This window comes from Monodelphis domestica, chromosome 3, assembly GCF_027887165.1.
Source record: "Monodelphis domestica isolate mMonDom1 chromosome 3, mMonDom1.pri, whole genome shotgun sequence".
NCBI classification, from domain to species: Eukaryota; Metazoa; Chordata; class Mammalia; order Didelphimorphia; family Didelphidae; genus Monodelphis; species Monodelphis domestica.
Genome location: NC_077229.1, coordinates 172,992,547 through 173,064,635, shown reverse-complemented (window position 1 = coordinate 173,064,635; position 72,089 = coordinate 172,992,547). Strand labels below are relative to the sequence as shown.

General features: G+C 40.4%; 1 protein-coding gene and 1 long non-coding RNA gene across 5 annotated transcripts; one reads left to right on the top strand and one right to left on the bottom strand.

The window, feature by feature from the left end:
* Positions 1-13,088: 13,088 nt before the first annotated feature.
* Positions 13,089-54,646, bottom strand: LOC103104984 (uncharacterized). 2 transcript variants are annotated; one of them, XR_001629089.2, is made up of 4 exons: positions 54,327-54,646; positions 49,995-50,115; positions 17,393-17,505; positions 13,089-15,249 (listed from the first exon to the last, which is right to left on the bottom strand). It is a non-coding gene; the product is annotated as an uncharacterized LOC103104984 (long non-coding RNA). The 2 variants fall into 2 exon arrangements; XR_008917555.1 differs by lacking the exons at positions 13,089-15,249; positions 17,393-17,505 and adding an exon at positions 22,298-26,295 and having other exon boundaries at positions 54,327-54,634.
* A 3,933-nt stretch (positions 54,647-58,579) lies between these two features.
* Positions 58,580-65,726, top strand: KCNS2 (potassium voltage-gated channel modifier subfamily S member 2). Of its 3 annotated transcripts, none has more exons than XM_007488156.3 (2): positions 58,580-59,411; positions 60,396-65,726. In XM_007488156.3, the coding sequence occupies exon 2, from the start codon at positions 60,432-60,434 to the stop codon at positions 61,863-61,865; it is 1,434 nt and encodes a 477-aa protein (XP_007488218.1). In that variant the 5' UTR covers positions 58,580-59,411; positions 60,396-60,431; the 3' UTR covers positions 61,866-65,726. The 3 variants fall into 3 exon arrangements, with proteins under 3 accessions (XP_007488218.1, XP_056679260.1, XP_056679262.1); XM_056823282.1 differs by having other exon boundaries at positions 58,744-59,118; XM_056823284.1 differs by lacking the exon at positions 58,580-59,411 and adding an exon at positions 59,572-60,125.
* The last annotated feature ends 6,363 nt before the right edge of the window (positions 65,727-72,089 follow it).

Sequence of the window (72,089 nt, the reverse complement as noted above, 5' to 3'; positions counted from 1 at the left end):
CCACAATTAATCAACAGATGTGATAAAATTTCAATTGTGATCTCCTTAAGAGGTATAAATCTTTTTTGGTTCCATTAAAAAAGAAAAGGATAATTTAAAAAGAAAGGGTTGTGATTATCTGAGAGGATCAGTTATGTTCACTGAGCCTATGTATAAAGTCATTCTAGAGGGGTCCAGACCAGCAGTAGAAGATTTCAGTTCTGAAACTGAATATTCTAATTTGATTCAAGCCGTTGAGAAGAGATTTTCTCCCATTCTTTCTTATTCCCTCTTCCACTATATCATTAGAGAGAAGAGATCAACAGAAAATAACAAATCCAGCCTGGAGCAGAGAGTCACACCAAGGACAAACACAAACAGGGACACAGATGAACCCAATAAGATAGCCAATGGAGGGAAGAAATGGTTTTAGGTCATGTGACACCTTAAACCAGAAAAGAAAGCTATCTCTTGAGATCTCAAAGATCTTTCAGTAACTAATAGTTGTGAGTCTACTCTTTGGCCACACAAGTGCTTCACAACCATTATATACTTTAGTTCATGCCAGCTCTTTCCCTGGTCTCTGTGTATAATGTATTCCCTCCCCTCTTTCCCCATCAAGGTCATCCACTGCAACTTGGTCCATTGCTAGTTGTCTTGGCTTTGGTCTTGCCACTGGATTTTGATGACTCTGGAAGAGAGAGTGAGGCTGATGACTTTGCGCAACTCTGTCTCACTTAAATTCAATTCATGTGTAAGCCAAGACATCACCCATCACTTCAAAAAATGAAGGATGAACAACGATAATGCCCACCAGGCTTTTGGGTAGGGATATGCTTTCTATCAATTATTCTTACTATAGATACACTATTTCAGTAAATTCTGTGCTAAATCGGGAGGAGCATCCTATCTCTGTTGCTGAGATAATTGTTGAATTAAAGTTTTAGAGTCCTAAGTGAAAATATCCCAGGGGAGTACTTCTGGGCTGAGATGGCTACAGAGTAGAAGGATCTCCCTACTATCGATCACAACAAAGTGTCTTCAAAGGACAAAAATCAAAATCATATGAGGGAAGGGGCTCTGCCAAGGGGCACAGCCTTGAAGGTAGCAGGGCATTTTCACACTATAAGGGGTAAAATTACACCTACCAAAGGGCAAGTTGATCACCCCTCCCCTATCAAGCCAGAGTCAGAGTGAGGACCAAAGAAATCTCCAAATTCTCAGGGGTTGGCTGAGGGCACCACAGTCTTACCCCTGAGGGCTTAGCAGAGAGACTTTGGACCTGAGGCTGAGGAGGGCAGAGCAGGGGAGTTGAGATAATGAAGAGATGGGCTGCCCACAGCAGACACAGGGGAGACTGGACTAATAACCTCAGGGCAAAAACCACTCTGTAGCTCTTTACACCAAGAGCAGCCTGGCCTCCTCACTCAGACTTATGGCTGAGAAGGGAAGATAAAACTAACACAGCAATGGCCACCAACACCCAAGAACTATAATCGACAAGTACCAAAAGAAATAAGATACAACAGAGAAGCCTCTGATACTGGATAATTTCTATGGAGAAAAGGAGCAGAGTACAGAGGCTACAGCAAAGAGTGACAAACAAGAAAACACATCCAAACCTTCCAAAAAACATGGAAATTGGTCTCAAGCTCTCAAGGAACTAAAAATGGCGTTCAAGAACCAAGTAAGAAAGATAGGAGAAACTTGGGAAGAAAGGTGAGAAATAGAAAATATTCCAGGGGGAGCTAAGTTCATATAAGATCAAGTCTCAGTCCTTGTAGTGAGAGATTATATACATGCACAGATAATTAGAAGGATAGAGACTGAACCTGTAATATCCCTAGCATGGGGATCTCTCAGGTTAGGAAGCTCTTTCTAGCTATGCAAGTTCTCTACAATCTATAATCTTTGATAATTATCTAGAACGGTATTACTCAAAGAGAAGTCTAGAGACCTCTGGGGAATCCCTGAGATGTTTTCAGAGGGTTTGCAAGATCAAAATGATTTTCATAATAATACTAAGATGCTTTAATTTTTAATATTGTAAATATAAGTGGATACAATTCACAAAAATGAAAGCCATTTCGTTTTCAGGGTGGGAGAAACAGCCCTCAAGAATGTAAGCAAGGCCCAAGACCAAAAAGTTGGGAATCACTGATGTAGGGTTTTGAGAGTTTAAATACACCAAGGGTCACAAAACCAGTACATGTCAAAAGTGGGAGTTGAACCTAGGTGTTCTTGGCTTCAAGGCTAGCTGTCAATCTACTACCCCATACTGCTCATCATAATAGACAGTAATGTATGATAAGAATACAGGGGACCAAAAGCTATCTTAGATTAGAGGAGGAAGAACATTTGTTACTGTTCAGTCATTTTTCAGCCATATCTGACTGTGACCACATTTGGTGTTTTCTTGGCAAAGATATTAGAGTAGTATGCAATTTACCCCTCTAGCTAATTTTGCAGATGAAGAAACTGAGGCAAACAAAGTTAAGTGACTTGTCCAGGTTCACATAGCTAGTAAGTGTCTGAGACCAGATTTGAACTCAGGAAAATGAATCTTCCTGAGTCCAACATTCTATCCCCTGTGCCACCTCCCTGTTCTTGAGCCATGAGCAAAGATGGAAGGTTTTGTAAAGCATGTGTAGCTTTGAAAGCAGCTTCTTATGAGGTCCCTGGTACCATAATGCTTACATTTACTAGGCAGATGAAGAAAGAAACTTTCCTTCTGATGGCATAACTAAAATCTGAACCCTGAGGGAGAATTTTGCTAAAGTACTCCTTGCTCTCAGCAATAGGTTTGTTTTTTAAAGTTCCATTTAGACAGTTGCATTAGCATCTTTCATTTCCAAAATATGCCCCTAATGTAACAGGAGTAATCAGGGAAACCCTCCAATACTGTAGGATCTCAGACTACTTTCTTAGAAATGTGTCCTCCAGACATTTATTAACTTTGTGATCCTGGACAAAGCATTCTCGGTAGCCCACTTCCCCTCATTTATAAAACGTAGCACTTCCTAAAAGACATATCCCTGTCTCATATATTTACTGACTATGTGGCCCTGAGCAAGTCATATAACTTATCTTTGCCTCAGTTTTCTCATCTGCAAATTGAAGCAATTGGAAGAGATAGCTTTTAAGGCTCCTTTACAGCTCTCATGGTATAATTTTCTGCATTCTGACTAAGCAATGACTGACTCCAGTTTTTGAATGCTGAAGCATTCTTCTTCATTTGTCCCTTGGTCCCTGAAATGGAGAGTGAGGGGGGCTATGTGGGGATTTCATCACTATCCAAAGTTCAAGTCCAAGGAGATCTTCAGAGGTTACTGTATAAGTCCATCAGTGGAGAGCCAGAGAACATGTTTGGAAGTGGCCCAGGGTCTAGCAGATTGGAAGTGGGGGGAATTCCCTGATTATTGCCATTATACTCATGATTGTTTAGTCATAGAAGTATTTTATAAAAGAATAGCTTGAATTCAGAGAGGTTAAGTGATTTGCAAAGGATCACATAACTAGAAAATACCAGCATAAGGTATAAATCCTACCTTATAGCTTGAAATAAGGGCTAGTGGGAAGCTCTAGATATTGCATGGTCTGCTTGTCAGATTATTATATCCCTTGGCATCTTCTTTCCCACCTCTCTGCCCCTAACTCTTCTTTTCTTTTTAAATAAAAACTCATATTTTCCATTGTAAAACCAATAGTATGTATTGATTCCAAGGCAGAAGAGTGGCAAGGGCTGGATAATAGGGGTTAAGTGATTTTCCCAGAGTCACACAGGAAGTGTCGGAAGCCAGATTTGAACTCATTTGGCCTAGCTCTCAATCTGCCTGAGTCACCCAGCTGCCCTGCCCACTCACTTTTGATCCCCTCCCCTAACCTTGCAAAATTTCATCTTGTAATACTTGATAAAATCTCTTCCTGAAAGAGATCCTAAGGCTGTGTTGGTGAACCTATGGCACGTGTGCTGGAGGGGGCTGCTCCCTTCCCCCTCTCCATGCCTGAGGACATTTCTCACATGACCTGCCCCTCTGCCCAGTAGCCCAAAGGGAGCACTTTTCCCCTTCCCTGTCTGTGGTCTGATTGGGGGCTCACATGCTATGTGAGGGTTGTAGTTTGGGCACTTGGTCTCTAAAAGGTTCACCATCACTAAGGGACCACAATAGGCTCCCAGCTTAGCTCAAAGACGAGGGCCTCTATCATTCTGGCTTCAGAGTAGCCAAGGACTTAGCTGGCTTTTCTCTCTCTCTCCCTCCCTCTCTGTCTCTGTCTCTGTCTCTGTCTCTGTCTCTGTCTCTCTCCCCCCCCTCCCTCCCTCCTTCTTTCCTCCCCTCTTCATTTCTCCCTCTCCTATGTCTATGCCTGTGTCTCTGTCTATCTCTGTCTGTCGGTCTGCCTGTTTCAAAAGTTTTACTTTTAAGTCCTAGAATTTGACAGTGAATATCAAGCTTACAAATTAGTTGCTCCCAACTCTCTCTTGACCTGAAAAAACTGAACCCTCAAGGAAGTCAGTGCTTGGTGGCCAAAGACATTTCCAGCCTGAGGCAACCTTCCAATACCGTCACATGTCTTTCACATCCTCAGGCAAGAAAGTGCTGTTTGTCTGTCTCTTCCCTGCCTATCAGAAGTATAAATGGTTTGGGCCAAAATGCCCTCTCTGGTGATTTGGGGATGAGTAACCTTATTCTATTGAATCCTGTGAAATGACTCTAATCTGATTCATTGGTAACCCGATCCTTCACCCCGCTTGGCCCTGTGTAGTCCCAGAAGAGAACATGACTCCTTCTCCAAGGTGTTTACTGTCACTGATGGAATCACCAAGGAGGGCTTAATCCTTAGCAGAGCCATGGGCTCTTGTTCTATATAATCCAGACCTCATCTGATGATATAAGTAAATAAACCCCAAGCGCTCAGAGAAAACAAATCACCAGTCCATCAAAATACTTGGTAAATTAGTTCAGCAGACTGGACCAGAGACATGCTCGATGAGTCACCAGCACCCAGAGTAAATAAATGAAGATTAAGCAAAAATTGATTGGATCACGCTGAAGCTTGGCAAGTCTCAACAAACAGATCAGCCTGAAATCTCACATTAGGAACATATAATCTCATAAAATTTATGACTGTTATTGCTTACCACATATGTTTCTGGGTTACTGTTCGCTAGGCTCAGAACAAGCCACATTGCTGGGGTCTTCAGGGGCCTGTCCGCTTGTGCACGCTGTATTTCATGAGAGATGTTGGGGTTTTTTTTTCTTTGACACCCTTTGGCACCTATCCCTGGCCTGGCTCTGCCACTGAGTGGGAACAAGATGAGGCTCTTGTCCTTCACAAGAAGGAGGGAGAGGGAAGCTCCTGGCCTTGGTCAGGGCCATTCTCAGAGTCTGGCTTCAGGCTTCATATTGGTTGTTGGAAGATATCCAGAGATCAGTCACCTAAAATAATTAAAGGGTTAGGAAATGGGGCTCAAGAGGAAAAAGAAGACTGTGGGAAGAGGCTTTGGGTCATAGGAAGAGAGAACCAGAAGGAGTCCTAGGACTCATCCAATCAGTCCTTTCATTTTACAGAAAGGGAAACTGAAGCCCCAGGAAAGGAGAATTCTTGTCCAAGATTCCATAGCTAGAATGGGGCAGAGATGGAATTTGAACATGTCTGTTTAGTATTTAGTATAGTGCCTGGCATATAGAAGGAGCTTAATATATGCCTGTTTACTTCCTTCTCTCTTTAGCTTTAAATCAGGAATCTTTCCAACTTACCATGAAAAAATATCAAAGGGATAATAGAACGAGTATTAGAAGGAACCTTAAAGGTCATCCCTTTGACTCCATCATTTTACAGGTAAAGGTGATCAGCAGGTTTGGGGTGTAATCCCCATATGGAAGAGGTTGGGGAGCCTGCTTCCAGAAAGCACTGATGATGAATAAAGGATGGATGCTGCTTTAGAATTTGGGGCATGCCTATCTATACACACTGTTCCTGATTTTGGCCCGTACTAGTGAAAACCAGAATCTTCTTAATTCTTCCTCTTGATTTTTGGGGTTCCCCCCCCCCTCCATGGCTGCATATGTAGAGAAACCTTGCTATAAGGGAGAGAGGACTTGGCCCTTCAGCATCTGAGCCCTATTGCTAACCATCAAATATGGACCTCTTTGCATTTGTTCTTTCCTGTTTAAGGTAAGGAGTGTTGGAGATAATTAGGACCTCTAGGCAGCTAGATGGTTCGGTGAACAGAGAGCTAAACCTGCAATCAGGAAGATCTGAGTTCCAATCTGGTCTCAGATCCTGCACAAGGCACTTAACCTCTGTTTGCTTTGATCCTATGGAGAAGGAAATGGCAAACCAGTCCAGTATCTTTGTTAAGAAAACCCCACAGGCAATATGGTCCATGGGGTCATGTGGAGTCAGACATGACTAAATGACTGAATAACAACAGGTTAAAATGTCAGAATGTCAAGCCACGAGAAGCTGGGAAGCCAGAGTCCAGCTGGATTTTGTGGCCAGCCAGTCCTGGTCTGCCAGCATCAAGGCTCTGCAGAATGATCTGTGGGATCCAGCCCAATCATCACTGAAAATCATCCAGAAATTACACTGCATTTGGAAATGAACTTGGTGGGGTGAAAGCTGTGTGCTATGCTAAGAAACTACCTCAAGTTTAAACATGCTTTCTCCAGGGACAAATATAGTATAAGAGAAAATGTGACCTTAAGTGTGTGTGTGTGTGTGTGTGTGTCGTGTGTGTGTGTGTGTGTGTGTGTGTGTGTGATTCCAATCATGTCTTCTGAGCAAATATCCCTTTGTAAGTGCTAATCAATGTTAATTGGTTAAATCGAACTAAAGAACTAACCAGTGGCAGTTAATTGTGGGGAAAACATACCAGAAAGGGGGCATGAGCCAATAGCTTTGGAGAAAGACAACCTGAAACTCTGAGGGGTACCCTTAGGATCTTGGGAAATGGAATACAGGCAGCATCATTCTGGAAGAGTGAGTCCAGAGTCCAGCTACACATAATTGAAGAAACCGAGGCCAGGGCATCTAGTTGATTTGTCCAAGGTTATGTGGATAGGAAGTGTGTGAGGCAAGTTTCAAACCTAGGAAGGTCCTGACTTTTTTGCTATCTCCACAGAGATATTTTAGCATGTCAATCCTTCCTTAGAGCTGTGATTTCACAATTATTACTCTCTACCAGTGTAGATAGCAACTCTTTTTCATCCTACGTGTTTCCTTTCCATCTATTCATAAAGCATCTACAAAATACCCCAGGGAACTAATAATGGGCAAATAAATGGATCATCAGATTTGAAGTCAGGAAATCCTGACATTTAGTAGGTGTGACTCTGGGCAAGTCATTTAACCTGTTAGCCTCAGTTTCACCAACTATAAAATGGTGATCACAATAGCACCTATCCCCAAGGGTTGAGGATCAAATGAAGAAATATATACATATATATATATATATGATTAATGGATAATTATTAATAATAGCTAGCATTTAAAGATTCACAATACTTTGTTGTTATAATCAATCAATTAATTGGATCTGTGTAGTACCTAGCACCTGACTGAGTGGCTGATCTGAGCATTGTCTTTCTTGTCTTGATTCTTTAATATTTAATGTGTTCTTTCTAAGTGGTTCTGTGTTTTTCAAAGTTGACACTATGTGATCCCATTTGGAGTTTTCTTGACAAAAGTTCTGGAGTAGTTTGCCATTTCCTTCTCCAGCTCCTTTGGCAGATAAGGAAACTGAGGCAAATAGAGTTCAGTGACTTGCCCAGGGTCACACCACCAGTATCTGAGGTCAGATTTTAATTCCAGGCCCAACACCCTCGTGCCACCAAGCTGTAAACCTTGGACCAATGAATTCTGAAAGCAGTGCTTTGCTATGTTTGTTTTATTTTATTTTATTTTTTTGCTATATTTTCTTTTTCTTACCTATTTGAAGCATGCCAGGACTTAGACTAGTATCCTGCCCCTTTAAATCTATTGTGTCTTCAGGGCTGTGCTGAAGTTAGCTTGATTATTCAGTTTGACATGGGACTCAGGGCTTCCTCTGGACATCCCAAAACCCCAGAGATATCCCAGGGCAAAGTAATTTCTTTTTCCCTTGCATTCCTATAGTGTGGAGAGAAAGTGATCCAGATCAACAGAAATCTGATAAGGAAAGATTTCTGAAAGGATCATTCCCCTGTGGCCTCTCCCAGTTTTCTTATGAATACAGATAGGCACCTCCCAGTTTATCTAAAATCTAATCATCCCTTGAACTCTGCCTGTCATCCCTTATGCCCTCCAGACATAAAACAACACCCCATTCCTGATTACATGGTAGCATCATCCCATCTCCTCATCTGGTCCAGAGGCTATAAATATCCCAAACTCATCTCCTCTTGGAGGCAGTATTCCACCTACTCCTGCCTCTTGGCCATTTAATTTAATCAATTTACATTCAATTTAATAAACCTCTTTTTATTTTTAAGCAAATTATTGGAGTTTGCCATTCCTGACAAGGGTAACTGTCCTGATCCGGGGTTTTACCACAAAGCTCTCCCACAAGTCCAGTTTTCAGTGTGAGCATTTACATGTTTTGTTTGATTATTTAGACTTAAAGTGATGGGGAAAATGCTAATAATGCCGATTAAACTTAAAAGAGTGCCACATGCACAATGTTTGTTTTTCTGGAGATCCTGTTGTTAAATATTTTTCAGTGTACTCTGCTTGTGACTGGCCATGATCACTGAACTCCTGGCCTGACTTATGTCCAAGAACTTTTTCACTTCCTCAACAGTAAGCATCACCCCCCCCCCCACACACACACATTCTGTTCCTCTTTGTGTTGTCTTCTCCCATTAGAATGCTAAGTAGAAACTGTCTTGCTTTCTTGTAATTTACAAATGTAGCATTTAGTACAGTTTCTGGAACAAAGTAAACTCCTGATAAATGACCGGTCTATCTCTTTTTCTTTCTCTTTATCTATCTAAAGGTCCATCTCCACCTTTATGTCTAACTATCTACCTGTCTGTAGATGTGTCTGTATGTCTGTTGCTAAATAGTTACTCGGGTTTCACGTACATCCAAGGAAGATCAGGTAGAAGCCAGTGGCATTTTTTGGTTTGGAGATGCTCTGAACTTTGTACATTGGGGTCTGGGTCACCTTTGTAAAATATAATTAGCCCAATAAATGGGCATAGTAGAGGAGAGTTCCTGGACATATGTGATGATACTATCTTTTATTAAGTCTGAAACTCCTAGATAATCAATAATGGCAGGCCACTAGAGGCAGTCATAGAATTTTCAACCTTGCAGATCATGGAGAAAAGGATAGATAATTATTGATTTTGTAAGGTTTAAACCTATTGATCTTGAAAGATTAAAACCCTAGCTAATGATTCCATGAGATAACAGGACTGATTAAGTATTATTCTACTTGTTTAGGAGAAACTGAGGGAAGAATTTCCATATAATATCTTGAAAAGACAGATCAACAACCACAAATTATACCTCCTGTCAGGCTGAACTTAAGCACCAAAAAAAAAAAAAAAATTGGACCCTGAGCCAAAAGGAAGAACTGGAGTCTTTATTTAAAAAATACCCAGAGGTCAATAAGATATTGAATGCTTAAAATGATCTGACAGAAATGCAACACTAAGAAATGAAATGTTTATTTTTATTTGACTGGGACTAGACAAGACCAAGAATATCTTTTGGGGGTTGTAGAAGAGGAGGAGGTGTTTTTTTGTGTTCCAATTTTCTTTAAAAAACCCCAAACCTCACAAACAATGTGAGATGTTGAAGGAGAAAAGAGAACATTTATGGATTAAAGAATCCAAGAAGTAAAAATGGGAAGACTAAGAATAGTAGGAGAGGAGGGGGTGTGGAACAAAACAAGGGGTAATTTTTTATTCCTTTAGCAAGTCAGCATTCCATGTAGTAAAATAATACTCAATCACTTAGTCAACAAACATTTATTAAGCTTCTACTGTGTATGACGACATTGTGCTAGGATTTGGGTAGAAATGAAGTTTAGTTAAGACCTATGACTATAGGATCATGGGATCATAGATTCAGAGTTGGAATAGATCTTAGAAACATATAATATAGTAGGAGACTAAGGTTCTGAGAGAGCAGAACTTTCCCAATTACACATAGAGTTAGTAATAGAATAGATTCAAACCCAGATCCTTTGATTCTAGATCCAGTTCTCTTTCCATTGCTATATCCTTTTTCTAGATCCTCATTGAACAATCAGCTACTAAGTTTTGTTGATTTTGCTTTTCCATCATCTCTCATATCCATCATTTTCTCTCTACTTATAGTTTATTAATGATGTTTCATCTGGACTCCAATTTTTTAACTTTCTTATATTGTTTCTTCTTGTCTCCTGGAATTATTAGCTTCCGTTTGGTCAATTCTAATTTTCAATGAGCTATTTTTCTCAATGAGGTTTTATGCTTCATTTACCAAGCTGTTAATTCCTTTCTCATACCATTTTTGACTTTTATTTCTTTTTCCATTTTTTCCCTCTACTGTTATAGTTTAATTTATAAAACAATTTGAAAAATCTCTTTCTTTAAGTCTTCTAAGAATTGGGGTGGGGAAGGTTGTGTCCAATCTTTATTTTTCTTTGAGGCTTTGCTTGTAGATGTTTTCAGGTAATTGTCTTCTGAGTTTTTATAGTGACCTTCCCTGTCTTTATACTAGTTTTTAAGGTCAGGTCCTTTTTTGTTGTTGTTTGCTTATCTATTTAGTCTATTTCTTCACTATGCTAGTGTTGAGTTCTACTCAACTTCATGGGGAAGAGGAGGAGGAGGGATGTCAGGACTGAGCATCTGTCTTTTATGTCCTATTGCTTTCACAGCCCAGTCATAGAGGCTGCAAGTTTTTTATATTTCCCAAATGGTATGATCTGGGGAGAGATCTGTTCACCGCCCTTCTAGCCTAAGCTCTGCATATTGGAGCTGTTGGCTTGTATATAGCTGTTTTAGCAGACTTCTGATGATCTCAGTTACTGTTAGCTGACTGGAAGTCTATTCATTCACCCTGCAAGTTCAGAGTGAGTGATCAGATAGATCCCCTTTGGTTGAGGTCACTCCCCCCCTGGTATTGCATTTCAGGCTTATGTTCTGGCATAAGGATTAGGAGTAGCCATTCTGTTCCTAAGATGAGAGACATATAGTTGTATTTCCAGAAGTTGTTCTATATTCAATACTCAGTGAGGCACCTACTAGATCATGGCTGTTCCTCTTTACTCTGGATCTGTGACCAGGAACTGGGTAATGAGCATTGGAGCTGCCATATGGCACCTATTTCCATTCAGGGATCTCCTGGGATCTCTTCCTATCTCAGTGATTGCTACCTTGGTGCTTTTTCTCCCAAGTTATTTCTTTCCCCAGATGCTTGAATGCTCCCTGCCATTGTGACCACCATGTGTTCCTGGCCTTCCCTGGACATAGCAAACTTCTTTATCTGTCTTCCTAAGCTTGAAACACATTTTACACTGACTTTTTCTTCATTTTCCTGGTCAAAATTTGATCTGGCATATTTTCTAGAGTATGGATGAGATATACTAGATTAAATGAGCAAAGATGCTTCTTCCAACACCCATTCCTCATCTGGACTTTACCAGGAGTATTCTAATTGGTGTTCTTTCCTGGATCCTTTCCAATTCATCCTATAAATAGTTGCTCAAATTAATAACCTTCCCAACCTGGGTCTATGTGCTCATACATCTTCAGTGGTTTCCTATTACCAATAGGAAAAAAATTAGAAGACCCTCAACTTGGCATTTGGAGTTCTCCTTAAGCCAGGTCCAACCTTATTTCATATCACTCACTTAGAGGACTTCTATGTTCTAGGCCTATGTTGGTGAAGGTGTGGCACACGTGCCCCCATGGGCCAGAGGGGGCTGCTCCCCTCCCCCTATCCACCATGCCTGAGGACAATGTTCACATGCCCCTGCCCCTCTTCCCAGTAGCCCAATGTGATCACTTCCTCCCTCCACCGCCTGGAGTAATGCAGGGGTAAGGGTATGTGAGGGGGAGAAAAGGGGTTTTTATAAAAGGTTGGGCTGGATTATTTTAAAATTAGGGTCACCAGGAATTTAATCAATTCCAAAGAGATTTATTTACAAAATACAGAAAGAGTGAAGTAAGAAAATGAGAGACAGGATAGGGTAAGATAGCCTAAGCCCTAAGTATTTTGTTCCAACCCCTGGCTCAAAAACAGGCAGGGAGTTTAGTCCTTAGGGTCTCTCTTGCGGTGAGTCTCTTCAGAAAGTCCAGGAAAGGAGTCAGCTCTTTTCACTCACCACATGTCAGTCCAAAGGGAGAGATTTAAGAACAGTCTCATCAGGAAAGGTCACAGGTCTAGTCAGCAGATTCTTCAGCAGCCTCCAACTTGAACTCAGAACTCCAGAAGAAGTCAAAGTTGAAGTTGAACTCCACTCAGGAAGTTGTAATTCCCTTTCTTTCGTGTCACTTCCAGTGCCTTCTCCTAATTTTACTTCTACCAATCACAGCTGAAGCTTTGCTTAGGACTACTCAGGGGGCAGTCAGTTGATTCTGATTCATCACCCACTATTGCACACGTGGGTCACAGACCTCCCCCACTCAATGATTAAGTGGGGTGTTTATACTTTTGGTGATTAGATATAAAAATGGGCAGTTAATTTAACCTTTACAATCAGGGGAGAGTTAAATTTAATCTTCACAGGTAACGAGGCAGCTTGAAGGTGTAGTTTGTGAACACAATCTTGAAAAGTCTTGCCAGAGCTGTTCTAGTCAAACCAAACTACTATTTTACTCTTTCATTTCCTCTCGTCCTGATGTTCTCCTGGAAGAAAGAGTAGAAGGATGGGGGTTCTGACTTTTATACCATCTGTCTGAGATCATCTTAAGTCTAGTATGAGGATGGGACACAGACAGATAATAATCATAATAGCTGTGGCTCATATAGAGTTTTAAGGTTTGCAAGGCACTTTGAAGATGTGTTAAAAATTAAATGTACTGAATGTATAAAAATGTGGTCACCAAAAATATATTACTCAAGTCAGGATGACTTTTTATGGTAGTTTATTTACAAAAGGAGAAAGTGAAAGTAAGGAAATGTGAGAGAGAGAGAGAGAGAGAGAGAGAGAGAGAGAGAGAGAGAGAGAGAGAGAGAGAGAAGATAATTACTATGCCCAGGTCCAAACTAGACAGGGCTTCAGAGACCTCAGCAAAGGGGGCCCAGAGCTAAATTAAATAAGGGTTCTAGCCACGAAGCCTCCTCCAAGACAAGGGGCCTCTCTGGAGGCTAGTACCTCCAGAAAAGACAGGAAAAGGAGTTGGCCTTTTCATTCACCCACGTGATAGTACTAGAGGAAAATCCAAGAGCAGTCCAAGGTCCCAAGCTGGAGCTCCTTCAAGGCTAAGTTTGAAGGCAAAAGACCTCTCACAGGAAGTTTTTCCCACTTTTAAAGACCCTTCCTTTCGTCACTTCCTGTGCCTTCTTTCCACTTTACGTGAACAAATTGTAGCTTTAGCTTTGATTAGGACTGCCCAGGGGGCAGTCAGTGAGTTTTGATTTGTCACCTACTATAGCACACGTGGGTCACAGACTTATGTGGGGTATATACGCTTCTGGTGATTAAATCTAAAAGTGAGTGAGGAGGGAGTTAATCCCATCTCCACATGTCCACTACTTGGATTCTCACAGCAATGTGGTGAGATGAGTGCTATTTTTATCTTCATTTTATAGATGAAGAATCTGAGGCTGAGAGAGAGATTCAGTGACTTGCCCAGGATCACATAGCTAGCACATGTCAGAGGTAGGATTTAAACCCAAGTCTTCTTGATTCCAAATATAATATTTTTTGCATTACAGCATATAGCTACCTAGAGAGAACTATCACAGAAGAATAGATGATAGTAGTGAGTTGCAACCTAAATGCTGTGGGTGATCCTGCTGTCTTGGTGACCATAATTTTCTTAGTGTACATGAGTGCATGCATGCATGGATTGTCTTTGTTCTTTAATAGACACTTTATATCTAAGACTCTTTTTCTTTGCCATTCTCTACTAACTTGCTCACCATTATGTAGGAAATTCGGATTGCTAATGACTCTCTCTCTCTCTCTCTCTCTCTCTTTCTTTGTCCTGTGAGTTGATGGCCACTGTGTACTGACCTGCCACCCTCTGGGCTTAGTCAATGGTCTTTATCACTTCAACTCAGAAAACAGTTACTAAGTCTTTGTTGTGTGCAAGGTATCAGGCTAGAACCTGTGGATAGAAAGGCAAAATGAAGAATACACTGTGCCTACCTTCATGGAGTTTATACTATACTGGTAGTTATAACACATAGAGAGAAGAAAATAGATTTTATTTTTTCTTGTTTTTTTTTTCAGTCATGTCCAACTCTTCATGACCCTTTTAGGGTTTTCTTGGCAAAGATTCTGGACTGGTTTTCCATTTCCTTCTTTAGTTCATTTTATAGATAAGGAAACTGAGACAAACAGGGTTAACTGGCATGTTCAGAGTCACATAGCTAGTAAGTGTCTGAGGCCAAATTTAAACCCAGGAGGATGAGTCTTCTTGACTCCAGATCCAGCACTCTATCCACAGTGCTACCTAGGGAAGCATTAACACCTAGGGAGATCATGAAAGGCTACCTGGAAGAGATGGCATCTGAGTTAAGCCTTGAAGGAAGTCAAAAGTTTCATTAGGCAGAGGTAAGAAAGGAGAGTGTTACAGGTATGGGGGACAACCAATGCAAATGAACAGGAGATAGAGTGCCAAGCAGAGAAAGAGTAGACTATGAGGAGGGAAATAAATTATAAGAAGTCTAAATATATTATGGGGCAGATAGATGGCACAGTGAAATAGAATCCTGGATCTGGAGTCAAGAAGACCTGAGTTCAAATTTGGTTTCAGACACTTTACCTGGGTGACTTTGGACAAGTCACATAAGTTTGTCTGCCTCACTTTCCTCATCTGTCAAATGAGATAAAGAAGGATATGGCAAACCACTCCAGTTTCTTTGAGAAGAAACCCCCAAATGGGGTCATGAAGAGTCATATATGACTGAAAATACCTGAACAACAACAACAGAAAGATAATATAACCACAGTGACTCTTTGGCATGTGACTCCTCAGTGTAGGAAACAAATGCCATGCCTTTCATGAAAGGGAGGGGATACAGAGATGGTGAGAATAAAAGGGAGGAGAGCTCTTTGATCCTCTTCAGATATCAGATCATTTCTGGTACTGCAGTCACTCTGGGCACTTCTGGCTTCTGACTCTGAGGAAAAAGGATGGAAGATGCCAACCTCACTTCTAGTGACTGAAGGAAAAGATTATGGGAAGAAGATTACATGAGAGGGGCCAGCAGTTTCGATCCTGTCCATATCCTTATACTGCTACACTATAGACTTTGGGTGTTTCCTCTTGGATGAGATCTAGGCCCCTCTCTTGGTTTAAGCTGAGCTATCAGCACTCTCAATGAGAGAGCTCCTTTATACTATTGTCTAGTGCGTATTTTCTACATATACTTTCTCTGATTTCTGCCTTTTGCTTCCAATTTGGATAAATGAATTTCTTGGCTAATTGCTTTATGTGTGTTTATTTTGGAACTGGTATTTGGGGGAAAGGGAGTCAAGTCTTGGATGCAAAGCTTAAGGTCCTCCCTTTCCTAATAATGAAGCAGCAATCAGAAGTAGCTAGCTTGAATCTGAAAATCAGGTCCCTTAGCCTAGCTAGGCTCACAACATTTAAACAAGCAACAGGTAGAATTCTAGCTCAGTTAACCCTTCTCTTTGAGGACAGCAGACTGCTGGTATCTGACCCCAACTTCCTGTTTCCTCTCCTGGCAGGAATTAATGTCTTCCTGGCAGGAAGGAATTGACATCTCCCTTCAAGAAGGGGATGAGAGAAGAAAAAATTAGAGATGTATATTCTACCTCCCTTTGAGCTATACTATAACCCCTACCCATTCTACATGTTGGAGACAGCCTTTGCAACGTGTGGGGTCTCCCTAAAATAGGAAGACAATAGATTGCAAAGGGCATTAATTGCCAAATAAGTATTTTTTATTTCTATCATTCTTAAACCTTTTGGTCTCAGGACCCCTTTATACACTTAAAAATTATTGAGGGTCTCTCAGAGTTTTTCTTTATGTATGTTAAATCAGTCCATATTTACTATATTAGAAATAAAAATATCTAAGTATTATTATAAAAATAGTTTTTGCCTTGAAGACCCCCTAAGAGACTCATTTATAGAATGGCTGTTCTGTTTGATTCTGGAGGCAATGGGGGTCATTGGAATTTGAGTAGGTCCTGGCCAGCTCTGTGATTTAGGAAAACTTATTTGGCAAATGAGTGGAGGATGCATTGAAGTGGAGAGAGACCTGAGACAGAGACATCGAAAAACAGGTTATTGCGATAGTCCAACCCCTCTGTACTCAGTTTCCTCAATTGTAAAATGGAAGAATTGACCAGATTAATTCTTCTTTTTCAGACTATGAGTCCATGTTGACATCTGTGAAAGGTTTTGATATTAAAAAGGAGTCTTAATGCTCAAAATATTGGGGGCCAGTGACCTAGAGAAAGGTCACTTAAGGAAAACCCTAGGGATCTGCCCATGACTTTCTCAAATGAGATAATATTTATATAGCATTTAATACAGGGTCTGGCAAAGAGCAGATGTTTAACAAATGTTGTTCCCTTTCTCCTTCCTCTTCTGTTCAACATTAAAAAAAAAATCCTTACCTTCCATTTTAGAATCAGTACTGTATATTGGTTCCAAGGCAGAAGAGTAGTAAGGACTTGGCAATGGGGGTCAAGTGACTTGCTCAGGGTCACACACCTGGGAAGTGTCTGAGGCCAGATTTGAACTTCTGCTCTCAATCTACTGAGCCACCTAGCTGCCCCTTGCTCCTCATTTTCATCAATACTTTCAATGAGAGCATGGACAAAATGTCTATCTACTATGCAGATGACACGAAGTTGTGAGGTTTAAGTAGCATGTTGTATCCAAAATGAGCTCAGGCTAAATTCTTGCACTTGGGTTCAAAAGACCAACTGCATAACTCCAGGAAGAGAGAAGCAGGGCTGGACAGCAGCTTGGGGGAGGGGGAGATGTGGGGGATTTAATACCCTGGAAAGCTAATATGAATCAATATTATGACATGGCAGCCAAAATAAGCTAATACAATTCAGACTGCATTAGGAGAGTCCTAGTGTCCAAAATGTAGAAGGTCAGCATGGTCTCCAAGGTTCTCTGCTCTGATCAGATTCATCAGGAATATTGTGTTCAGTTCTGGTATCACATTAAAAAAAAAAAGACTAACAAACTAGATTATATCCAGGGGAGGGGAACAAGAATGCCAAGAGTCTGGAAGCCAGGCCATATGTGGAATGGTTAGGGGAGCTAGGAATGTTTACCTGGAAAGGATGTCAGGGGACTTGACAACTGTCTCCCAGTGTTTAAGTATCCGAAGGGCTGTCTCATGTAGAAATGGGAGCAAACTTGTTCTGCTTGGGCCCAAGGGGCAGACCTAGGAGCAAGGCAACCAGGGAAGCAAAGTTTCTAAGCCAGATTTCAGTTCTATGCAAGGAAAACAGCTAAGTTATTCAAAAGTGGAACAGTTAGTCACCAATGTTAATAGGTTCTGAATCAATGGAAGTCTAAAGGAAATTCATCAGAGATTCAATAGAAGATCTACCTGGTTTTTGCCTCACCCCTCTGTGTTTAGCCTGGCTACAGGACCCCACCAACCCTTGCCTTGACCAATGGACAGAACCAGAGTCTTGATGTCAGCCCTGCCACTAAATGTATACCCATACTTCACTCTTCCACTTTCAACCTCTTTCTCAGGGTTTGATAACCAGATCAACATTGTAACAACTTGACGGTGTAGCAGATAGAATATTGGATTTGGAGTCAAGAAGTTTTGAGTTCACAGGAGAACATGAGCACAGTAATAGCAATATGGTGGAATGATCAAATTATTAACTGTGATAGACTTAGCTACTCTCAGCAATACAATGATCCACAACAATTCTTTTTTTTTTCTTCAAATAACCTTTACCTACCGTCTTGGAATCAAAGGAGAGTGGTAAGGGCTAGGCAATTGGGGTTAAGTGACTTGCCCAGAGTCACACAGCTGGGAAGTGTCTGAGTTCAGATTTGAACCTAGGACTTCCCATCTCTAGGCCTGGCTCTTAATCCACTGAGCTACCCAGCTGCACCCAATCTGGAACAATTCTGAGGGACTTAGACAAAGAATGCCATCCACCTCCAGAGAAAGAACTGTTGGAGTTGGAATGTTGATCCAAGCATACAATTTTTCACTTTAGTTTATTTGGGTTTTGGGGATTCTGATTTTATGTGATTATTCTCTTACAAAAATGAACAATGTGGGAATGTTTTCCATGATAAGACTTGTATAATCCAGGGGGGAAATCTCCATAAAAAAGAAGTTTTGAGTTCAAATTTAGCCTCAGAGAGTAGCTTTGTGATCCTGGGTAAGTCGTCTAATCTGTTTGCCTCAGTTTTCTCAACTGTAAAATGAAAAAAAAAATAGTACCTACCTCCAAAGGATTGCTGTGAAGAGAAGGAAGGAAGGAAGGAAAGAAGGAATGAAGGAAGGACACAAGGAATTATCAAGACCCTACAATATTCTAGGCACTACGCTAAGCTTGTTACAAATATTTCATTTGATCCTCACAGCAACCCTAGGACATAGTATTTATAAGGCACTTTGCATACCTTAAAAGTACTATATTTGTTATTGTCATTCAATTTCATTCATGTCTTACTCTTTGTGACCCCATTTAGGGTTTTCTTGGCAGAGATGCTGGAGTGGTTGGCTGTTTCCTTCCTTCCCCAGTTCATTTTACATAAGATGACACTGAGGCAAACAAAATGATGTGACTTCCCAAAGTCACACAGCTAGGAAATGTCTGAGGCCAGAATTGAACTCAAGTGTTCCTAACTTCAGGCCTGGTACTCTATCCACTATACCACCTAGCCACCCAAATGGGCCAAATAAATGCTAGCTATCAACATCTTCCTTCTTCTCTTTCTCCTCCTCCACATCCTCATTCCTACATGGGAATGTCATCCTGCAATTTCTGCTGTGCCCCCATGATATCTCAGTCAATAATTAGTAAACATATATCAAGCACCTATTTGTGTTCTAGATTCTGTACTCTCTCCCATCTCTCCCTGAGCCCTTCTTTTCACTTACATAGCTATTGCTTTAATCCAAAATCTTCTTGCCTAGATTATTTCAATGGCCTCCTACCTGGGGTCCCTGCCTCAAGTCTCTCATCACTACAAGCCAAAGTGCCCAAATGTTTTTCTTAAAACATAGGTTGACTATTCAATACATCCCTTAATCCTTCTAGAATAGGAATAGGAACCCATGACTTCATTGATATAGGTCACTCTCAGCAAAGGAAACTCTCTCTACTAATACAGGCTGACATTTTATCTATAAGAATTGCCTGATGCTCAAGGCTGAGTGACTTGTTCTCAACCAAACAACCAGGCTGTGTCAAAGGTAAGACTTGAACCCAACTCATTCTGATATACTGAGACTGGCTTTCTAGCCACTATACATTTTCTCTGGAATAAAACATATTTTATTCCTTCTTTTTTTTTTTTTAAAAAACTTTTAGAACCCTTCTCAACCTGGCCCCAAACTATCTTATCCATCTTCTTCTATTCCTCTTCTTGATTTCTGTGGTTCAGTCAATTTTCTTTTTTCTTCACATGTATAACTCCATCTTCTATCTCTGGGCTCTTTGCTCCAGGATGTCCTCCCTCCTAGTACCACTTCAAAGAGTCTCTCAGGTCCTCCAAGAGTCAACTCAAAAACCACTTTCTACTGGTAGTCTTTCCCATCCACTGGGCTGCCAGACCACTAGCTATCTTGGATTTATTTTTATTTATCCCTATGTACATATAAATATATGTATTATTTCACTCAATAGAATGTAGTTTCTTGAGAACAGAAGATTTTTTGTTGTTTTTAATCTATACTCCTAGGACCCAGCACAGTGCTTGCCATGTAGCAGATGTTTAATAAATGTTTTTTGATCAATTGATGAAAAGCTGTCGCCCTATTCAGAATCCCCATTGAGCCGAGAATGAAGCTCCCCTCTCTAGTCACCATGTTCTACCCCCTTCATAGTATCCACAGCAGTCCTATTGAACCTATCTCACTCTACCCTACTCACCCTTCATTATGTCTTCTGTAACCCCAATTCTATTATTAAGAGCTCGTCCTTCATATTAGACTAGTGCCTTCTGTCAGAAATTATTTTGAAAAGATTTTGGTTTTAGGGGCAGCTAGGTAGCTTGGAGGATAGAGTTCCAGGTCTGGAGTTAGGAAGTCTGGCCTCAGACACTTCCTAGCTATGTGATCCTGGGTAAGTCACTTAACTTTGATTGCTTAGCCCATAGCACTCTTCTGTTTTAGAACTGATGCTCAGGCAGAAGGTAAGAGTTTAAATATTAACATAAAAATAATACATTTTGACGTTAGTTTCCTATGTAGGTGCTATTTGCTCCTATATAATGTAAACCCATTGAGGGCAAGAATTGTTTCTTTTTTTTTTTTGCCTTTGATTTCCTAGCATCTTGCACAGGACCCAGTGTATAAAAGGTATTTGATAAATGTCTGTTGAATTGAATTGAACAGAATTTAGATACTGATTCAGGCAGATAAGCTCTGGGATGCCTTCAAATGCCCAAATTCAGACGTTGCTCTTACTTCCATGAACGTTGAGGAGGCAAAGCACCATGTTCATCCACTGGCTTTCTGGGTGCCTTTTCTAGGCCAGAGGTTCCTTACCTGGAAGAGGGGGAGATCCCGTTGAATGATTTCCCAGGGACTGTTGATCGCTAAGCTCCAAGATCTTTCCTTCTAGTCAGCTCCAAGAAACAGTAGCAAATGATAGAAATCAAATGATGGTAATCCCCAGTCTTTGGGGTCTCTCTCTGCTTATCTCCATATTGCTAATGGAGTTTGTATCGTGGGCTGAAATTGATCATTGTCCTAGACTGTGCTCTTGAGGGAGCTTTCACTCCTGCATCATTCCATTGAACTGTTTCAGGCTTTAACAACAATGACTGTTTGACAAGTTATTTCCTGACAGCTGGTAAGGAGTGTTGGGGGGGCTTAGGGGGCTGAGGTCACCCCTAGTTCAGACTAAGCCATGTTGAAAGTGCAGTGGCTGCCATTCATAAATCATTAGGCCACTCTACAAACATGATCAGAAATGAAAGCCACTGACTTTAATAGGTTATAATGTCAAGAGCTGAAATGCAGGTTGCCATGGATATGATGGTGTGTTTATAGAGTGAGTTTTAAAGTCCAGGACAGCCACAAATGAGAAAGTAGGACCTCATCCTGAACCTGCCCTACCATGACTAATTTAGAGACAGCAGCCACTCCCAGACAAGGCATCCTCTGTGGGGTTCACAGAGATGGAGAACAGATTGTTGTAGGAAAGATATTCTCTTGATGGACTGTGAAAAAAGTGATAAGCTTGTTTCTGGATCCCAACAGAATTCATTCACCTCTCCAAGGATCCCTATAAAGATATCTCCTGGTCTAGAACCATAATCTTAAGAAGCTAAATTTTATTCCATCACTAAATGCAAGATCTAAAATTAAATCTCCCCTAAAACATTCTGACCTTTGGGGATAAATTGCCCCTCTGGAGCACTTCAAAAAATGCATGACAAACACACACTGGCTACAAATTGGAAATGGACTGAAACAAGAGCAAAGCTCATTAATTCAGGAAGTCTCCTCTCTTCCCATCAAATCAACCTCCTGATTTCTTCCTAAATTACTTTGCTGGACTGAGGGAAAGAATCAACGACCTTTAAATGATCATTTTTGTTCCAAGAAGGTCTCCCTGACCAAATCTTAAAATGAGAAATCAGGAAAAAATCCTCATCTATTTGCTGGCAATGTTTCCTCTAATTATGTTTTTTTTTTCCCCCTTTTCAGATGTTGAGTGGATAGTCATGCTACAGGAGCAAAAGACATCAAAGACAGAGGGAATATGAACAGGGGCTTGTATGAGAGTCAAATGCAACTTACAGCAGAGTTAATCTGACATATCCTTAATGGTATGCATAATCATGATTGTCGGGATACAGTAATTAGGCCTAAACTAGTAAATGGCTTGTAAATGACTGAGATTACTATTATGCTTGTCAAGGCAATCGAAGCATGGGGAGAGAGGGAGCCCCTGGAGGGAGATGGGAGAACTGAATAGAGAATGAAGTGGGAAGAAAGGCACTAGGAAAAGGGCAGAAAGAAGACCAAGAAAAGAAAGAGTCTGAGAAAGTCTGACTGCTTCTTTTGTCTACATCAGCAGAGTGGATAAATTCTGCTTACAGAATCCATTCTAAGCTAACCAGATCGTCTTGGGGGCAGCCATCGTTGTTGAAACTTGGCCAAGAATTACCTTTTGTCTTCTTAATAAGATACCAGTAGTGCACACTCTATACCATTCTATATAGTGATTCTTAACCTGATGTCTGGGAACTTGGTCATTGATATGTATGTGTGTGTGTGTGTGTGTGTGTGTGTGTACACACACACACGCACATGCACACATATACACACCATTTAATTAGAATTGGTTTTCTTTCTAGTTCCATGTGTTTTATTTTATTCATTTAAAAACTTTATTCTGTGTAAGAGGTTCATAGACTTCACCAGATTGCCAAAGGGATCCATGATACACAGAAAAGGTTAAGGACCCTTGGTAGGGAAAGAGACAAACAGACAGGTAGAGAGAAAGAGAGAACACAACCAAAGGTTTCACACAAAGGCTGACTCTGGTAAATTAATTAAATTGATCACAGCAATATTTGGGCCATTCTCTGTTATCCTTTTCTCCTTCTCATTACATGACTAGCTCACTTCCTTTTCTAATCACATGTATTCCTGATTCACATTATTTTTGCCCAAAAGTCATTGTCAATAATATGAGGCAATAACAACATAGAAATGTTTAAAGAAGAGAAGAGTTGAGAAGAAAATAATTAACTAGCCCCAAGATGTGCAGAGCCCTCTATATCATGCGCTTCCAACATGGTTCTGTTACCTTCTCTCCTCACTCTCCTGTCCTCCCCACCCTACCACCCCTGTAACACACACACACACACACACACACACACAGCAAGTCTCCAAAGTGAATCACATGTTGGAACAATCTACATATGGGAAATCAGCAGCTCAAATCCCTAATTTCAGGATTAAGAGTGGTCCAAAGGTCAGGGATGCTAAGTAGAGTTGGCATGAGTCATAATCCCTTGGTGAATGACTCCTAAGGCTTCATCACTCACCCAACAGTAACTGCTGCTTCTCTTTCCATGCCTCCCTTCTGCGTCCTAAAGTGGAATGTGACACCGGGGCTTGGAAGAGTAAAATAATATATTATACTTCCTGGGTGATTTAGGAGATTCGAGAAAGGATAATACTGACTACAGAATTTTGACTATTTGTATATCTTTCCACTGATGCTGGTGTCATCTTACTCTCGAATCTTCTGAGACTATGACATGATTCACGGCTATTTATCATCCCTGGGAAAATATTGGCATTTAAAAGATGAGCTTTTGCAGTAACAGGGAGTTTGGGATGACTGAAGGCACAATGCCTTTTCCAGATGAAATCCACCGTGCTCCTCCTCATAGCCACTTCTGGACCCAATTCCTGACCTACCTGCAGTGTCCGCTCCAGACACATGTACTGATGGAATAACTCAGCAGGCTGCCTGCCAAGTGCATGTCATAATCTCAGTAATATGCATTTTAATTTTCTTTGTTTTGTCAGTGCAGCTGGCTAGCCCAATCTCCTTTGAGGGACTGCGGAAGTCATTTTGGAGGCTGTGTAGTATTTGAGAGTGCAACAAAACTGGCAGCTTTAGCTTGTATGAAATATAGACATCTGGAGAATGTCACCCTCATAAGCAACAAAAACAATAATGAGAATATCTAGAATTTATAGAGTGCTTTGATATCTCCAACATATTTTACATATGTTTTCTCATTTGATCTTCCCAGTAACCCAATGAGGTAGATGATATTATATCCACATTGCAGATAAGGAAACTGAGGCAGAATGAGGTTAAGTGACTTGCTCAAAGTCATGCAGTTAGGGGATAGCTGGATATCTCAGTGGATTGAGAGCCAGGATTAGAGGCAGGAGGTCCTAGGTTCAAATCTGGCCTCAGACACTTCCCAGCTGTGTGACCCTGGGCAAGTCACTTGACCCCCATTGCCTAGCCCTTACCACTCTTCTGCCTTGGAGCAAATACACAGTATTGACTCCAAGACAGAAGGTAAGGGCTTAAAAAAATTTATGCAGTTAGCAAGTATCAGAAACTGAATTTGAACTTGGGTCTTCCTGAACTGTATACCTTTTGTATTTGTCCTCTGCCCAAGACCATGAGATTGGCAGACAGACAAATATTTGCTTTCCCAGTTGCTCAGTGCTATTTTTCTTCAGCCTGTCTATGAACAAAATTGTATCTCAGTGGTTGCATCACTCATAGATTTTTGCATGATATTAATATATGCCACATTGGCGGGAGACACTTATTTTGAGAAGAGTTTTCAAAATTGCATTTAAAATTAGATATAGACCAATATCTTGTACCATTTACCAAGCCAAGATCAAAGTGGATATCTGACCTAGGCATAAAAGGAGATATCATAAGTGAATGAGAAGAATAGGAAACATAAGGGACAGCTGGGTGGCTCAGTGGATTGAGAGTCAGGCCTAGAGACAGGAGGTCCTGGATTCAAATCTAGTCTCAGATACTTCCTTGCTGTGTGACCCTGGGCAAGTCACTTAACTCCCATTGCCTAGCCCTTACCACTTTTCTGCCTTGGAACCAATACACAGTGTTGATTTTAAAACAGAAGGTAAGGGTTTAAAAAAATCAGAAACATATTACCCATGAGATTTATGGATAGCAGAATTTATGAAAAAACAAGAGATAGAAAACATTATGAGATGTAAAATGGATAATTTTGAATATATTAAACTGAAAAGTTTTTGTAAAAATAAACCTAATGTAGCCAAGGTTAGAAGGAAAGAAGTTGAGGAAAATGTTATACAATTTTCCAGAAAAAATATATAGAGACCTTTGTTAAATATATAAGAATATAAAGTCATTCCCCAAATGATAGGTGCTCAAAGGATATGAACAGACAGTTTTTGGATAAAGTAATAAAAATTATATTATAACTTTATGAAAAAATTCTCCACATCATCATTGCTTAGAGAAATGTAAATCAAAGTAACTCCGAGATATCATCTCATACCAATTAGAATGGCAAAATGATAAAAGGGCAAAATGACAAATGTTGGAGGAGATGTGGAAAAATGGAGACACAAATACATTGTTGGTGAAACTGTGAATGGATTCAACTATTTTGGAGAGCAATCTGGAATTATGTTCAAAGAATTCTAAAACTGTATATACCTTTTGATCCAGAAATACTTCTGATGGGTTTATTTCCCAAAATGATCAAGAAAATGGGAAAGAGCCTATATATTTCCTAAGGTGATCAAGGAAAATGGAAATGAATTTTATAGCAGCTCTCTTGGTGACAAAGACCTGGAAATTGAAGGGATGGCCATCAACTGGGGAATGGCTGAACAAGTTGTGGCATATGATTGTGATGGAATACTACTGCACTGTAAGAAATGGCAAATGGGCTAATTTTGGAAAAACAAGGAAAGACCTCCATGAAATTAAGAAGAGTGAAATGAGCAGAACCAAGAGAACATTATAAACAGCAACAGAAATATTATATTTGAAGAATGACACGTAGTTCTACCACCAGAAAAGGAACTGAGAAATAAGTAAGACATAGTTTTATATACCATATGTTTTTCATTAAATTATATCTTCTCTAATGGGGATGGAAGGGAGAGAGTTAACTAAGTACTTAAATGTAACAAACAAATAAACAAACCTACATTCTGCTCCATTAGGTCAAGAAATCTGAAATTCTCTACACTTCAGTCATTTGTGAGACTATGAGAATGTGTCTGATGTAGAAAATCCTTGGGGAAAGCTTTGCCTACTTCCCTCTCATGTTTTCATCAGAGGTACCACAGTGTGTTTTCATTTTCATCAAGATTTTAAAGGGATGAGAATGTAAGTACATGTCTCAGTAGTTGCTGATATCTCCTCAGTTGCCTTTGTTTTAGGGAGAAAGGAGTAAACAGCATTTTTTCCATTTTGGGGGGAATTTTTCTCTCTCTTAGATCTCTTGGTTGAAATCAATCCTTGAACACCTGTCAATTTTAAAAAATATTTTATCGCATGCTTTGTTTTTATATAACAAAAATTTACAGACAACCTCCACTTCATAAGATGTCTTGTAATAAACAGTTAAGTAGAACTAATAATACAGTGACCTCATCTGGAGGTGTACACAACAATTTCCATCAGTAGTCCATCCCCCACCTCTTTATTATTTTATTTTATTTTTATTGTCGTGCCAAACACACTTCCATGTTGGTCATTGTTGTAAGTGCACATTCATACATAATAAAAACCTCAAAATAAAGTCATAAATGCACTGATGTGAAAGATGACTCTAACAGTTCTTTCTCTGGAGGTAGATAGCATTCCTGTCATAGTCTTTCAGGATTCTCCTAGATCATTACATTCCTGAGATTAGCCAAGTTTTCATAGATAATCATAATCTAAGATTGCTGTTTTTGTGTACAATGTTTTCCCAGTTCTGCTTATTTCATTCTGCAATGGTACCTGCAGATCTTTCCAGTTTTTTTCCTGAAATCATCTTGCTTATAATTTCTTACAATACAATAGCATTTCATCACCAACATGTACCACAATTTGTTCAGGCATTCCCCAATCAATGGCCATCCCCTCAATTTCCAATTCTTTGCTACTACCAAAAAAAAAAAAAACCTGCTATAAATATTTTTCTACAAGAAGGTTCTTTCCTCTTTTTTTTTTTTAATTTTCTCTTTGGGATACAGACCCAGTAGAGGTATTAACAAATCAAAGAGTATGCATAGTTTTATAACCCTTTGGGCATAGTTTCAAATTGCCCTCCAGAATCTTTGGATCAGTTCACGACTATACCAACAATACATTAGTGTCCCAATTTTGCCACATCCCCTCCAACATTTACCACTTTCCTTTACTGTCATACTGGCAAATGATAGGTGTGAGGTGGTATCTCAGAATTGCTTTAATTTTTATTTCTCTAAGCAAGAGCAACTTAAAACATTTCTTCATCTATAAATTGTTTGTTCATATCCTTTGAGTATTTGTCAAATGGGGAATGGCTTGTATTCTATCTATCTATCTATCTATCTATCTATCTATCTATCTATCTATCTATCTATCTATTTATCTATCTATCTATCTATCTACCTACCTACCTATCTAAATTTGAGATATTAGACCTTTATCAAAAACATTTGTTATAAAATTTTTTCTCTGCTTGTTGTTTCCCTTCTAATCTTGGTTACATTAGTTTTGTTTGTATAAAAACTTTTAAATTTAATATAATCAAAATGTTTTATTTTACATCTTCGAATGCTCTCTATCTCTGATTTGGTCATAAATATTCTTCCCTTCTCCAAAGATCTGTTAGGTAAACTATTCTATATATCCATTTTGAGCTTATCTTGGTATTTGGTGTGAGATATTGGTCTATACCTAGCTTCTGCCATACTATTTTCCAATTTTCCTAGTAGTTTTTGTTAAATAGTGAGTTCTTATTCCAAAAGCTGGGATCTTTGGGTTGATCAAACACTAGGTTGCCAAGTTCATTTACCCCTGTATATATATTGTGGCCAGTACCATATTATTTTGATGATTGTTAACACACACACACACACACACACACACACACACACACACACACACACACACAGTAGTTTGATATCTGGTATTGCTAGGTCACCTTCCTTAACATTTCCCCCCCATTAGTTCCCTTAATATTCTTGCTACCTCTTTACTATTAAAAACACACACACACACACACACACACACACACACACACACACACAAATTTATTTTGCCTCCCTCCCACCCCACTGGGGAAGAAGAAAAGAAATACAAACTTCTTGTAATAAATAAACACAGTTAAGCAAAATAGATGCAACACAAATGCAAATATTTGTCTCATTCTGTACCCCTAAGTCCATTACCTTTCTGCAGTGGACAATATGTTGCATCATTAGTTCTTTGGAATGGTCACTATATTGTTCACACAGCTTTCAAAGTTGTTCATTTTTATGGTATTGTTATTACTGTATAAATTGGTCTTCTTTTTCTGTTTATTTCATTCTTCAGTTTGAAAAAGACCTAAAAATTGTTTGTTTTTATAATATTGATGTTATAGTATAAATTTTTCTCATGGTTCTGCTCATTTCATTTTGCATCAGTTCATATAATCATTTCTATGCCTTTTTTAAATCATCTATTTCCTCATTTCTTATACCACAATAGACTACATCACATTCATAGATAACCACTTATTTAGTCATTCCCCAAATTATGACCATTCTTTTAATTTCCAGTTTTTTTATACCATAGAAAAAATCTGCTACAAGTATTTTTGAACATAGACAATCTTTCCCCATTTCTTTATCTCTTTGGGGAATAGGCCTAAATTGTATTAATGGGTCACTGTTTAGTGACTATATATATATATATATATATATATAATTCCAACTTTCCTGAATGATTATTTCCATTCACAGATCCCTTAATAATAAATCAACATTCCCGTTTTTCCATAGCCTCCCAGTCATCATTTTAATGTTTGATATCCTTGCCAACCTGTTGAGTATGAGGTGGAATCTCAGAATTACTTTAATTTGTATTTCATTAATTAATAGAGATTTGGAGCATTTTTTTCATATGGCTAAATAGCCTGTCTTTTCCTCTTGAGAACTATTAATTCTCATATCATACATAGTTCAACTATTTGTCAATTAGGGAACCATTATTTTTCTTATCAACTAGTTCCTTGTATATCTTGAAATTGAGATCTTATCAGAGAAATTCGTTGTGAAGATATTTTTTACTTGTTTATTTCACTTTTAATCTTAGTTTTATTAGATTTGTTCATGTAAAAACTTTTAAAATGTAATGTAATGAAAACTATCCATTTTACCTTCTGTGATCCCCTCTATTTTTTGTTTGGTCATAAATTTTTCTCCTTTCCATACATCTAATAAGTAATTTTTTCCATGTTTCTAGAATTTTTTCTTATATATGTGATCTCTCATATCTAGTTCACATATCCATTTAGCACCAGTCTTTACATAAGGTGTGAAATGTTGGTCTTAAGGCAATTTCCTCCATGTTGCTGCTCAGTTTTCCTAGCAGTTTTTATCAAATAGTGAGTCCTTTTCCCTGGATCTTTGTATATATTCAGTACTAGACTACTTTGTTGTGTATTTAATTTGTTTTATGGAAGAATACCTCTGTTTTTATCCAAACCAGCACCAGTTATTTTAATAATTATTATTTTGTAGCATAGTTTGAGATCTGGTTCTGTTAGTCCCCCTTTCTTCCCATTTCTTTCTATTATTTCTCTTGATATTCTTTTTAAAAATTTTATTGTTATTTTTATTTTTTTACATTTTTATTTATAATATTTTTTCATGGTTATATGATTCATGATCATCCCCTCCACTTTCTCCTCCCCCCTCCCAAAGCCAACAAGCAGTTCCACTGGGTTATACACGTATCATCGTTCAAAACCTATTTCCATGTTATTCATATTTGCAGTAGAGCAATCCTTTAACATAAAAATTCTAATCACATCCCTATCACACTACATGATCGAGCATATATTTTTCTAATGCATTTCTGGTCCCACAGTTCTTTCTCTGATGTGGATAATGTTCTTTCTCCTAAGTTCCTCTGGATTGTCCTGAGTCATTGCACTGCTGCTAGTAGAGAAGTCTATTACATTTGATTGTGCCACAGTGTATCTGTCTCTGTGTATAATGTTATCCTGGTTCTGCTCCTTTCACTCTGCATCACTTCCTGGAGGTCTTTCCAGTTCACATGGAATTTCTCCAGTTCATTATTCCTTTTAGCACAATAGTATTCCATCACCATCAGATACCACAGTTTGTTCAGCCGTTCCCCAGTTGAAGGGCATCGACTCATTTTCCCATTTTTTGCCACCACAAAGAGTCCAGCTATGAATATTTTTGTACAAGTCTTTTTCCTTATTATCTTTTTGGAGTATAAACCTAGCAGTGCTATGGCTGGATCAAAGAGCAGGCAGTCATTTAAAACTCGTTGAAACAAATTCCATGTTGCCTTCCAGAATGGTTGGATCAATTCACAACTCCACCAGCAATGCATTAGTATCCAAATTTTGCCACATCCCCTCCAACATTTATTACTTTCCTTTGCTGTCATATTGGTCAATCTGCTAGATATGAGGTGGTACCTCAGAGTTGCTTTAATTTGCATTTCTGTAATCAGGAGGGATTTTTCTCTCAAGATTCTTGACCATTTTTTTCCCTCCATGTAAATTTCATCATTATTTTTTCTAGTTTTATAAAGCAATATTTTAGTAGTTTGATTGGCATCAATCAAATAAGTAAATTAAGTTAGGTTGTATTGTCATTTTTATTATATTGGCTCATCTGACCCATGAGAAAATCATATTTTTTCAAGTCTATTTCTCTTTCTTTCTTTCTTTCTTTCTTTCTTTCTTTCTTTCTTTCTTTCTTTCTTTCTTTCTTTCTTTCTTTCTTTCTTTCTTTCTATCAAGACTGCTTATTAGTTCTGAGACTGAAGGCAATGAGGGTTAGAATGTGTCTAAGGTCAGATGTGAACCCAGGATTTCCCATCTGTAGGCCGGCTCTCAATCCACTGAACCACCTAACTGCTCCCAAGTCCTTATTTCTGTAAGCAGATTCTTGTAGTTAGTTGCCTTTATATAGTTTTTGTTTGTATCTTAGAGATTAACTTCCAAGTAAAATTTTATTCATTCTGTGGTCGTTTTGAAAGGTATTTTTTTTTCTATCTCTTTCTAATGGGTTGAATTAGCATATAGAAATGCTATTGATTTGTGAGGATTTATTTTATATACTGAAAGTTTGCTGAAGTTATCTGATCTTTCAATTAAATTTCATTAGTCCCTTTAAGTACACAATCACATAAACTGAGAAAAGTGATCATTTTGTTTCTTTTATTTATTGTCATTACCTTATTCTTAAACTAGTATTTCTATTAGAATTCTAATATATCAGCTCCACTATTATTGAAGACACAATTGTATTGGTGCAGAAATGCCATCAGATTCAATGGTTTTATAGCTGATGAGGACTTTGCAGATTGTTTAGTCTAGGTATGTTCTTATTTTCTAGATCACACTAAGCACTAGAAAATGGAAATGGTTTGTCACACAAATAGTGAGCGGAGAAGTCAGGGTTTAAATTCAACTTCTTTCACCCCAAATTCAGTGTTTTATTTGCAACGTCACACTTGGTTCCATATCTGCTTGTTGTCTTATTTCTACATTTACAAATTCTCCTTTGCCCCCTCTCTTCCCAGGATCAGTTTAAGGGACAGACAAAATTATCTGAATTGTGACCTTTAAAATATACCCAAACAAAGCCAAAATCGAATTTTTTTGTAATTTCTATCCACTTCTTCCCTTGAGGGGCCAAGCAGAACAAATCTAAACCCACTTCAAAACAAAAGCCCTCCAAAAACCTGAAGTCATCCCTTCTGTCACTTCTGAGTTTTCTCTTCTCCTTTCTAAAAAGGTGTAGTTTTTTCAGTGGATCCTTATGACTGGTAAGTATTGCAAGTATTATTATTATTCCCCATTATAGGGATGCATTGACTAAAGTTAAATAGTTTGTATATAGTTATGCAACCAGTAAGCATCAGAGGTAGGACTTAAAGCTAGATGACCTATAAATAATCTTGGGATGGTGTCATGGAAAGAGCAGTGGCTTTGGAGTCAGATGACCCTGGGTTCAAATTTTAGTTCTGTCATTTGGTGTCTTTGTGTCATTTGATCTCTCTGGGTCTCAGTTTCCTCATTAATAAAATGATACAGTTTGAATAATTGACCTCCAAGGCCCCTCTGAACTCTAAATCTATGATTATTTCCTCCTTAGGGTTTTGCTGTTTTGTGAAGCAATAATAATCTATCTTCTCCCATAAGAGTTTTAACTTTTTTTCAATCAACAGATTTTTCCCCCCCAGGTAACAAGTCAGTACAATTTTCTTTCTTTCTTTCTTTCTTTCTTTCTTTCTTTCTTTCTTTCTTTCTTTCTTTCTTTCTTTCTTTCTTTCTTTCTTCCTTCCTTCCTTCCTTCCTTCCTTCCTTCCTTCCTTCCTTCCTTCCTTCCTTCCTTCCTTCCTTCCTTCCTTCCTTCCTTCCTTCCTTCCTTCCTTCCTTCCTTCCTTCCTTCCTTCCTTCCTTCCTTCCTTCCTTCCTTCCTTCCTTCCTTCCTTCCTTCCTTCCTTCCTTCCTTCCTTCCTTCCTTCCTTCCTTCCTTCCTTCCTTCCTTCCTTCCTTCCTTCCTTTCTTTCTTTCTTTCTTTCTTTCTTTCTTTCTTTCTTTCTTTCTTTCTTTCTTTCTTTCTTTCTTTCTTTCTTTCTTTCTTTCTTTCTTTCTTTCTTTCTTTCTTTCTTTCTTTCTTTCCCTTACCTTCTATCTTAGAATCAATACTGTGTATTGGTTCCCAGGTAAAAGAGTGGTAAGGAATGGACAATGGGGGTCAAGTGACTTGCCCAGGGTCACACAGCTAGGAAGTGTCTGAGGTCAGATTTGAACCAAGGACTTCCTATCTCTAGGCCTGGCTCTCAATCCATTGAGCCACACAGCTGCCCCCCATAATTTTCAATAATCATTTTCTGACATTTGGAGATCTATATTCTCTCCCTTCCTCATCCCCAAGATGGCAGACAATATGATACAGGCTGTACATGTGTCATTAAAACAATACATTTCATTGTTCATCACGTAGATCAAGACAGAAAAATCCATGGAGGAAATAAAGTGAAGGATGATGTTTCCATCTGCCTTTGGGCTCTATCATTTCCTTCTCTAGCAACAGATAGTCTTTTTCATCTCCAGTCCCATGGGGTTGTCCTGGACCCTTGCCTTGCCGATAAACAATCGTTTATAATAATTAAGTCATTCACAGTTGATCATTGTACTTTATTCCTGTGTATGACATTCTCCTGCTTCTATTCACTTTATGTGCATCACTTCATGGAAGTCGTTCCAGGTTTTTTTGTGATCATCTTTGTCATTTCTTATGGTGAAATTTTATTCCATTACAACCATATATCACAACTTGTTCAGCCATAACCTTCATAAAGGACAATAATTTCTGGCTGGTGTCCTCTGAGCAGGCACTCAAGGAGCTGGCCCTGGCTGAGCACCAGCTTTGCTTCACATGCTGATAAAAATCCATGGCACAGGCAAGAAGCAGGAGACAGTGCTGCATGTCTATGGCCACCTGAAGAGCATTCTGAAAGCTCATTTGGTCCAGCACCTGCCCATCGGCTCAGGAATGGTGGAGTCGGTCCTCATTGGGGCCACTGCACCAATGTGCTCCTAGACCTACTAGGATGAAGAGCTGGATAGGGCTTCTGCAGATACCCAGTTGAGGGTCCACCCCCAGGAGCTGCCCTCAGACCATCTCCTCCTTTCCAGGACCCTTTAGATGCATTTTGAGCAGAGGGACCAGGGGTCTTGATCTGGCCATTCCAGGGAGGAGCTTCTGTACCCTTCAGGCACATAGCAGCAACATGGCTCCCCTGGTCTATGCCTAGAGCAGGGGATGAGGTTCTCAGTCTTACGCCAGGACTGGGATCCCCAGTCTTTACATGTAGTTTTCTAGGTCTCACTGACTTCCCTTCTGACTGATGGGAATTTGAAACTGACTCAATCTCCTCAACTTGTTGATAAGCTCCATAAGGGCAGGGATTGGGGGTTTGTATACCAGTTCCAATTCCCCTCTCCTCCAAGTGTTTAAAATCAGGCTCAACCACTGGAGTCTACTTTTTAAGGGAGAAAACTTTTTTTAAAAAGCTCCCCTCCCCCAAATGGACATTGCTTCAGTTTCCAACTCTTTGCCACCACAAAAAGACTGCTAAAATATTATTGTACAAATGAGTCCTTTCCCCCTATCTTTGATCTCTTTGGGATACAGACCAAGTAGTGGTATTGCTGGGTTCAGTGAATAATGTTTTACAAGAAGGTTTATAGGTGCAAGATGAACTTATACTCCAAACCAGTGTTGCCTTTGGTTACTATGTAGATCTACTTGGCAAGGAGATCAAACATTTTCTGTTTGAGGCTGTTTGGAGATGTCTTGGGCCCTTCATTGTATTATTTTGCAATGGTTAAATTTCCCAAAGGAACAGAGATAAAAATCCATATTTTTACTTTTGTCTATTTCCCATTTTTGGAAATGATATCACTTAAACAAATGAGACTAGAGCTGCAGTAATTAAAGCATCTCTTCTCCCTAACACTGCCTGAAATTCCACCATTTAAAGAATCATTTGTGGCACTAAGCAATAACCACTGGAGGAACAGGAAATGAGGCTATTATTCATGGGAATGGGGAGTTTTGAAAGGATGGGAGGTACATGGAGAATTACAAGCTTTTGGAGAGAGGGTGTCCACTGGCCAGGATGTGGCAGCAGAGGTGTTTGAACAGGTCAGGGACAATACAAGGACTTTGGGCTCTTGGGGGAAGAGTAAGAGATATGGAACCACCACAAGAGCTCATATCAATATAGTGTTTAAAGGTATATAAATTGACCCTTGGAGGTATCACAGTATCTCAGTGTTGGGAAGAACTTCAGGGTCTCTACAGTCCATATCGGAGAGAAAATTCCCATTCTAACATCTCAGAAAGTCATCATTCAGTTTTTGCTTAAAAGCTTCTATAGTGAGGCATAGCTCTGGGCCTGGAGTTGGGAAGATGAGTTCAAATTCAGCCTCAGATAGTTGCTAGCTATGTGACCCTGGGCAAGGCATTTAACCTGCATTTGCCTTCATTTCTTCACTTATAAAATGGGGACAATAACAGTACCTACCTTGTAGGGCTGTTGGGAGGATCAGATATTTGTCAAAAGTACTCACCAAAGTGTCTGGCATATAGTAGGTCCTATATAAATGCTTATTTCCCCCAACTGATAGGCAATCCCTTGTTCTTTTTAATTAATTAATAAGTATTTAAATGGCACTGTGCTAGGTGCTAGTACAATACCAACTGTAGGGGAATTCTTCCTTACAGCAAGCTAAAAGCTGCCTCTCTGCAATTTCCACTCAATTTTTCTTAGTTCTGTGCTCTGTGGTTGAACAGAAAGTCTATTCTAACTTGTTCAATTTGTTGTTGTTTAGTTTGTTTTTTTTTTCAGTCACGCACAACTCTTTGTGACCCCATTTGAGGTTTTCATAGCAAAGACTCTGGAATAGTTTTCCATTTCCTTCTTCAGCTCATTTTACAAATGAGGAAACTGAGGCAAGCAGGCTTAAGTGACTTGCCTAGGGTCACCCAGCTAGTAAGTGTCTTATGTTAAATCTGAACTTGGGTCTTCCTGACTCTAGGTCCAGCATTTTATCTATTGCACCACCTAGTTGTTCCAGAATTCTAATACTTGAAAATATTTCCCACATCCTCTTTAGATCTTCTCTCTTCCAGACAAAGTAGCCCTAGGACTTTCAATTTATTCTCATGGGAGGTGTATTACCAATATTATCACCCCCCACTTTATAGGTCGGTAAACTGGGGCTAAGGTATTGAGTGATCTGCCTAAAGCTCTGGTTAGTGAACTCCAGAGATAGGGTTTGAACCTTCATCTTCCAGACTTCCAGGCTAGCTTTGTGTCTACTATACATAATGCCTTGCAGTCAGAAATGGAGGGAGGAGCAATTTTCTCCAGGCCAATCTCATTCTCTCCTCTGCCCTCACAGGACACACTGCTGCCTTTGTCACTTCCTTCCATGCCCGCTTATCTTGTTGGCACTGCATATGGTGTTGAGAAGTAGCAGTCAAAAAAAAAAACTAGAAGTCCTACAATTGAGGAAATGGCCAATACGTTGAAATGGTGATGGCATGGAATATTTCTGTGCCATAAAGGCAAAGGATGAAGAACATAAAGATGGAAACACGTGCCACGTAATACACAGCAAAGAAATTAGAATGAAAACAATAATGCAATCTGGTAATGCCCAGATGGCAAAGAGGACAGAAGGGGACATACAGCAAATCGGACATCTCCTATCATCTTGTTAAAATATATTTATAAAACACTCCATAAAATTTTTCTTTTAGCAAATAGCAGTTTGCAGTCTAAGGTTTTGTGTATGATTTTCTTTGCTTTGTATGTGTCATTCCTTTTGTGAGCTCTTATTTTCAATTAGAATATTAAGAAAGAAGAGTGAAGGAAATGCCATCCCAAACATGAGGAATATTTGTCAGGGCTAAGCCAAGGAGAAGCTAGGCACAGCAAATTGACATTATCTCCAGAAGATTTTCAATTGCACCCCTAAGTGCCTTAGAGGGAATTTTGCTTACTAGGAATATTTCACATAAAATAGTCAGAGTTTGAAAGCTAGGGTCACTTGGCCACTATTTTGGGATGGTGCAATCCTTGACACTCAGAGAATGCTGGTATCAGTTGATTAGACCAGAGAGTAGCCTGAAATTTCCCATAAGTCAAGGTTTCCTTATAATAAACTTGAACGGACCATACAAATTCCAAATCCTTTTATCATACCCTGCAAGATTTTGCTGTATCCTGTATTGCTAGAAAAGGATGGTATATTGTATAGATGCACATGCCTGTGTGCATTTGAGTGTGTGTGTATGTGTGTGTGGAGACAAGGAGAGGCAGAGACAGAGATGGAGACAGAAACAGAGACAGAGAGGCATGAGAACAGAGAAGGACAAAGCAACATACATTTATTAAGGACCTACTATGCACTAGGCACTATGCTAAGTTCTGGGAATTCAACAAGAGTCAAAAGACAGTCCCTGTCCTTAAGAAGCTTATAGTCTAATGAGGAAGGCAACATGCAAACAAATATATAAAAAATGAACTACATACAAGATAAACAGGAAATAATTTGCAGAGGAAAGTTACTAGAATTAAAATGGGTTAGAAAAGGCAGAGAGAGATAAGAGACACAGAGAGATATAAAGACAGAGAGATGTTCCCACATCTACAACTTCAAAGGATTTCAGAGGTAGTCTAATCCAAATCCCTCATTTTGTAGTTGTGGAAACTGAGTCATTAAATTAAATTAAATTAAGTGACTTGCCCATGGAAACCCATGAAATAAACATCAGAGGCAGATTGAACCTTGGATTTTTTTTTTCTGGAGACAATCTATGAATTTGTTCAATTGGAATTTCATTTTCTATGATTAGAAGTTCTAGGCATTTCTCTTTTATTATTTCCTTCATTATGGGGCTAAGGTTTTTCTTCCTGTCATGTTCTTCTAGAAGATCTATAATCCTTAAATTGTCTTTGTATGTTCTATCTTTGAGATTAATGTGTTTTGTTTACATGAGTATATTTTAATGTTATTTTTTTCTGCTGCTCTTGTTTGCTTCCCCTCTGTGTACTTGTATTTCCAATCTATTGTTCTCTCATTTCTTTGTTGAGGCTTGCTATTGTAGATTCAAGTTTTTCTATTCTGTTCATTTTTTGTGTGTGTGTGTGTGTGTGTAGGACATAAATTCTGTCTCATAATTTTCATTTCTTTTAAAAACTACTCAGGAATTAGTGATGTGGTTCTATACTCTCTCTCAATTCCACAGGGTCCTCTGTCTCATCAAGTGTTAGATCATTTTCCTCTTTGTTTGTTTTTTTTTTTTTTTGCAGTTTCTATTCATAGATGCCTGAACTAATTTACTAGACCCAGAGGCCATATTTCCTTCCATTTTTTTATGTAGAAATATTTACTATTTTCAATCTTTCCCCAACCCCTTGTTTTCCTTATTATTCAGTTTCTGACTCTTTCCACTTTTATTGTGGTTTCCTTAATGGCTGGATCTCAAAACATCTCAACCTTCTCCCCACACTGGGCAAGTCATGGTTCACCAGTGTAGGTCTCTGCCCCAACTGACTTTTGGGTGATTAGAACTGACTCCAGCTGGATGCTGTTCTCTTTCCCTCCCTTCTCAGTCTTGGTAGAAGGCTACACAACTCTCTACAAAGACAGTGTACTGTGTTGATGGCCTGTCCCACTCCCTCTGTTCCACAGTTCTCTGGTCAGAGATTGAATCTATTTTCTAGGGCACCAGCAGTTCAGCCCTTTGCAGTGTTGGTGCTTCTGGGTTGTATAGCCCCTGGAAGGTTTTTGTTCCTAAGGAACTGTCCCTAAGCTGGTTGTTGAAGCCTGAACAAACTTTCACAGGTTGGAGCCAGGGTCTCTATATAACTAGATAGAAAGAGGGAGAGGGAATCAAGGTTTAGAGGTAATATTTTATGTGAACCTTTATTGTGTACTTGAGACTAAAAGTTTAACTTCATTACCAGTAACATGGGAGGACAGGGAGGGGTACTGAGTAAGCTCAGAAACAGTAAACCTCAGTTCCTATTGCTTTTTCAAACTCATCTTCCTTTGACTGCTGGGTGACCTAGACCATAAGGACAACTGAAGTTACTTTACTTTGACTCCTCATTTCTTTTTTGGAGAGATTTGAGGGGTCATAGGGATTGGAGAAAATGTCTAATCTTTTTGTTCACAGAAGTCACAGGTAGATCTAATCCAAATCCTCTGACTCCAGAGCCAGGACTCTTTCTACTGAATTACTCATCCTCCTAATCCAACAATTCATTGTAATGGAATTTGTCCTTTATGTATATGTCTTGGATTTGGTGATACAAAGAAAGTTTGACTGATATTTTCTGGTCAAAAGAGGACATGTGAGGAAAGTAAACATCCAAAAGGTTTCAGTCCTATTTATGTAGTGCTAACTACAAACTTTCTTGTCTCTAATTCCCATCAATTAATCATTCAATCAATCAAATAGCATTTATTAAGTGCCTAGGTCAATGATAGTGCCAATTAGTCAATAAACATTTAAGAAGCCCATACTATGTGTCTGGCACTATGCTAAGTGGTTAGGACATGAAGAAAGACAAAAGACATTTACTGCTCTCTAGGAGTTCATAATCTAATGGGGAGATAACAATATGTAAACACCTTTGTCCAGTACATTATATACAGTATAAATTGGAGATAGTCATCAGAGAGAAAACCTTAGAATTAAGAGGGAACAAGAAAGACTGCCTAGAGGGCAGCTGGATGGTTCAGTGGATTGAGAGCCAGGTGTAGAGACCGGAGGTCCTGGGTTCAAATCTGAATTTAGACACTTCCTAGCTGTGTGACCCTGGGGAGGTCACTTGACCTCCATTGCCTAGCCCTTACTGCTCTTCTGCCTTGGAACCAATACAAAGTATTGATTCTAAGACAGATGGAAAGGGTTTAAAAAAAAAGACATACTTCTTATAAGAAGGTTGGATTTTAGCTGGAATTTGAAGGAAACCAAGAAAATTGGGAGGTGGAAATGAGGAGGGAGTGAATTGCATGTATACAGGACAGCCAGAGAAAACACATAAAGTTGGGAAATAGAGCATTTTGTGCAAGGAATTGCAAGGAGGTGGCCAGTCAGTGCCACTGGATTGAAGAGCACAGGGGTGAGTAAAGTGCAAGAGGACTGGGATAGGAAGGGGTCAAGTTATAAAGAACTTGGAATGCCAAACAGAGGATTTTATATTTGATCCCAGAGATGGCAGGGAGCTATTGCAGTTTATTGGAGTGGGCTGGGTGGACCAAGGGGACAGAATGATTGATTAGATCTTCATTTCAGGGAGATCACTTTGGATGCAGAGTGGAAGATGGACTGAAGTAGAGAGAGATTTGGGGCTCAGGGGGGCCCACTGGAAAGCTACTACAGTGGTCCAGGTATGAAGTTATGAACACTGCTCCAGGGTGTTGCAGTGTCAGAGGAGTGAAGAGGTTGTATACAAGGTAGAAATGGCAGGACTTGGCAATTGATTGGATATGAGGGGTGAGATAGAGCGAGGAGTCAAGAATAACATGTAGGTTGTGAGCCTGTGTTACTGGGAAGATGGTGGTACACTCAACAATAACAGAGAAGGTAGATAGAGTGGGAGAAATAGGAGTTTTAAACATGTTGAGTTTAAGATGTCTGTTGTATATCCCATAGGAGAACACCAATAAGGCAGCTGGAGATCTGAGCCTGGAGGTTAGAAGAGAGGTTAGGGCTAAACAAATAGGTGTAAGAATCATCTTCATAGGCCTAATAACTCAATTAATGGAATTTGATGAACTCATCAAGAGAAATAATAGAATGGGAGAAGCGAAGAGGGCTCATGACGATGCCCTGCGAGATAACCACAGTTCGAAGGCATACAGTTGATCAGAAAGAAAATATTAGAATTAAGGAGGAAAAAAGAAAGACTTCCAGTAAAAAAGGTTGGATTTTTAGCTGGAATTTGAAGGAAACCAGGGAAACTGGGAGGTGGGAATGAGGAGGGAGCTGATATTGTTTTATAGAGATGAAAATCCAGACTCAGAAGGAGTGGCCTGGATAGAATAGTATCAAAAAGACCTTGAGAGGAGAAAGTATTAAGGAAGAAAAAGGAGATTGACAGCGCCGATGGCTGCAGGAAGGTGAAAAAGGATGGGGACTGAAAAAAAGGCCATTAGTTTTAGCAATTAAGAGATCACTGGAAATTTTGGAGAGATCAGTTTCAGTTGATTGATGAGGTCAGAAGCCAGACTCATTCTTATTTGCCCCCCCCCCCCCTTGGGGGTCTAGATATGCCTCTGGCTCCTTCTCTCCAAAGCACCAAGAGGCCAAGGTTGAGCTTAGATTGTAATAAATGTAGTTAGTTTCCCAAACCCTTCCAATGGCCCCTTTCCACAAAATAGACAGCTTGACAAGTCTGGGAGTGAAGAACTGTGCCGAATTCAGCCCTCTGGGGCCTCCATAATCAGATACTGTTTTGGTTACAAGCTTATTAGATTATTCTTATTTATTTTTTGTTTCTATGTTTCCCATATCAATTCTAATCTAGTGTTAGAAGGAAAACACTGATACATAGATAATACAATATTTTGGTGGTTAGTAACATTTTAAATCACCATGCTAAAAAGAGTTTAAAGCATTTTTAACAGGCAATCTCTGATTCAAATCCTATAAAACTAAAAACAAGGGAAAATCTACCATAAATGGAATGGCAGAGAATTCCCAAGAAGGCTCAGCCTGTTTCCGCTTTGAGCCTATGAATAAGTACAAGTGTTTCCTCCACCCCCTTTACCCCAGACCACCTTCTGATGTTGGCAGCAACCAGAGCTAGCAGGCACAACTTTTTCTTTCCCTTCTCTCGAAGCCAATATGTTCTTCATGACCTCTTTTGTTGGTACTCTGTCCCTTAAAACTATAATCCACCGCACCCACCCAGAGCCCCAAAGCTCTCACTCTCCTCAAAAAGCATAACCCAGCTTCTACCCAGTTGTGGCTACCTCTAAGAGGTTGGTGCTGCTTTTCCTGGTAAGGTGGCCACTCTCCCCAGATACCCCAGAACCCATACCCCACCCCAACCTCCATTCATTTGGAGTAGATATATGCGTAGGTATGTTTGTGTAGAGATGGATAAAAAAGACATTGTCAGAGGCAGATAGATAGCTCAGTGAATTGAAAGCCAGACTGAGAGATAGGATGTCCTGGATTCAAATGTAGCCTTAGATACTTCCTATTGCATGACCCTGGGCAAGTCACTTAACCTAATTGCTTAGTCCTTCCAGCCCTTTTGTTAGTATTGATTCCAAGATAGAAGGTAAGAATTAAAAAAAAAAAAGACATTGTCAGTATCTAATGATCTCAGGAATAGTATTAAGGTTGAGAAGGATGGAAGGGAAATGGTTGAGGAAAAAATTTCCTAACAATGAGAGCTGCCCCCAAATGAGAAGAGGTGCCTCAGGTAATACCCCATTAGTGGAGGGAGGAAAATAGAAAGAGAAAAGAGAAAGAGAAAGAGAGAAAATAGTTGAGGATATTATAGAGGTGAGTTGATATTTAGGGGTATTGCATATCTTTTGCAATTAATGGAATGTCTTAAAGGGAGTCACAGTAGAGACTCTGACCTAAGTATTGAATCACATAGTAATTGCTTCATCATTGCCATTAATGATAATTATGATCTCTGTTATTTAGCACTTTAAATGTGTAAAGTACAGTACATATATTTTCTCATTTGGCATTCACAGAGACTGTGAGATAGGTGCTATGATTCTCCCCATTTTAGAGATGAAGAAACTGAGGGTGAGTGAGGTCAGTTGCCAAAGGTCACACAGCTAGTAAGTTTCTGAGGGAGGATTCAAAGTTAGCCCTTCCTCCTCCACCTCCCGTGTTCTTATTCACTAAGTCTCCTTACTAGCAAGAAGCTGATCTGTTATGTCAGCTGTGCTGGGCACTGGGACAGTGAACACTCTGGCTAATATATACATGCATGCAAGGATGACTATAAAGGAAGGAAACAAATATTTCACAAATAAATTGGAATTGATATATGTAGATGTGAGCTGCCCTTATAACAATAACAGTAACCAGCATTTACACGGATAGTCCAAGGTTTGCAAATGACTTTACTTGGGTCATGTTCATTGATCTGCCTTTTAAGGTAGTCACTCTGGCTAGCTATGTTGTGATTCAGTATTTCAGCCATGCCTCACTCTTCATGACCTCATTGGGGTTCTCTAGGCAAAGACATTAGAGTGGTTTGCCATTTCCTTCTCCAGCTCATCTTACAGAGGAGGAAATGGAGGCAAACAGGGTTAAGAGCGACTTACCTGGGGGTCACACAACTAATAAATGTCTGAGGCCACATTTGAACTCGTCTTCTTGACTCTGGGTCCAGCATTCTGTCCACTCTGCCCTCTAGGTGCCCAGAAATACACTGAGCTATGGCAAGATCAATAGGATAAAAGCATATCTTTCTACTATGAAGATTTTTAAACATTCTTTTGGATGTTTAAGTTCTGTCTGGGCCTTTATTGACAAAATCAGACCCAGGAACTAAGAACTCACTCTAAGTGGAAGAGTGGAAAGCACACCAGCTCTATAATTAGAGCATCAAATCCTGCCTCTGTTACTGTGTGTTTGGAAAAGTCATCCCTTAAACTACCTGAGCCTGAATTTCCTCATCTATAAAAAGAGAGGATTAAACTAAATGGACTCTGAGGTCCATTCCAGCTCTTATACATATACATATACATATATATATATATATATATATATATACACATATACATATGCACACACACACACATATATATATATATATATACATACACACAATATGCCTTTAATGATAATTTTAGTAAAAATTTGCTTAGAAAGATTATATCCTAGGACTGTGTTGGTGAACTTATGGCACATGTGCCAGAGGGGCTGCTCTGGCCCCTCCATGCCCATCTGAGGAGATTTCTCCCATCATCTACCACTCTGCCAACAGCCCAATGGCAATGCTTCCTCCTTCCCCTGTGTAATAATTAAAATTATGAGGCTGCTAGTAGCTTTATAACTTTATTAAATCAAAGTAGTAGTAGTAAAGAGAGGGAAAGGTAGGAGAGGTAGAGAGTGGCTTAGCTTATTAATCTATTGGCCACCATGATGGATTGAAGCTATCAACACGGGCTCCTCTTGCCTCCAAGTTCCAGTGAGAAGACCCCAAACACCTCCTGGTCACCCACTTATAAGCTCTTTTCTCCACCCACTAGCTCTCACACATCACATCTCAGGAACCAACCATAGTTTCTTAATTTGCCTGGGCCTCCCATAGGGGCAGTGCCTGTGGGATCAGTTTCTTGTCTTGTTGGTTCCTTGGTTCCTTAACTTCTTTTCTCTGAGGGCTTATCTATACCCAAATTTACTCAATGGTCTTTGACCTCCAAGTCACTGAGAGATGATGTTAAACAAAGCAACATAATGGAGAGAGAAATTCTCTTCCAACATCTGACTGGGGGAAGGCAGAGGACTCACATGTGACGTGAGGGTGCAGTTTGGGCACTTGGGCTCTCAAAGGTTCACCATCACTGCCCTAGGAGGCTTTGCTATGCTACATGTATGAATTATAAGCCATCAGTTACTCAAGAAACACTTATAAAGTACCTACTATGTCAGTGATGGTGAACTTATAGCATAGGTGCCATCTTTGGATGGCACACAGAGCACTCTCTGTGGCAATGTGCCATTTCTCCCACATTTTGTTACTAGAAAGACAGAGGGACTTGGCAGAGCTGCTCCCCTCCCCCTCTCCATTCACACCTTCCACCTCTCTGCCCAGCAGCCAGTGGGAGCTCACAAGGGATAAGGAAGGAGGTTCACAGGTAGCAGAGCTGGAGGAGAGCAGAGGGCTCAGGCTACTCCCCTCCTTCTCTCTACACTCACTGAGAACATTCCTAACTTCCCCTGCCCCTCCACTCAGGAGCCCAATGGGAGTGCTTCCTCCCTCCCCTGTGTGCGGTAAGGGGGGAGGCAGGGAGCACCTGGCACTCAGTCTGTGGGGGGGGCATGTCATGTGATCTCAAGGGGAATGTGGCACTTGGTCAGGGGTTTGCCATCACTGTATTATGTACTAGGCATCATGCTAAATGCTATCAGACACAAATAACATCAGCACAATAAATTGAAAAATATAAATGTAAAGGCAACCAGATGGCTCAGTGAATAGAGAGCCAGACCTGGAGATAGGAGGTCTCAGGTTCAAATCTGGTCTCAGATACTTCCTATCTATGTGACCCTGGGCAAGTCATCTAACCTCAATTGCCTAGCCTTTATTGCCTTGGAAGTGATATTTAGTACCAATTCTAAGAGAAAAGGTAAGGGTTTTCAATCTATACATACATGTAAATATATAGATACTTAACATATACATACATTTAAAATGATATGTACATTGTGTATATTTATTAAAATAATTTTAATATCAATATTTATATATGTAAATATAGTTAATAATAAATATAAATATATAAAAGTAGCAAAAGTCTCCATAACAACTTCATTAGGGTAGAGCACATTCCAAGGTTGGGTGAAGAAAAAAGGGGAAATGGAATACAATAAGTCTATTTGAATTTCTGAATGGAGAAAGGGGTTAGACTTGTTTTACTTGTCCTCTTCAGAGGGCAGAACTGGGAGCAATGGTTGGGAGTTTCAGAGAAGCATATTTAGGCTCAATGAAAACTTTCTAACAGTTAGGACCATCTTAAGTGGATTGTGCTTGGGGCAGCTGGATGGCTCAGTGGATTGAGAGCCAGGCCTAGAAATGGGAGGTCCTTGGTTCAAATCTGGTCTCAGACACTTCCTAGCTGTGTGACCCTGGGCAAGTCACTTAATCCCCATTGTCTATACCTTACTGCTCTTCTGCCTTGGAACCAATATGGAATAGTGATTCTAAGACAGAAGGTAAGGGAAAATTTAAAATATGTTTATATAAAATAAATGGATTATGCTGTCTTATAAGATAGTCTGTTGCACCCCTTCATTTAGGAGTCTTCCAGCAAAAGCTGGGGGACCACATGTTGGGGTTATTGTAGAGAAGGTAAGGCTCTTGCTCATCAGTAGAAAAGACCTAACCAAGGACTGGTGAACCTGGGACGCATAGACTTGTTTTTTGAATATAGATATGTAGGTATAGATATGGATACATATACATATAATGAAATTCAATTATCAATGTGCATATATGTTTGTATACAGTAATAACTATTTCATTATAACTCTTACAATCCTACATAACTTATTTTACACATTTAAAAACATTATTCCAAGGAGGGCAGTCACTACACTGTCAAGGGTGTGCATGATGCAAAAAAAGATTAAGAATTTCTGGGTTAGATGGTCTTGCAACACTGAGATGTGGCAACAAGACCAAATTAGAGCACATTTTATGTTTCATTGAAATCCAAGTTAAGTTCCATTCTAAAGGGAAAAAAAGCACAGCTAACCAACGAACCAGAAATTCCTCTGCCCTTCATAAAGCTTGCAGCCTACTAAAGGATTAGAAAACACAAATGACCATAATATAAAATAATCTATGACTGGTACATTAGAAAATGACAAACAAAATGTTACATGAAGTTTGGGCTGGTAAAGACCTTTATGAACCACTGTGGAGGTCGGAGGAGACCTCCTCGAAGAGATGGCATTTAAAGGAGAAGACATTTAAGAAGCAAAGCAAGAGAAGGGGAACATTCCAGGCATAAAGGGAAACAGGGAGGGCAGGGCATGTTCCAGGGCACGACAAAGGGTTTGTCTGCATGTGAGAGAGGCAGGGTATTACAACGGAAAGTATGCTGGTTTGAGATTCTGAAGACCTGGCCCCCAGTCATGGGGCGGCTTTCTACTACCTGTGTAACCTTGAACAAGCTTTCTGGACCTCCATTTACTTATCTGTAAAATGAAGTGACTGAACTAGATGGGCCCCTATGGTTACATCTATGGTTCTATGAATGGTGCAGGATGAGATAAGACTTGAATGGAAGGATGGACGCTAAAGATCTTGGAGTAAGTCACTGACATGAGCACACCTTGAAGAGTCTTTCCGATTGTACTCTTCCAATAGTCACCAAGTATTACCTATGTGTTATTAAGTTAAACTTTTAGAAAGTATTCTGGCTTTTCCTCCAGCTGGTTAGAATTAGTCCTTTAAAAAGGATGATGGCAAACAAAGGATGGAAACATCCAGTTTGGGAGGGTTTGTCTCCTCTGTCAGGAGAGATAATACAAAAGGCTAATTCTGTGCTGTTGGCTAGTTGGGCAAACCATGGTAGGTGGCAAATCTATCCCTGGCATTCTCCTCCTCCCACCTCCCTGTCTTGCCTAATCAAGTAGTTCCCTACTCTGGTAAAAATAGCTGACTTTTTTTTTCATCTTAGCAAGATTTAATTGAAATTTCCCTAAATTAAGAAAAACACATCATTATTTACATTCCTCGATGCCTATGTTTAGCTTGAGATGCCTGGGTCCCACTGAAGCACAGGAATGAAAAATTAGCCTCATGTTCTTGGCTTGGAGGAAGCGCGTGAATTGGAGTTTTCTCACTTGTGAGGAACACCCCGCCTCTCTTCTTCTGCAGCATCTCTGACAAGCTTATTCCTGCACTTCCTGCCCAAAACCTTTATAGACTTGAGGCTGCAGAAATACTTGTGCATAGACGGGCTAAGAGCAAGGGTAATTCTCTTCAAGCGAAACTTGCACACCAGCCCCAAATCCATAAGACAAGAAAACAAGAGGGAGAGAGGGAAGAGGGCGAGGGAGAGAGAAGGAGGTGCAAAGGGAGAAGGGGAGAGAGAGAGAGAGAGAGAGAGAGAGAGAGAGAGAGAGAGAGAGAGAGAGAGAGAGAGAGAGAGAGAGAGAGAGAGAGAGAGAGAGAGAGAGAGAGGGAGATGAGTAGATAGATAAATATGATAGGTAGATAGAAATATAGAGTCATTCAGACAGACAGACAGACAGACAGATAGATAGATAGATAGATAGATAGATAGATAGATAGATAGATAGATAGATAGATAGATAGATAGATGCATGCTAGGTGGCATAGTGGATAGAATGCCAGACCTAGAGTCAGGAAGACCCAAGTTCAAATGTGGCCTCAGAAGCGGCTGGTGTGATGCTGGGCAAGTTGTTTAAGTCTGCTTGCCTCATTTCCTTCACCTGTAAAATGAACTGGAGAAGTAAATAGCAAAGCACTCCAATATCTTTGCTAAGAAAACCGCAAACGGAGTCACAAAGAGTCAGAAACAATTGAAACAATTGAACAACAATAGACAGATAGACAAATAGATAGATGGATAGAGCATTTATTAACCGTCAGGCACTAAGTTAAGTGGTTATACAAAGTACAAGACAGGAAGACAAAGATTATGCCTTCGAGGAACTTAGATTCCAATAGAGAAAGACACAACTTTTTCTTGCATTGTTTTAAGGGTCCTACATTCTTAATCAGAAATTGATTATCTTGGTAGATAGATATTGTAATAGAATAAGCCCTGGACTTTTCTTTGTTGAAGGTCTGAGTTCAAATTCTGTTTTATACACTATCTATGTGTCCCCAACAAGTCAGATTTTTCTCTGCCTCAGTTTTCTTATCTGCAATATGGGTTTAATAACAGCATTAAATAGACATTTAAAAGTATCTCATACTGTTATGAGGATCAAATGAGCTAATAATGTAAAATTCGCTCTCCTGGATCTGCTTCTAAATCATCCAACTTTGCCACCATGCCTCTATTTTGTGAAAGGGACCAAACGGGCTCTCCTTCATTTCCCTCCTGGCTTTGCTGAAACCATGACCACAAGCACAGGTACCCTCCTGTTATGTGTTGTTATTAGAGTATAAGCTTCCAGAGGGTAGCCACTCTCTTCCTGCTTGGCTAGTCTACAAAAGAAGACAATGTTCTAAGTTAGTAATGGCTGCATCTTTCCAAACAAGGACTGCCTGGATATTTGGCTTTGTAGTGTCCATAAAATAGATTTCTTTTTTTTTTTTAAACCCTTACCTTCCGTCTTGGAGTCAAAACTGTGTATTGGCTCCAAGGCAGAAGAGTGGTAAGGGCTAGGCAATGGGGGTCAAGTGACTTGCCCAGGGTCACACAGCTGGGAAGTGTCTGAGGCCAGATTTGAAACTAGTACCTCCCATCTCTAGGCCTGGCTCTCAATCCATTAAGCTACCCAGCTGCTCCCTACAAATATTATCTGACTTGATCCTCACCACAAGTCTATGGAGTAGGTGCTATTATTATCCCCATTTTGTAGTTGAGGAAACAGAGGCAGATAAAGGTTAATTGATATGCACAGGGTCACACAGCAACCAAGTTGTCTGAGGCTGAATTTGAACCCAGATTTTCCTGTGCCACCTGCCTGTCTCTAGGGATTATTAGAAGAAAGATAAAGGGTGTCCATCCCAGGCATAGGGGACAGCCTGTGTAAGGACACAGAGATAGGTTTCAGACCTGGAGCAAACTGTGCCTCCGACTCTCCAGCCCTATAAACAATTCATCAATAATGAAACTACCGGAGATTTCTTTATCTCTAGTGGGATGTTACTGAGCATCCCAGTAAGATATCTCCTAATCTTCTCGTGGAGGTCTGCAGTAGTTAGTGATAAGAAGGATTTGGGGGAAAAAGGTAACAGACCAGAGTGGAGACACAGAAGGTTGATGGAATGAAGGAAACCAGGAAATACAGGGGCAAGAGCTCAGAATCCTAGGGATTCTGAACTGAGTAATGGTCACCAGGAAGAGGGTTTTGAACTCTGGAGAAGAAAATGGCTCCTAAACCCAGCTCTCTCCTATTATTGATCTTTCTCTTTCTTGATCCATGAAAATCCATTTAAACCATATCGCGCAATTCCTGTGATCCCTCTGCGCTCCCAGACACTGAAACAACTTCTCAAGAATATTAAAGAAAATTGATAGTGGATTCTGAGCTCTTGCCCTTGCATTTCCTGGTTTCCTTCATTTCACCACCTTCTGAATCTCCACTCTGGTTAATTACCTTTTCCCCCCCAAATTCTTCTTATCTGTAGGAATGACTACTCCCTCCATAGGAAGGTGGAATCCATGCCCATACACCTCTATAAGACAAGCACAATGCCTCAACCCAAAGGAATCATAACTCATATTTGGAGCTTTTAAATTCTGCCCATTTCTTTCCTTACCACAACTGAGTCAGGATAGGTAGTATAAATATTTCTATGGTCATCTGACAGATGAGGAAACTGGGTCTATCTTGCAGATATAGAATATGCTTATCTGGGTACTCTACACAAAGATGAAAGACAATCCTACATTCCAAAAGAGCTGGTTTAAAACTCACAGTGAATTTCTGTAAATCACTAGAGACCTGAATTCATTTCCTATGAGTTCATATTCTAATTAAGATGGTTCACTCACCAGAAAGAGGGATGGATTTTACAGGGCAGGTAAGTTCTATTTTGCTTAAGTTGCTTGAGAGGGCAGAAAGATTTCCAGGGTGAGAGATGTCCAACAGTCAGTTGATGTGGCAAGACAAGAGCTGAGGAGAGAGATCACAGCAAGGTAAATCTTGGATTGTGGAATCATCTGTATATAGGGGATTGCTGAACCCATTTTTGTGGATGAAATCAGAGAAAGAAGACAAAGTCAAGAGAGATGGAAAGAGACAATGTAGAGAGAAAATGGGTATGATTGATTTTCTAGCAAAGAAGACTGAGAAGGAAGAATCAATAGAAAAAAGGATCGGAAGGTAATGATATGAAAGCTCAGGGAGGAGAGGGCAATATTATTAAATGCTCCAGAGCAATCATGAATGATGAGAATTAAGAAGCACCAGTTGATTTCACTATTGAGAAGTGGTTGGTAACCTTGGAAAGAGCAGTTTCAGTTGAGTGGTGATGTCAGAATCCAGAATCCAAGGGGCTGAGGAGTGAGTAGGAGGTGAGAAAGTGGAAGCAACAATTACAGATGGTTTTTTTTTTTAATAAGTTAAGATAACATTTAGAGTTAGAAAGGACTTTAGATATCATTTCATTCAATCTTTTCATTTTAAAGATGTGAAAACTGAGGCCAAGAGAGGTGACATGACTGATGATTCTTTTTAACAATCAGACACTGTCACTGTGGTATATCAGATGGAATACTATTTGGACTGAGGATTCAGTTAATCAATTGAAAAGCATTTATTAAGTGCTTACTGTGTGATAGGTGCTCTAATAAGTACTTAAGACACAAAGAAGAAAAAGAAAACAATCCTTGCCCTCAAGGAGCTTATATTCTAAGGGAGAAGAAAACACATACAAAAATTTGTCCATGAAAAACAAATACAAAATAGAGGGAAGGTAGCCTTAGAGGGAAAGGCATGGGAGAAAGGGAAGAAACATCATGACTGAAGCTGAGACTTAAAGGAAGCCAACAATTCCAAGAGGTGGGAGTTAGAAGAAAGAGCTTTCTAGGCATGAGAAATAGCTTGTTAAAAGCAGAGAGACTAGAGGTGGAGCATCACATGTGAGGAACAGCAAGTCATCCAGTACAGTTGGGAGAGAATAATCTGTTAAAAAAAAACTGGAAAGATAGGAAAGAGCCAGGTTGGGAAGAGCTTTAGATACCAAACAAAAGAGTTTATATCTGACTCTAGACATAACAGGAAGACATTAGAGTTTGCTGAATAGAAGAGTGACATGATCAGAACTATGCTCTAGAAAAATCACTTAGGGCAGCTAGATATCTTAAAGTAGATATCCATTCTAAGACAGAAGGTAAGGGCTTAAAAAAAAGGAAAGAAGAAGAAAATCACAAGCATCTCTGTGGAATAGATTGGAGTGGGGAGAGACCTGAGACAGGAAAACCAATTAGAAAACTATTACAATAGCAGAGATGAAAAGTGATGAAAATAGAACTAAAATGATGGCTGTGTGACTAGAGACAAAGGGGATATATGTGAGAGATTTTGTGGAAGAAGAAATTTTAAGATTTGGCACCTGATTAGATAGGTCTGATGAATGAGAATGAGGAGGAGTCAAGGATCACATCAAGTTTTCAAACCTAGGTGATGTTAAGCATAGTGGTGCCCTCAACAGGGGCTGGGTTTGGGTGCATGTAGGCAGGGGAAGATAATGAGTTCTGTTGTAGATATTTTAGGTTTGAGATTTCTACTGGCCATCCAGTTCAAAATGTCCAATAAACTTTGATATAGGAATGAAGTTCAGAAGAGAGATTAGATAATATATCTGGGAAGCATTTTCATAGTAATGATAATTGAACTCATAGGAACTAATGAGAGCACCAAGAAAGATTTTACAGAAAAAAAAGAATAGGGTCAAAGACCAAGTCTTGAGGGAAGCCACAATGAGTATGACATAGATGAAGATCCAACAAAAAGAAACCAGGAAAAATTGGTTTGACAGATAGGAAGGAAACCAAGAGGGAAATCAAAAAACCCAAGAAGGAGATGGTCAATAGTGTTCAGTTCTACAGAGAGTTTGAGAAGGATGAGGACTAAGAAAAAGATATTATATTTGTGGATTCACTGGTCATTCTGTTGAATGATGAGGTCAGGAGTCAGACTACAAAGAATTAAGAAAGTGTGGGATGAGATGAAACCAAAGCACTGAGTATAGACAGTTTTTTTTTCAAGGAGTTTAACTAAGGAAGAGAGCAATACTACAATAATTTGGGGCACAGTAGGATCTAATGAGCATTTTTTTTGAGAATGAGAGAGACATGTTTGTAGGAAGCAAAGAATTAAGGAGATTGAAGATTATAGAGACAGTGGGGATGACAGTGTAGGCAACCTTCTGGAGAAGAGAGGAAGAGATGAGATCAAGGGTACAGGTAGGAAGTTTGACCTTGGAAAACTACTAGCTATCTTATCTTCAGAGACTGGAGTGAAGAAAGTAGTGGAGGGGATGGGGCGGGCTTCAGAGGGATGTGAGAGAAGGTTAAGGGACAAATGACCTTGATTTTTTTTTCAGTGAAATGTGAGGAGATGTTACCAACTCTGAATGAGAAGAAATCATTTTTGAGAAAAGGGAAAAAAAAAAAGATGTGGAAAAGCCAGTGGTGAGTAGGATAGGGAATCAATTAGGGAGGAAAAGTAGGATTGTCTTAGTAAAGTGAGGGCCCAGAGGAGATAACTGGCCTAGTTTTGTAAGTGTTCTCCAGTTTTATTTAGCAGCACATGAGTAGTAGTGAAGGAAAAGGGTGGTAAGGATAATCAAGGGATCAGATTGGCAAGGAATAACTGGAGTAGGGGAAAGGAACAACGCATTTAAGAGTAGTAGAGAATGGTGTAGAATTGTACTGTTTCATCAAGGGGTGAGGTTGAAAAGGGAGGAGAGTATAGGCAGTTGAGGGCAATGATTTGGGATAATATCAAAGAATGTAAGGACTAAATGTTATAGCAAAGATAGATTTGGAAGGAGTAGGGCATAGATAGGGAGAGATGGGAGAGAAGAGATAAGAAACTCAGAATTTTCTTGAACATAAAAGTAGAATACTTACTGGGTGATGATAAGAGGAATAATATGCTAATGATAGTTTGAATTTATATAATGCTTAAAGACTTGCAAACCACTTTAATATTATTATCTCATTTGATCCTCACAACTACTGTGGGAGGCAACTGCTGTTATAATGCTCATATATAACTTGACCAGGGTCACACAGCTGATAAATATCTGAGACATAACATCTTAGATGTTCTTGAGTCCAAGATTAGTGGGTTATCCAATACCTTCCCTTTGTGTAGCTGGAGTGGAACAGAAAAGTAATCATGAGTGTTGAGTAGACTGAAGAACTGGAAGGAGTTGTGGAGTGGACCACAAATGGAATTCATTGAGAAAAGAAGAAAGATATACTGGGGAGCTATAGATAACATTTACAAGAATCAGAATTGGCAATAAGTTTGAATTGCATGAATGTCAAAGGAAGGAAAAGTTACTGAGTGATGATGGTGGAAAAAGAGTTTGGGTGTGGCCATGTGGAGCATGATGTGACCAATGAGCCAGAGGAAAAGATTCAAAGTGTAGTTAGTTCTGGAAAGAAGAACCAAGGAAGCACTGCAGTCAAGAGAGAGCCAGGTATCAGTGGGAGTCAAAAAATGGACAGAGCATGAGAGGAAGTGGTAGAAGATGAGAGAAACATCTAGTTTCAAACCCTGCTCTGGAATGTAATAAGTGAGCATGTCATTTAATGTCTCTGAGTCTCAGTTCCCTCAACTATAAAGTGGGAATAATACCAATAATCACAGGATTATTCCAAGTTTCAAATGAGATGAAGTCTTTTATCAAGGTCAGCCATGATTATGATAATCTTTCTGAACCTCTTTCTCCAAACAGAACTCCTTTATCTTATGAATCAATAACACTTCTCCAACACCTACTTCAATAGGTACAGAGTGAAGCACAATGATGAACAAGTCATGGTCCATGCCCTGCAGAGTTACAATAGAGCTGAGGGTTGCAAGTTCTAATAGTGGCTTAGATCAGGGTAGCTAGGTTAGTAGTTTCCTTCGGAACCAACAATTTTCTCTTTTCCCTCTGTTCTCAAGGTTAGGAGTGAATGGAAGATGGAGTAGGGTGAAACGGTGACAGTGAAGACAGAGGGACCAGTGTCAGTCACAGGCAAAGGAATGTTGTCTTTGATTGGGAGCAAGAGAAGAAAGAAGGCTGGTGAAAATCTTGGGTAGGGGGAGCCAGTGACTAGGCTGCAAGAGGAATTCGAGGAAGGCACACACATGCTTTTGGATACCTGGAAGGAGTGGTGAAGACTTGAGCTCTTTTCTGCAGTGGAGAAATGTAGGTCAGGCAGATTCAGTCTGTTCAGCTGCCACTCCCGCCAAAGCAACCCCCTCCTATCACTGAAGAAGCTGAGCCCAAAATGTGTGGGATGCAGCAGAGAGATCAGTGATCTGGCAGGAGTGGCAGAGAAATAATAGGCACCCAGGTGCAGGGGATTTGGACTGTGAGCTGTGCCTGAGGTTCATTAACCCCTGAAGGCCTGGATCCCCTCGGCTTCCTTTGTGATGCCACCACATGAACACACACTGGACCCTATTACTGTCTCAGCCTATCTCAGCATGCAACACAGCTGAGATTCTGCTCCCACAGAAGGGCACTGTATTTTAAGAACAGGGCACAGACCTGTAAACAAAGAATAAACAAAAGCAGATTCCCTCTGCCAAAAACACACACACACATACAAAACCAAAGGAAGAAGGCATTTCCATTTCTCTTCTGGCTGTAGTCATTGGGAAATAAACAAGTGACTCTGCCTGTCACATACACTTAACCCTACACAAACACAGCTGTCAGGAACACAGTGCTTCTCCCTTGTCCCTTCCAATAAATAAATGATGTGCTGAAAAAGTCCCTTTCCCACTGGGCCCAAAGACTCACAATCAATTCCACCTGTATCAAGAGAAGGTCAGGAATTTTGTTCCTCCATCCTTATAGGGAAGATCAAAAAAGAGACAGCTCAAGTAACCTGGCAGCAACTCAGCTATGGTATTATGGCTGTCTGATGTGAGTAACACAGCTCACTTGCCGAGTTTACATGAGGCTTTCTCTGCTAGGCATGGAATGGGGCAGGTTGGAAGTACAAGCATCAGAGATCTCGAGCAGGATGGCAGTTTGGGGTTAGCACAAGTAGAGGTCAGAGAAAGAAGGGAAAGAGGGAAAACCAAATGCTCCAGTTGTACACTGATAGAAGGAAGACAGTAACAATCCCAGCAGTAGCCCAGTGGCAGATTGTATGGGTGTGGAAGTGGGAAAAACAAAGAAAAGCAGAAGCCAAATTGTATTCCATGACAGAGAGATTGGGAGAAGTTCTATTGGGGGTGGGGTTAGGTGGGGAAATTCTGCTGCATATATAAGGCAAAATGGGGGTGAGGAAGAACAAAAACCAGACCTGAACAGGATGAGGCAAGCAAATAAACAGAACCAGGAGATCCAGGAACCTTTAAAATATCTTTAAAAAAAGGAAATGACTTTAAACTTGAAAAGAAAAGATTGGAGGAAGACTAAAAGGAAGATGGGAAGGTGAGAACAGAAACACACACACAGAGGAATGAACACATATATAAAAAAGGAGACATGGGGAAACAGTGACTAGATAGCTGTGAGCCATACAGAGAAAGAAGATGAGGCTTATGCTGAGAGAGGGAAGAAAAAACAGAGACAGCCTACCACACAGGACACACAATAAGCAGGGAAATGAGGGTGACACACAGCAGGGAGATGCAAATATAAAATGAAGCAGAGAGCTGCACAAAGCAGGGGGTGGGAGTGATATAACAGTGGAGAAAGCGACAGCAATATAGCTAATAGACACGCACAAAGGGAAGAGCTAACACAAAGAACAGAATACACATATAGTGAGGGGCTGGTAGACACTTAGCAGACACACACCAGGAAGTCTGTCATAGATATGGCATGCATAGGAGAAAAAATATTAGGGAAAGACATAGACAAAGATAACCAATTAGGGGTGTGTGTGACATATTTAGCAGACACACAGAGACCAAAAGGGAAGAGGAAAATATATGCATCCAAAACAAGATAAAAAAGGAGAAGAACATTTTAAGCTGAACAGCAACAATAAAGAATACTTGAGATACATCTGAGTACAGGCATGCACACACACATGTACACACAATGAATTTACAGAGTGCTAGAAACACTTATGGATCAGACACACAAATTAGAGCATGTGGCATATTTGAAATACACATACATACATACAAAGCTCTCTGGGGAAATGGCATATATTAAAGGCCAGATAAGGGAGGGTAAATGCTCTCTCATCCTCCATGCACATCCTAGGCATGAAAATCATGAAGACAAAAACTAGAGGGCTCTAACAATCTGCATACACACTCATAAAGAGTGGCACCCACAAAAATGAGACTCAAGGTGTCCCTGAAACACACACACACACTCAGTAAGTAGGCAGGTAGGAGATGACCAATAGTGTAAGTCACTCCTGGGAAGAACACTGAGTGAAGATCAGCTTTGTGGTCTGCACCAGACCACATGTTTAGAGACAATGCTATTGGTAGTGATTTCCACCCAAGTGGGTGGGAGAGGCTGAGATGAGTGCAGAGCGAATAACCTGCATTGTGCACTGTGCACATGGAGAGAAAGGCTGGCTTTATGTCTGCAGCTGTAGTAGACATGGGCAGAACACAGCAGTCTCTGGGCATTTGCTTTTTAGGTCTGTGTTTTTTATTTCTTCTGATGCTTTTGATCAAAAGGAGCAAATCTGCTCATCAGACTGGAATGACTGCTGCCACCATTCCCCCCCACCCCCCAAACCCAGCCAGCCCCAGGCATGTAGGTGGTCCTAGAGAAAAAGAAAGGGGGAAATCAAGCAATATGACTAAAGGGAGGTGGAAACTGGAGACCAATTCTCCAGGTCAATTCCCAACTTACCCTGTACCTACCATCCTGAAGAAGAAGGGCATTGGGAAAACAAGACTACTGAGTAGAACCATCAAGGCTCAGGCAGTATTTCCCTTGTTAACAGAGAACATTCCCAGTAGACTTGGGAATGTAACTAGGAACATAGGATCAATTATTTAGATTCTGATGGGACCTTAGTGGTCATCTAGTCTAGAGGTGGCAAATAATTGAACTTTAATCCCAATTACCTGGGTCTTACTACTCTTCTGCCTTGGAACCAATACTTTATTGGTTCTAAGATAGAAGTAAGGTTGTTTTTTTAATGTAATTGAGAAATGTTTAATAAAATAAAAAATGCAATACAGCATGAATAATGTTAATTTGCAGTTTTCCAAGACAATATGCAGCCCTTGGGGAACTGTTTCTAGATGTCTACATTGACACCACTGATCTAGTCCTTCTCCTTTATTTTAGAGATAGAGAGACTGAGGCTCAGAGAGATCAGGTGACTTTCAAGGACATAGGTAGAATATGACTGAGCCAGAATTTGAGCCCAGGCCTTATGATTTCAAACCCAGCACTTAGAACCTAATTTACCATGTTGAATACATATACATATGACTCTCATACCATACACATACTGAGATAAATCCCATCCTGTGCACTAGCACATAAACATAATTCATTGTACTCACAAGCACAATATCGTACAATAAAAATTAAATGCCTACTGCATGTAGAAGGTTGTTTTAGGTGCTGGAGAATGATATAAACAACAGTCTCTGCCCTTAAGGAATTAGCATAATCTACCAGGGAGCTAAAACACTCTCACAGGTAGCTACGATACACAAAATAATATGATTATAGAGTTACAAAACAAAATGCTTCATGAGATCTAAAGCTGAAAGTTGTTACCAGCTAGGGGAGTCGGAAAAGGCTTCCAGAGGTGGCAGGGAAGAGTTCTAGGCATGGGAACAGCCTGAACAAAGGTACAAACACACAGTTGCTCTATCACACTCCCATGCACACACAGAACTCCATTGCTATACACACAGACTTCCCTTGCATTACACAGAGTAAATAAAAATCCACACAACTCTTATGTACATACACATTCACAGTACATGCACAGTTCTTACTGCACACACACATAGAGTTCCTATATTACATATGCACACAGCTCCCACACTGGGTATATCCAAGCACTAAGGACAATGAGATGCAGTACCCACAGCACACAGTTTCTACTTTGTACCTACACACATACAACTCCCACAAATAGCACATGCATGTAAACACAGTTCCCATGTTGTGCAGAGAAAAAGTCCCATGTTGGCGACCACACATGTACATAAGGCTTCCGATTCCCTAATCATGAACACTCCGAAAAGGTAGGGGGGCTATGGCTTCCCGCTCTTGCGTTCTTCTCCCTCCTCCTCCCCCGTGCTTCCTGGGAAGCCTCCAAAAACTTTCTTCAGGCGGGAAAAAGGTTTGACACCTTCAACCCCTCGGAGCTGTCCGGTGTTCTGGCACCGCCAGGGAAAACAATTGTTCTAAAATTGTACGCGTTCCCCATCCCAACCTACCTCTATCTTGTTCTCCATTTCCCTACACCTTCAGCCCAGCCTTCTGGGGAGGAGAAAGGCTAGCTGGCTCCCTCCAAAGACCTCCTAGCCACCTGGTGCTACCCAGGCTTCAGAAGAAAAAGGTTTTGGTGGGAGGGGCCACAGAAAGGGGAAGTGGGTTGAGGCACCTGTGGGGTTCACGGTAGACTGGAGCGGACTCCTTTGGGGAAGAGAGTCGGTTGAGCGCTGAGGTAGGGGCATAGGCGGTGGTCGCCATGACGCGCAGGCTAAGTGCAGGAGCCGCGGTTGTAGCAGCGCCTGCCGCAGCAGCAACAGCAGCAGCAGCGGCGGCAACAGCAGCAGAAGAGGCTGCAGGAAGGGTCTAAGCTAGGGGATCCAGGAGCTGTCCCTTCAGCACCACCCGCCTAGCCAGGCCAGGCCCTCAGACCTCTGCAGACTCAGAAGATTGGATCTTCTAATTCCCCGCTGTAGCCCACACCCAAGGAGGCTAACTGACTGGGCAGGCAGCTCCAGCCCCCACAGAGGGAGCGGCTCTTTCTGCGGGGAGAAAGGAAGGTGAGTCTGGGGTCGGGGACTCCCCAAGAGCCAAGGCCTAGGAGCAACCTGTCAACCCCGGCCACGAACAGCTGGCGGTTCTCTGATCACCCAAGCCTGGAAGACAAGCAGGAGGCATCGCCCTGGATCCCACCCGCTAGGCACACACACACACACACACACACACACAGACACGCGCGCACACACACAGGAACATCCAGTGGGCAGCATCAGCAACAGCAGGAGCAACAATGCTAAGAAGGTGGTCTGAGAAGTTTCACACTTGGATCACCAGGCACTTCCCAAGACTGCAGGTAAGAGCTGCTCCCTCTTCTCCGAGAATCGGCTTTTGCGGGGGGGGGGGGGGGGTGAGCTGAAAAAAATTCAGGGAGCTCAGCGCACGAGGCTCTGGGGCGCAGAGCCAGGAAAGGAAAGAGGGCCAGGGTAGAACCGGTTCCTGATTAGCTGACAAGAGGATGGAGAGCTAAGGGAGGTAACAGGAGGGACTGGCACACACACTCACAGATACACACACACACACACACACACACACACACACACGCAGAACTCTCTGGTTGCCCGTGAAGAAACCACTGGTTAGATGGAATATTCAAGGCAAGGAAAGTAGTGGTAGACATTGAATGACCATTCCCTTATAATTTGAAAGGATAAGACAGCATTTTAACTCCAAAACCTCCTACATATACAGCCAAAGCCTTGTTACTCTTATCAAAACATCTAGTTTCCAGGGAAAGAGCTGGACTGGGTGGGTGGGAGGAACGAGGGGGCATCACACGCCAACTGAGATCTATCTCAGCTCACATTTACCTCCAATGCGACTGCCAGATCCAGAAATGCAAGGACAGCTCACCGAGCTGTCCAGCAGGAGCAGAAAAATGCTCGCGTCAACGGAGTGAGGGGACGTGAGGGACGAGTGGAGGGAGATGTGTGCCACTGCCCCACCCCACAGAAATGCTCCAAGTGGGTACTGAACCAAGGGGAAGTCCATCTCTCACATCGTCAAGGAGGTCAGTCCCCCTCCCCCAAACTATCCAGAAAAAAAAAAAAACACCCAACAGAAACTAACAAAAGCCCCGTCCATGCTCAAGAATTGCTATGTTAGAATGCGCGATGTGATCCTGAAATTTTGCTGCGGGGGGGGGGAGGAGGGGAGAAGGGAGAGGGAGGAAAGGAGGGAGTCATGGGGGAGGAGATGAGAAGAAAGGGAAATCCCAACGTCATGCGTGTCCCTTCCCCATCGCCGCTCATCGCCTCCTCCCTCTTCGCTCAAATTCTAGGTGTAGCTCCCCGCCAGTGTCCCGAGTCTCCCCACGATGACGGGCCAGAGCCTGTCCGATTTGTCCGAAGCCAACTTCGAGGATAGCGAGATCAGCGTCAATGTTGGGGGTTTCAAGAAGAAGCTGCGCTCTCACACGCTGTTGCGCTTCCCGGAGACCCGGTTGGGCCGCCTCCTGCACTGCCGCTCCAAAGAGTCCATCCTGGAGTTGTGTGATGACTATGACGACGCGCAAAACGAGTTCTACTTTGATAGGAACCCGGAACTCTTTCCTTACGTCCTGCACTTCTACAACACAGGCAAACTGCACGTGATGGGAGAGCTCTGTGTTTTCTCCTTCAGCCAGGAGATAGAGTACTGGGGGATCAATGAGTTCTTCATCGACTCCTGCTGCAGCTACAGCTACCACGGAAGGAAGATGGAGCCTGACCAAGAGAAATGGGACGAGCAGAGTGACCAGGAGAGCACTACTTCCTCCTTTGATGAGATACTGGCTTTCTACAACGATGCATCCAAGTTTGATGGACAGCCCTTGGGCAACCTCCGAAGACAACTATGGTTGGCTCTGGATAACCCAGGCTATTCCATCCTGAGCCGAGTATTTAGTATTCTTTCCATCATGGTGGTACTAGGTTCCATTGTCACCATGTGCCTCAATAGTCTTCCTGACTTTCTGATCCCTGATAGCCAAGGCAACCCAGAAGAAGACCCCAGGTTTGAAATTGTGGAGCACTTTGGGATTGCCTGGTTCACCTTTGAGTTAGTGGCCAGGTTTGCCGTGACTCCAGAGTTCTTCAAATTCTTTAAGAATGCACTGAACTTGATTGATCTCATGTCCATCATTCCCTTCTACATCACCTTGGTGGTCAACCTAGTGGTGGAGAGTTCTCCCACCTTGGCCAACTTAGGCAGGGTAGCCCAAGTCCTCAGGCTCATGAGGATTTTTCGAATCCTAAAATTGGCCAGACATTCCACTGGCCTTCGATCCTTAGGGGCAACCTTGAAATATAGCTACAAAGAGGTGGGGCTCCTCTTGCTTTATCTTTCAGTGGGCATATCAATATTCTCTGTAGTGGCCTATACCATCGAAAAAGAAGAAAATGAGGGTCTGGCCACAATCCCTGCCTGCTGGTGGTGGGCAACTGTGAGCATGACAACTGTGGGCTATGGCGATGTTGTTCCAGGGACCACAGCTGGAAAACTGACTGCTTCAGCTTGTATCCTTGCTGGCATTCTTGTGGTGGTACTGCCAATAACTCTGATCTTCAATAAATTTTCACATTTTTATAGGCGCCAAAAGCAACTGGAAAGTGCTATGCGCAGCTGCGATTTTGGGGATGGAATGAAGGAAGTTCCTTCAGTCAACCTAAGGGACTACTATGCCCACAAAGTTAAGTCACTGATGGCAAGTCTTACCAACATGAGCAGGAGCTCACCCAGTGAACTAAGCTTAAATGATTCTCTACATTAGCCTGAAGCTCTGGCCCCATCATAATTTTCAAGACCATACAGTGGTTGGAGCTGCATTTTGTGCTCCTGGCATGGTTCCAGGCTCCATAGGGTCAGGAAGTAAGGAGATGACAGAGTCCTTCCCCTTCAGTACCATACCATTCTAAATGGAAGGAGATGCCTGATCAATGTATACCCACAATTGCTTCCACAGCATGTAGAAGCCTTGATATGGGGTGGGATGACTAACATTATATCAACTTTGCACTGAGAATAATGCTAAACTTTGTGCTGATGAGTATCCTGAATGCCAGTTTTTCTATACAAATTGCTCATCATGTACCCAATCCTGGTGTTCTTGGTGCAGTGCTGTCTGTCAGTTTGCACTTTTGTTTCCAAGTTATCATGTGACGACTGGATAAGAAGTATGTCTCTCTAGTGGGAACACTCGTGAAGTCAGCAATGAAAAACTCAGATTCAGCTCGCAAGAATGTGAAAAAAAAAATTCTCAGTCATGCATTCATTTCTCAATTTGCTTTAATACCCCAAACGGAAAATGTGAAATTAAGTACATATCACCAATGCGACTTTCTGTCTTTCTTAGAACTTAACCTATAGTTCTGTGGCTTGCATGGGTGCATATCATACTACTGTTATTTATGCAAATATTACCTCCCTGGAAATTAATTTACTTAGTATACACATGCAATGAAAATGGATCCTAGTTCAAGAGCAAAAGCAATGGGAAGTTAATGTTAGTCTGAAATCAGGTACAGACCTGATCTTTATTAAAGCTCTTTAGGCTTCTTGGTGTGAGAAATGGTGGAAGTAATGAGTTTCTCATTACTGGAGAACTGCAAGTGGAGGCTGGATATCCACTTATTGGGGATGCTGTAATGGGATGTGTGCCTCAGGAATGAGTTGAATGAGATAATCTCTAGGATTCCTTCCAATTCTCAGGCACATTAATTGGGAGTCACATTGATGAAGGCCCCCTGCTTTCTTGAGAGTTTTTCCCATGGGGATGCTGCCTTAGGCCAGGTATCCACAGACCTGGGATGAATGGAAATGTTTTTTCAAGCTGTAGTTCATGTTCTAAACAATTCCATCAAGTTTTGATGGAAATTGGCATTTTTTTCCATTTGTTATTTTTTTAAGAGTATGGATTAGTTTATTTTACCTCTTCCAATTACTGAGAGGTTTATTTTACTGTCTTATGAAAGTAAATATTTCATATTAAATATGAAAGGCAGTAGCCTAGAAACTGTCTTTTAGCACCTACTCTGAAATCTCATTAAAAATGAGCGCATGTTTATTTCTGAGAAAAACTTACTCCAGTAATTTTGCTTCTAGGATACATAATGTTTTATATGATGCTATAATTACTTTGTAATGGGCTTCCTTCTTTGAAATGGGGAATTCATGGAACATAAGCATGTACTCAGAACACAGGTGATTTGTGCATGGAGTAGACTGCAGGGAAATATTATGTATTTATTTGCATTAACTGTCTTCCTTCTGGGGACAAGGTGGGATTGGGATGGAGAAGGGAGAGGAATGGAAAAATTGAAAAGGAATTGGTATTATAAAACATTGCAACTAATCACAAACTTTCAAAAAGTTTATTGATGCATAAAGTACCTTGAAACTTCTAAGCCTGTTGAAAAAAATACATGAAGGGGTACAAATAACCTACTTCTTTCACTTCTCAGAAATCCCTTCCTGCTCTCTGCTCCTTGATTACAGGAACCCTGGGCTATCATATAGCCCATATATCATATAGCCCACATAAAAATGTGGATGGAATCCTGGGTCCCTTCGTTTAACTGCTTTGTAGTCATCATAGTGTATGTTGTTTATTATTTCCAAAATGACTTCTATATCCAAAGATATATCTTTGGAAAGATGGTGGGGTCAAGTGGCCTGAACACAGAGTTAGCTAGGATTTTCATTAAGGCTCTAATCCTTTTTTTAATGTGACGTTTCCCTTAGATTACTGAATTTTATGTGTGTCTTGATTTCCTCACTTACTAAATGGGATCCATGCTAACTTCACAAGGAGTACTGTGAGGAACCTTTAGTATTTGAAAAGTATTTATTCACATGATGGATGAGGACTGTTATTACTCTTACTAAGTACTTTCCTCTCATTTGGATGAAAACATATGATGGGCACTTCCCAATGTGTGATGGACAATTTCTCATTTCTCTCTCTCTCTCTCTCTCTCTCTCTCTCTCTCTCTCTCTCTCTCTCTCTCTCTCTCTCTCTCTCTCTCTCTCTCTCTCTCTCTCTCTTTCTCCTCATATACACATAGAAATTGAGAAGTTTAGGATTATTTCACAGATTTTTGCAGGCAAAATACCTGATTTTAGCCAGTATTTTCAGAGATGGAAATTCAACAGTTTCCAAAATCACTTCCTAATTGTTTTGGAAGCAGGTGAGGCCAGCCAACTTATCAGACATGTTCAAGAATGGTTTCACTTGCTAAATCCTATTTTATTGGGGATTCTGTCAGGTGGCTATTAATTCCTTATTTGCAGGGAGATGGGATAATACTCAGTTGTTCTTCATAGAATTTTTTTCTAAACAATATTTCATTATAAATGATGAGGTGTTTCTGATTATTGTATCCATTTTAGACATGTCACCTGGAAGCTTAACAATTCATCACAGAAACATTGCCTTTCTCTTGGGTGAAATTCCTAGTGCTTTAGAAACTATTTTTAACCTCTCTTGTATATATACACACTCATGTGGAAAGGACCTTGCTCGTTTTTGAAGCTGCAGTAGTCCTAGGAAGACAAGTTTAATACTAATAGTTTAATACCTAAAGTATGTCTTATTAAGCAACAGGTGCAGAAAGAAGGGAAGATGAACCTATGTGGCTTTAGCAACAGACTTCTTTTTAAAGAGGTACACTACAAGTAATCTAAACTGTTCTGGGACCCAGTGAAAAATTTCTTCCTCTCTGAAATAGCACCATCAAATCATTAATGTCAACATGTGGTCTAGACTTGGGCTTCTCATTTAACCTGTAAAATGGCATTCCAGGAAGAAATCATCTCCTCTAGTTACTGAAGCTTGGTTACATTTCAGACTAAAAAGGAAAAACCTCATCAGGACTATTTTCTGTTTCATTTTTAGAAAGAGTGCTAGCACAAGGTGATTCCTTTAGGCACTGGGCCTGCCAGTCTGATCTATAAACCTGGTTTTTAAATCCCTTTAAAAATATTTTAGCTAGAAGAAGAGTTCAATTCACCAGGCTGTTGATTGGTGAATGCTTTGTGTTGGGCAAAGAAGGGTTTTCTTTGGGATGACAAACCTTTGTTTGTTATATGGCATCCGAGAAAACATAAGGGCACGTTTTTTTATTACATGGTACATAATGAGGGCTTTGAAAGTGTTAGATTGAGGAAGTGTAACTATTCTGCCTGAGCAAATTACTTGGTTGATATGGATTAAATGGTTGCAGGTCCGAGTTTCCTTAAAAAAATAAACAAAAATAAAACTCAATTATAACATTCCCAAGTTTAATGGGTTTGCCACAAGGCAGAGGCATGTTGTAATGCCAAAATGTAGGAGGTTTGAAGCCCGGAAGGTAGTAATTGGTACTTAATATTAGGATTTATTTCTACTTGTCTTATTACTCAAATAATTTAACCACCTGCTAATTCTCTCATTTAAAAATTATTTGTATGCACTTTGGGTTACTGATTATCTGTGCTGGCTGTTTGTTATGTATTTTGAAGGCTTAACTTGTATTTCTTGTGTGTTTTACCAGCATGACCGGTTACAGAGTTGTAATTTTTTAAATTGAAAACGTTGTATTTATGATGTCAGTTTTAACACTCATTAACAGACTACTGTGCAAGCATTTATTGAGACTTCAAGTGAACTATTATGTCTGATTGCTACACTTTAATCCTTGTGCCTGGACTCCATAATGAGCCATAACATTGAAATGCTTAGGAATTCAGTCTTGAACAGTGTGCAGATTATAAAGAGAGAAAATTATTTAAAAATTTTCAATTGCAAACAGAGTAGCAAGAATTAGAAAGAAATACAAGGTTCTGGGCCAAATTTCTTGACCAAGGAAGTGTTTTTAAACTTTAAGGGGAATGTTTGTTTTTTTACTATAAGGAGAGGAAATTATTTTTAAAAATCTTTTTAGAGTAGCAGGTATTAAGATGACTCGGTAGAGCTGCTTGGGTAGGGTTGGGAATATTAATGGAATCAGATGTGAAATTTCTTGAGTACCTTTTTTTCATACCACAAGCAGTAGATTCTCTTCAAAGGAGCTGTCCTCTCCCACAACACACTACTTCCATACTCAATGTTCCCTTCAACTTTGCTGCTGGAACTTTCATTTGCAGGGCATCACAGGACATTAATGAACTCCTTTTCTTGTCCATTCTGACATCCCTCCCTGAGAGCAAATTAACTCATTAAATACATTAACTCAGCTTGGCTGGGTAACAGTGATTACACAGGATGTAAGTTGATAAGTTTCCATTTTAACCATATGTGTGTGTTGCAGGGTTGAGGGGTGGGAGCAAGAAGACTCTAGGACATTTTTTAAAGGAAAAAGTGATATAATTTACACTGCACAACAATGATTTCATTTCAAATTGATCCTGCTCCCTTCTAGGTCCTCAATATAAGCAAACAGAGATTTCCCTGAATCTGTGATCTCATCAGCATAATCATTTCTCCCAGGGAGTCAGATTATGAGCACCTCTATACCTACTCATCTTGTGTGACTATTGTCCATGCTCTCCTTTAAATTCTCCTCAAGGCTTCCACCCAACATGCTAGGGGCTTCCCTTCAGTAGTCTTGGCAGTGTATGAATACCAATGTTGTAAAGAGATGCACATACATTATGTATTCATTTTATTTCTAAGCTGAACAATGGTAGAAATTGATTATATTATCAGTCACTTGATTGATAAAGTATTTAACATTTTACTATCCTGCCATTGTACTTCCTCTGGAAAACCAGTTTAGTGTTTTAAAGAAAAATAAAATTCACTCTGGACACAGTCTTTTTTTAAAAACCCTTACTTTCTGCCTTAGAATCAATACTGTGTATTGGTTCCTAAGGCAGAAGAGTGGTAAGGGTTAGGCAATGGGGGTTAAGAGACTTGCCCAGGGTCACACAGCTAGGATGTGTCTGAGGTCACATTTGAACCAAGGACCTCCCATCTCTAAGTCTGGTTCTCAATCCACTGAGCAACCCAGCTACCCTCTGGGCACAGTCTTAAGGTTGAATTCTTCCCAAATTTACATTTTCTTCCTTTTTAGAATTTGACAGTATTCTGCCCTCTGATTCTCCCTCTCCCCTCCATTTTCATAAGGTTATCATGGGGCATTTGGAATTAGTATGAGGAATCCCTCTCCCTTTTATCTAGAGGTATATAGATTGCCTCTTTTACTACCATTGTTTAATTCAAATGGAGAATCACTGAACTGGAAAAGGATCACCTCATTCCTTTCTTCCATAAATATAACTATCAATAGTCCTTGCACTATTCACAACCAGAGCCCAAATAATCATTTTCTAAGCCTGAGAAGTGGGGGTGGGGGTGGAGAGGGGAAGGGAGAAGGTAATAGTAATAACTAACATCTATATAGTGCTTTAAGTTTTGCAATGTGCCTTTACCTATTATCTCATTTGGTCTTAACCCTGAGAATTAGGTGCCATTATTCCCACTTTATATATGAGGAAATGGATATTGAAAGAGGTAAAATGACTTACCCAGGGTCACACAACTAGTAAGTGTCTGAACTAGATTTTAACTTGGGTCTTCCTGACTCCAAGCAGATAGCACTGAGGCAAGTAAACATGCTCTGTTTCAGTTTAAGAAGATTTGTGCATTTTAAGTAGTGTCTGTAGAATTTTTGCATTTTCCTCCTTGCTTCTCATTCTAGCAGGGATATAAATGGTTATTCAGGAATTTTGGGGGGCCAGAAGGTCTTGTTTTTGAACCCTTACCTTCTGGCTTAGAATCAATACTATATATTAGTATATAAAGAAGTGTCAGAGGAAAGATTTGAACCCAAGGCCTTCCTTCTTCAGGTCTGGCTCTCAATCCACTGAGCCACCAAGCTGCCCCCTCCCCCAATGTCTTGCATCTTTTTTTTAACCCTTACCTTCAGTCTTAGAATCACTACTGTGTATTGGTTCCAAAACAGAAGAGTGGTAAAGGCTAGGCAATGGGAGTCAAGTGACTTGCCCAGGGTGACACGGCTAGGAAGTGTCTGAGGCTGTCTTGCATATAAAGGCTAAAAACAAACAAAAAACGCAATCACAACCCCCTCATTTGGGAAGAACTTCAATGATATTTATGATACCAGTCTTCCCCAATCTACTTTAAAAACAAAACATTTTAACCCAAGCGAAAGATTTTCCTACCAGGTAGCTGAGCAGATGTGGCCATACTGGTGACGGGAAAAATCAAACAATTAAGAAGTACTTGTTTTTGCCTGCTATGCACCATGTACTGGATAAACATGTTTGCTAAGGATACAAAGAGAGAAAGGTGCCCTCATGGTGTTGATAATCTACTGGAGGAAACAATACATACACATATATAGATGAATACACACATGCCTGTAAACCTGAACTTTATACCAAGTAAAGAGGAGCATTGGTGGGCACTGGAATCAGAGGGCACAAAGGAAGACTTCTTATGGCAGGTGGTCCCTGACCTGAGCTTTGAAGAGAGCTGGGGATTCTCCAAAGTGGTGGTGATGAGGCATGGGGGGACAGGTACAGGGATAGGAGATAGTTAGTTGTGCCCAAGGAACAGCAAGTAGCTAATTTTGTCTGAAAGGAGAATAATGTGTCATAAGCCTGGGAGGGCAGGCTGGGGCTACAAAGGTCTGTGATTGCCAGGAGAGCTCGTATGGGAGCCAAGAGACACTAGTGAGCTGCTGGAGCAGGGAGTGATGTGATCAGATCCAGGCTTTGAGAATGTTGTATTGGTCACTGGGTGGAAGTACTGGCAAAACATCCACCTGTCAGTTTCCTCCTCACTAGGACTGGGCATCCTTGCCCAAACCTGGATTGCCCCAGATTCCCAGATTCAGGTGTTTCCTTAGCCTTCAGGCCATAGTCATGGGGTCACCAAGGGACTATCAAGTGACAGTTACCTCTGGAATCTAATAAAGCAGCAGTGTGGAGGTACATAGCACAGTGCCTGGAACATAGGACAGTAGTGGGGGACAAGGTAAGAAGATTGAGATGAAGCACCCTTCAAAATGGCAAGGCTTAAAGTGGCTTTGCCACCTAATGGAGGAAAGAGATAGGAAAAGGGGAAGAACACCTCCTGCCATGACAAGTGAAAGGACCGAGAAGAAAAGGTCAAATAAAGAAGGAAGAAAGGAAATGAAAAGTCAGAGGGGGAAGTTGGGAAAGTCGGGAGAGCAAATTAGGGGGGAATAAAAGAGTGAGTACTTAATGATGTGTGTAACTCATGTGTCCTTGGGTCCCAGCCCCTGGTGCAATTAAGATGTTCACCTGGAGGACCTCTCAATAATAATCTCCATGAATCCTTTTGTCAACAGCTACAGTCTTCCTTTGGGTCATCAGGATGTGGCTCACATTTCTCAAAGCTCCCTGTAGACATTTAGAGAGACACCAGATAGAGGATGGATTTTATTTTCTTTTATTTTCTTTTAACTGGAAATGTGACTTCCTTAGTGTAAAAAACACTTACTAATGCAGATCTGCAACTATTCAGTAATTTCTAGTATGAGAGACTTGCCTGAGGTTAAGTAGAGTCACATTAGGATGGTAAGTAAAACTCTTGATCCCTGGAAAAGAAACCTTCTTCTGCTTTCTTGAGGTCATCCAGTAATCCTCTCCTCTGAGAGGGGGGACATCACTCCCGTACCATATTTCTTTGCCTATATAGTCCACACGAGTCATGTGTAAACCAACAAATCGGTAGGTTTGAGTTGTTCCTTTGAGGCCACACATAAGATAAATAGCCTGTCTTTCTCCCACCAGTTTCTTCTCAGGCTGAGTTCTATTTTCTCCTAAATTTTCTCCCCAAAGGCCTTTCCTCTGTCTCTTCCCATTTGTCCATCTGATCCAAGATGCCTGAGTATTATGGATGTGAGGGCCTCAGAGTACAAAGGTTTGTCTTCTCCTGTGTCCCTGTCTCTGTTTAAAAGCCAAGTCTCTGTTACTGAGTGAACTCTTAATGTGTTTTTGCCTCAATGACACCCATTGCTATTGTTTCTCATTGCCAATTGGCCAAAAGAAGAAGAAGAAATCACACCTCATCCCAGAGGCAGTAGAAGGAAAAGAAGCTCCTGCCCAACTCCTCTGGGCTTTATATGCTCTTTTCAGCCTTGCAACTAAATTCTTTTTGTGCTCATTATATCAAAATCAATATTACACTCTGCAGGGTTGCCAGTCACCTCATAGTCCACAGTCAGAATTGTTTAGAGAATTTCTTATTGTTGCACTTTTGTCTCATTGCTCTCCTTTCAATTCTAAACCAGCCTTGAGTCCACAGTTAATTTATTTTTCCCCAATTACATGTAAAAAAAAATTTAACATTATTTTGAAAAATTTTTTAATTCCCAATTCTTTCCCATCTCTGTTGCTGAGATGGATGGCAATCTGATAGAGATTATACATGTGTAATCACGTAAGGCATTTCTATAGTAGTCATTTTATGGAAGAAAACTTGAACAAAATAGAGAAAAGGAAAGAAAAAGAGAGTGAATAATGGGCTGCTTTCAGACTCCATCAGTTCTTTCTGGAGGTGGATAGCATTTTTCATCACAAGTCCTTTGGGATTGTCTTGGATTGTTGTCTTCTAGAGAATGTTGGATCTAGTTTTAGAGGTTCCCAGTTTAAATCCTGGCTCTATATCATTTACAGTTGTTAATTGTACAATATTACTGCCACTGTGTACAATGTTCTCCTGGTTCTGCTCGCTTCACTCTGTATCAGTTCCTACAAGTCTTTCCAGGTTTTTCTGAAATCCTCCTGCTTGCCATGTCTTGTGGTACTATTGTATTCCATTACAACCATATATTATAACTTGTTCAATTGTTCCCCAATTTATGGGCACCCCTTAGTTTCCAATGCTTTTCTAAAAGAGCTGCTATAAATATTTTTTATACAAATAAATCTTTTCTCTCTTTAATCTCTTTGGGATGCAGAGTAATAGTGGTATTGCTGGATCAAGAATATGCATATTTTAATAGCCCTTTTGGACATAGTTCCAAATTACTCTCCAGAATTGTTGCATCAGAATGGTTACATTCATGCAGGCCATTCTTCACATCTGAAATATGCTTATTCCACATTTCTGTCTACTGAAATCTTTTATCAAGGCCATCCCCTACATGAAATTCATCAGCTACTTTGAGAGATAGCCTGGTGCTGTGAGAAGGATGCTGGATTTAGTGTCAGAGGTCCCCAGTTCAAATCCTGGCTCAATGCTTCCTGGAGGATCAAATGAGATAATATTTGTAATGCAAGGTACATAATAAATCACTTAATAAATCCTTATTCCTGTCTTTCTGACTTACCTGTGTGACCTTGGGCAAATATTTTTTTAAACTCTTATCTTCCATCTTAGAATCAATACTGTTTATTGGTTCCAAGGCAGAAGAGAGTGGTAAGGGTTAGGCAATGAAGGTGAAGTGACTTTGGGTAAGTATCTTAATGTCTCTAGGACTCAGTGTCTTCCTCCATGAAATGGTACAATTGAACTAGATGACTTCCTAAGATGTCTCCCAGTTCTAAATCTATGAGCCCATGAAACTCCTACAGGAAACATTCCCTCTCTAATTAAGTTCATGGCATAGATCACATGTTTATTAAATGCCTTAACATTCATTGGTTTCTTCACTCCACCATCACTTCCCTCCACCTCTAGTTGATCATGGTCTCACCTTCCTCAAAATCTCCTGATGAATTTACTGGCTACTTCTTTAACGATCACATCCTACCTTAATTCCTTCTCACTCAATTATATGTCCTTTAGTCCCTATGAAATTTTAAGCTTTTTGAAAGTAGGAACTAGGTTGTTTTTATCTTTGTTTCTTATGTACAGTTCAATGATGTGCAGAGTAGGTGCTTAATAGAGGTATATTTAGTGCCTTCTTGAACCCCTGCTAATCTGCAGTGCTCCATTCCATTATTCTTTTCAGGTGACTATTGGACGCATTGTAGCAGCTTTATTGTTCAGTTGTGTCTGGTGTTATTCAGTTGTTTCAGT

Bases quoted from the DNA above. Each gene is read 5' to 3' on its own strand.
- KCNS2 (XM_007488156.3), top strand. From the start codon at position 60,432: ATGACGGGCCAGAGCCTGTCCGATTTGTCCGAAGCCAACTTCGAGGAT.